Source organism: Miscanthus floridulus, chromosome 3, assembly GCF_019320115.1.
Source record: "Miscanthus floridulus cultivar M001 chromosome 3, ASM1932011v1, whole genome shotgun sequence".
NCBI lineage: Eukaryota > Viridiplantae > Streptophyta > Magnoliopsida > Poales > Poaceae > Miscanthus > Miscanthus floridulus.
In genome coordinates, this window is record NC_089582.1 from 77,570,718 (window position 1) to 77,642,806 (window position 72,089).

The window sequence follows — 72,089 nt, forward strand, 5'->3', positions numbered from 1 at the left end:
CCTCTCGAGGTCGACAAGGACGCCAAGGGAAAATGGAGTTGGGTCCCCATGTGATGTAGACTAGGCCGATCTACCGAAAGGTATGATAGTGTCGATTGGTGGAGACTGGACGTTCATGATCTAGGCTTCGAACCAAGACTGATTCAGACCCCCACAACCGTTACACCACTGCTCCGTTGGTTATCAACCACGCGAACGCGATTGACCTCGCCGAGAAGGCTTTCCTGCAAGCGAATCGAGAACACAAGCAAGAACAAGATAAACGCAATCTGAAATTGCAAATAAATATGAGGCTTATGATAATGAGAAAGAGTTCAAGTCTTTATTCGAAAGGACTAATCGCCACAGGCGAACAAGATCAAGAACTGGGGCCCTGGTTCACAGCAAACGGCCTTGGCGGCGACAGTTGCAGCAAAACGACGTCTGTTTCACGAGAAAATCAAGAACTAAACAAAACACAAACCCTAAGGAGAGTGATGGCTGCTATTTATAGAGTCTTGGGCGTCACCCCCCTGGACGCGCCCCCTAATGGGCCCAAACACGACACACGGTCCAACGGACCAAAAGACGGTGTCGTAGCACCCTGGCAGATTCTGGACGCTAGCTTGTTTCGACGATTTCTGTTGATTCTGATGGTCTTTTGACGTGAAACCAATTGGGTTGGCTTCCTTATCTAATTATCTTTCCATCCATATATGGATCATCGAAAACAGAGTCTGGATGCGTCCTAAGTGACCAGTTTAAGGCAGACTGGTCCTGGAACCCGAGACAGACTCGAACTTGAATTGCTTTGGGCCTCCACCTCGGGGACTCAAACCAAATTAGCCTCGGACCTCCTTCTTGACTTGGACACCCTTGTTGGCCTCCTACTGCTCCATACCATGTGCCAAACATGGTCATATGCGTGGGTGTCATGTCCTCATCATCCTCCCCTTCTTGACGAAAAGCCGTCCTCGACGTCGATTGTGCTTGAAACTGATCCTGCACAACATAAAGGAGAATGGGGTTGCGAAAACAAAGAGAACTGAAATAATTGTGAGAAGGAACATGACCATGTTTCCAAGTTTGTAGCATGTCATCTCGCATAAAAATTTCAGCAAGCATGTAGACTCCATGATCCGAATGCACACGATGTATGTCAACATTATCCTGCAAAAGATTAGAACTAACCAAAGACAATGTAGGAATAGATGATCTAGCAGACATAGGTAGCAACCAAGAATGCTCCCCTTCTTGGAAGTGAACTTGTTTCTTTGAGGAACATGAGAAAATGTTTGTATTATTATGGCTGACCTCTAAACGATCATAATCTTGTACAACAAAAGGAGAATTCATATTACTGCAAATGTATACTCGATGTATCATATATTGTCCCTTGTTGTTATATTTGCCAATAACATGATATGTATGTTTAGAAAACCAAGACAAATCAACATATTTAAATAGGCTCTCCTCCAAACAATCTAGGTTACACAAAACATCAAATTCAATGTAACCCAAAGTATGTAAAGAAGACAACAGTTTGAACTCATCAGTTTTAGTAGCAATATGAATAACATGTTTATTTTTAGCACAAGTGGTTGGTTCCAAAACATGTAAAACTGAAGCATCATCAACCAATTCATCTTTATCACAAGGAACATCAAGCAAATTATCATGGGACAAAGATAAATCAAGCGAAGGCTCCACTAAAATTTGCTCTATCATAGCATGATTGGTGGAAAAATTCAGAACATCAAGAGAACTCTCACCTTCCGTGAGTTTAGCATCGTGGGTTTTACCTTTGCGCTCATGTTCAGCAGGAGTAATAGTTGATGGTTCTGAATTGTCACATGAGACTATGAGCATCTCATTTTCTGTCACGTCATCCTCGCTCTTTTGTACATTGTCCTACAAAAGGTTAGGCATAGCAGGAGGAATAACAAGAGATTGATCTAGTTGATGCACCTCATCATTTGAATTAATTACAAGAGATGGATTAACAAAATTTTCTCTCATAAGATCTTTCATATCATTCCAAGTTTGAGGTTTATCAGAAGGATCTAAAGACTCCCACCAAGATAAAGCAGAATGTTGCAAAACACTAGATGCATTTTTTACCTTCCTCCTTGGACACATAAAGCGAGTAGCAAATATGTTATCTATGGCAATTTCCCACTCCATGTATTCATCAGCACCTATACCATCATAAGTCGGTGGATATGAATAACCTGTCATTGTTAGAATCAAACAAGAAAATACACAAGTATGTATTTTCCTATGAACTACTATAGGATGTGGACAAGGAAAACAAGGCACTCAACTCTCAAGCGTCTTACCACGGTCTTACAAGTGTTCTTACCAAAGCAACATGTGGTGCAATCGGTCGGTGACTATGATACCGTTGTAGCTTGAGTGTAACAGTTGCAAGGCGAACCTGTACTTGATTAGAAGAAAGTGGAGCTTAGACAGGCACAATATAGTAGCAAAGAATAGCAATAATTTAATTCAAAAATTGCAAGATTGAAAAGTAGTCCCAAACTAGTCTATGTCGCTAGCCTAAACTTGTCCTGAACCTAGTTCAAGCAAGCAATATAATACAACTCAGCACAAGGACTCAAAAGGATGCAAGCACTTCTGAACTTTTTTTCCTTCTTTATTTTTTCTCTCTCTTTTTTTAGGTGTGGCTTTTTTTTCTTCTTTTGGTTTTGCACCTCTTTGCCTTTTTCTTTGTTTTATGTTTCTTATCTCACAAAAGTGCCGCACATAAGAGATTAGACTTTAGATATTTCTACCGTGGAAGAAAAATACTTAACCGAGGAAGTCGTCGAAGGAATTGCTAGACAAACCAAACTCAATCACGCAACCCACTCCATGACTATTTCAGATCCAAAGAAAAACTAGAGATCAATCTGATGCAAGCCATACTAGGAAACAAGACTTGACACTAGACCAAGAACAAGATCAGAACACAATGAACACTAAGACGCGGCGAGGGACGACAATTCAATAAAGCAAACTGAAATTAAAAAAAATTGCAAAGGCACAGCGGGGCTATAGGACTAGAGATATGTGATAGTGTATATTTTTTGGGCTTTTTGTGGACTATAGGTAAAACAAAAACAATAGCAATCTAAAGGGAAAAACAAAGTTATACCTAACGGGCAACAAGGTCTCTGATACCACTTGATGTAGACTAGGCCTGATCTTCCGAAAGGTATGATAGCGTCGATTAGTGGAGACTCGATGTTCACAATCTAGGCTTCGAACCAAGACTGATTCGGACCCCCACAACCATTACACCACTGCTCCGTTGGTTATCAACCACACGAACGCGATTGACCTCGCCGAGAAGGCTTTCCTGCAAGCAAATCGAGAACACAAGCAAGAATGAGATAAACGCAATATGAAATTGCAAATAAATATGAGGCTTATGATAATGAGAAAGAGTTCAAGTCTTTATTCGAAAGGACTAATCGCCACAGGTGAACAAGATCAAGAACTGGGGCCCTGGTTCACAGCAAACGGCCTTAGCGGCGACAGTTGTAGCAAAACGACGTCTATTTTACAAGGAAATCAAGAACTAAACAAAACCCAAACCCTAAGGAGAGCGATGGCTGCTATTTATAGAGTCTTGGGCATCACCCCCCTGGACACACCCCCTAATGGGCCCAAACACGATACATGGTCCAACGGACCAAAAGACGGTGTCGCAGCACCCTGACAGATTCTGGATGCTGGCTTGTTTCGATGATTCCCGTTGATTCCGAAGGTCTTTTGATGTTAAACCAATTGGGTTGGCTTACTTATCCAATTAGATTTCCATCCATATGTGGATCATCAAAAATGGAGTCCGGATGCATCCTGGGTGACCAGTTTAAGGCAGACTGGTCCTGGAACCCGAGACAGACTCGAACTTGAATTGCTTTGGGCCTCCACCTTAGGGACTCGAACCGAATTAGCCTCAGACCTCCTTCTTGACTTGGACACCCTTGCTGGCCTCCTACCCCTCCATACCATGTGCCAAACATGATCATATGTGTGGGTGTCATGTCCTCATCACCATGACCCCATAATAGATCAAGGCTAGGCCACGACCTAGTTCCTCCCTGGGTCCTAGGTCCTAGACCTAAAGCTAGCTCTGGGGACTCGCAAACCATTAGAGGTCCATGACCTCTCTGGGAGAGATCAATGAAGCAGATGGCTAGGGTGAGGCAACCGTGACTTCCTTACGAAGCAATGCGGAGCCCAAAGCATGATCACGACTCGATCGCATGGAAAAAACAGTAAGGTCCAAGACCTACGAGCCAACGCACAATCGCCAAAAACCCGACGACCGCGCAAGAAGGGGTTGGGGAAACAACTCCCCGTGCTAAGGGAAATGACCCTATCAATGACCCTGGGCCAAAAGCATGACCCCGGCCCAAGGGCCTAGGAGCTCGCCAAGCCCACGAAGGCAGAGTAGCCACCAGGGTTAGGCGTCACCTCGATGGTGATGGGATGCCAATTGACAACCCAAGGTAGAATGATGCAAAGGAAACTGGGGCAACGAGTGCCCCACCTATTCCTTTGCAGACTACATGACCTTGGGGACCACATGTAGGGGGATTGTGGCCATCCCTTTAGCAACAAAGGGAGGCCAGCTACCGCCAGCAATGGCAGTGCAACCACGTCACCTTCCTGCCCCATCCAACATGGGCAGCATGATAGGGCAGTGTTGCTCTAGCCTCCTCCTGCCCTGCGAGTAGTCTCAAGCAGATGACGGATAATCCCTCGATGGGACCCAGACGCAGCGCCGGACTACACAAGGGGGTCAGGGAAGAACCGGCAACACTGCTGGCCATCGTACATTTTGAGCACCCGAACCACTGAGGTTCGGGTCAAGAAAAAGCGACAAGATAGCAGACTGATGTCGCGTATGACCCAACTCTGCAGTCATGCTATCTCACACCCCTTACTCGCAAATCTCTTTCTGTCAACGAAATAGTCATAGCCTACCGAGGGGTATACCCACGGTAGTAGATGATCGGCGGAGGTGCGCGTAATAGGAACCGATGGTGACACAAGGCGCAGAGATAGTGATTTAGATAGGTTCGGGCCATCTGATCGACGTAATACCCTATGTCATGTGTCTTTGTTGGATTGTATTGAATATGATTTAATTTTGAGAGGTCCCTGTCTGCCTTATATAGTCTAGGGGTAGGGTTACAAGTTGGTTAGATCTAGGTTTATTCGGCTATATGGTAAGTATTTACAAGGAATACGATATTTATCATATCTGAACAGATCTTTCTCTATCTTCAAGATTCTTTCCTAAAACTGTATGATGCATGCCGATGGGTGTCTTGCGTCACATGCCTTTTGCTTATGGGCTAGACCCCTCCTGGTGGTGCGGCCCATGTCTACTGCTATGGGTACCTAGGGTTATATCCCCCACAGCTAGTCCTCGAGCGCCTTGTATCTGTTGAGCATCGTCGTCTTGAGCAAGTTCGAGCAGTTTATCTTGTAGTCAGACAGTAAATTTGGTAATCCGACTAGTTTAACTAGTAATCCAATCAACAAAATGAAGTGCCGACTAGTTTAATTGGTGATCCAAGTGGTGGAAGTCGAAGCCGACCAGTCTAACTGGTTAGGAGACCTCAGACTTAGCCAAGTAAAGCTTGCCAAAAGGATATAAGGGGCTCAAGGTTAATTTTAAAAATTATTCACCTTAGATGAAGCATAGCCACTTAGACTCCGTTTGCAAGGTCGAATGATTATCATCCGTGACTTAGTCAATAAGGAGGGTAAATCAGGAAATAAGCACTATATTCACCATTAGGTGAAGTGTAGCCACTTAGTCCCTGAGCCTACTAGAAGATGAAGAATGAATCTTGTAGTAGGGTCAATGAAAATAAGTCTGAAAGCTTGCCGGCATCATCTAACATGTGCATATCTAGACCTAGACGTGCTGCCCAGGATTCGCACCCTAATCTGAATAACATGGAGCAACATGATAGCACACCGATGAGACATAGCGAGATCCGAACGCCAAGAGAGTCCCTAGCTTAGTCGATGACTCTTGCATGAAGAACCCAAACGTTGAGTCCTTAGCTTAGCTAGCGACGCTTGCATGAAGAATCTGGACACCGAGGAGTCCCCAGCGTGGCAGGTGAGCCCCCATCATCACTGACGATGAAGCGATGGACAATCCAACCGGTTGGTTGGTGAAGAATCAAGCACCGAGTAGCCCAACCATCTGGTTAGCAGTGAAATGACGTCGAATAGATGTGAACGCCGAATAGTCCAACCAACTAGTCAGCGACAAAGTCATGAACTTAGCGGTCCAACCAGTTGATCGGTGGAGAAATCCAAAAGTGAGGTGGTGTGACCACCTACACGATAGTCCTGCAATACAAATATATAGGATGGGTAGTACATGATGAATTTAGTGATGAAGAAAACAGAGCAGAGTTTATCAAGAGTAATATATCGGTGAATCTTATATCCCACAGAGCAGTTTATGTTTATTTGGACTTTGTTCATATTTGTAAAAAGAATAAAATCCTTAAAATTTGTAGAGTGCTGAGCACTTAAAAATGGAGAAAAATTGGAGAGCACGGAGAGTATTAAAGAACCATGGTCAAAATGGAGAACATAGCGAAAATGGAGACCATGGCGAAATTATGGAGACCATGGAGAAATTTGGAGACCGTGACAAAATTTGGAGACCGTGGTGAAATATGGAGAACACGGAGAAATTTGGAGAATATGAAGAAATTTGGAGACCATGGAGAAATTTGGAGACCGTGGTGAAATTTGGAGACCATGGCGAAATTTGGACATCGTGGAGAAATTTGGAGACCATGGAGAAAATTGGAGACCATGGAAAAATTTAGAGACCATGGTGAAATTATGGAGACCATGGCGGAATTTGGAGACTGTGGTGAAATATGGAGAACATGGAGAAATTTGGAGAACATGGAGAAATTTGGAGATCGTGGCGAAATTATGGAACCCGTGGAGAAATTTGGAGACCGTGGCGAAATTATGGAGACCGTGGAGAAATATGGAGACCGCGACAAAATTTGGAGACCGTGGCTTGATTACGACTCAGGCAGCTCGCTTGGTGGCTCGGTGGCACGGCGGCTCGAGCGGCACGATGGCACAACAGCTACGTAGAGTCATAGGTAAACAGGCGTAATCGGAGCCTGATGGAGTCAATTCGCGTGGGGAGGCAAAGCCCTTGAGCGTGTTCGACCAAGGCGAAGGCGCAGTCCGATTTGAATGGTGATATTATGCGTCATCTTAAAGATGTTTAGCATGGAGAAAAGTTGTTTGGAGAAAAATTATGGAAAACAAATGAAGAAAACATCACGGATAGAATCATCATTGAAATGCATATATACATAAAAAGGTACATATCTTTTGTAGAATGTCTCAAGGATATAAATGCCTAAGGTGTTCGATGTGCCAGGAATTAGGGATGTTAATGCCGTCTTGATCATAGAGCCTATATGACCCAGGTCGGGTCACAGTCTTGATGATATATGGATCCTTCCAAGGTGAAGATAGCTTGTGCATCTCGTCGGTCTTCTGTCTCCTGTGGAGTACCATATCGCCAACTGCGAAGGATCGCTCATGGATATTGCGGTTGTAGTACTTATGCAGACTGTCTAGGTACTTGGCCGTCCGAACATATGTGACCAAGCGTTCTTCCTTAAGTCAGTTGACATTGTCTTGTCGTGCCTAATCATTGTTCTCTTCATCATAATTCTCTATCCTTAGTGCTCGGAAAGCGACATTGGTGGGTAGCACAGCCTCTTATCCGAACACCAAGAAATAGGGGGAGACTCTAGTATTCCAACTGGGCTAGGTCCTAAGTCCCCAGACCATAGCTGGTAGTTCTTTGAGCCATTTGCCTAGATGTTTCTGATCCTTCTTATATAACCTCTTCTTTAGGGCGTCTAAAATCATGTCATTCGCTCGCTCAACCTAGCCATTGGCCCTGGGTGTGTGACTGATACATACTTAATGGATATGCACCAATCCTCATAGAAATCCTAGAAGTCGCTGCCGATACTGTTCGACAGCCCAAACCTATGGATGATGCCATTGAATAGTTCCGCTGCTTTCTTTGTTGTAGACTGGATGAGTAGCTTGTACTTGATCCACTTGGAGAATTTATCAATAGCGACATAAACCCATTAGAATCCATTGGGGGCTTTCTTGAATGGCCCAATCATGTCTAGTCCCTAGCATGCGAATGGCCAAGAGGCGGGAATCGTCTGCAGAGCCTACGCTAGAATGTGGATCTATTTGGCAAAAAATTAGCAACCTTCACACTATCGGACAAGTGTTTTGGCATCTGCTACTGCTGAAGTCTAGTAGAAACCTGCTCAGAAGGCTTTGTCGACCAGACTTCTAGAGGCTGCGTGGTTGCCGCAGGATCCAGCATGGATTTTTTGAAGCAATGCCACTCCTTCCTGAGATATGCACTTCTAAAGCAATTTCTCCTTTGCATTCTTCCGCATTAGCTTGCAATCGACTAGCACGTAATGCTTGCTGTGGCGAATTAGGCATTCCATTTTGGTCTTGTCAGCCGGTACATCTATGGTGGTCAAGTACTTGATAAAAGGCTCTCGCCAATCACTGCTCGGTGAGGGAATTACCAGGACCAATTGCTCGATAGGGAAAGATTCATGAACTGCTTGCTCCTGCTTAATGGATGGAGTTTGAAGATCCTAGACAAAGACACCAACTAGGACCTTGGCTTTGGTCGACCCTAGCTTAGATAGTTGGTCGGCTGCTTGGTTCTGATCTCGTACGACATGGTGGTATTCAATACCATAGAACTTGGCCTCCAACTTTCTAATTTCTGAGCAGTAAGCATCCATCTTGTCACTAGTACAAGACCAATCTTTGTTGACCTAATTAATGACAAGCGCGGAGTCATCATATACTAAGAGGCATTTAACACCAAGTTCAACAACAATATGGAGACCATAGAGACAAGCTTCATACTCAGTGGCGTTATTAGAGGCTGGAAAATGAATTTGGAGGACATATCAGAGGTGATCCTCACATGGAGAAATAAAAAAGATACCTACCCTAGCACCATCAAGGTTGAGGGAGCCGTCGAAGTACATGACCTAGTGCTCAGGTCGATCGGCTGAGACAGGAGCTTGCATGTCGGTCCATTCGGCGATGAAGTCAGTGAGCACTTGAGACTTTATCGTCTAGTGGACCCTAAAATCAATGGAGTACGTGCTGAGCTCTACCACCCATTTAATGATGCAGCCATTGGCTTCCTTATTACGTAGGATGTCGCCCACCGGATACTCAGTAATGACTGCAACTTGATACGTCTCAAAGTAAAGGCGGAGCTTCCTGGATGTAATAAGGATAGCGTACAACAGTTTCTGGACCTGAGGATACCAAGCCTTAGACTCATTTAGGATTTCACTGATGAAATATATAGGGTGTTGAACCTTATAGGCATGCTTGGCTTCTTCTCATTCGATGACAATGGCCGCACTGACAACACGGTTGGTTGCGGCGATGTAGACCAATAAGGTTTCACTAGGCTGTGGTGCTGTCATAACTAGAGGCATCGTGAGGAATTGTTTGAGCTCATCAAAGGCCTTGTCGGCTTTAGGCGTCTAGGTGAACTTCCCCAAAGCTTTGAGCAGCTTGAAGAAAGGTAAGCCCTTTTCCCCTAATTGGGATATGAAATGGCTTAAAGCCGCCATGCATCCCGTTAGCTTCTGGAAATACTTTACGTAGGTTGGCGGTTTCATCTTGGTGACCACTTCTATCTTCTCTAGGTTTGCTTCAATGCCATGGCGGCTGACGACGTTGCCTAGGAGTATACCAGATGGAACACCAAATATGCACTTAGTGGGATTCAGCTTCCATTGGAATTTCTTCAGGTTCTAGAAAGTTTCTTCAAGGTCGGCGATGAGGTTATCAACAGTCTTAGACTTAACCACCACATCGTCGACATAGGCCTCGATGTTCTTCCCAATTTGCTCTTGGAGGCATCGTTGGATAGCCCTCTAGTAGGTGGTGTCAGCATTCTTTAGCCCAAAGGACATGGTGGTGTAGCAATAGGCACCAAAGGATGTGATGAACGAAGTCTTGATCTAGTCTTCCTCCTTTAAGGAGATCTGGTGATAACTAGAATAGCAATCGAGAAAGCACAAGAGCTCACAACCGGCTATTGAATCTATAACCTCATCAATGCGAGGTAAGCCGAAGGGGTCTTTAGGGTAGTACTTATTGAGATCGGTGTAATCAACACACATTCTCCATTCATTATTTTTTTGTACAAGGACTGGATTGGCAAGCCACTCCGGGTGATACACCTCTTTAATAAAACCGGTTGCTAAGAGCCATGTTATTTCTGCCCTAATGGCCTCCTTTTTGTCTTGCGCAAATCGTCATAGCTTTTGCTTGATCGGTTTTGTTGTCGGTGAGACGTTTAAGGAGTGCTCGATCAGCTCCCGAGGAATGCCGGGCATGTTAGCAGGTTTCTATGCAAACACATAGATGTTTCTACGAAGGAAGTTGATGAGCGCATCTTCCTATTTGGTGTCGAGATGGGCCCTAATCCGAGCTATCCTACTTCTGTCGCCGATCATGAGCTCAACCTCCTTTATGTCTTTGGACTTAGTCATAGACTGAGGTGGCTCCTGAGTCGGGGTCACCTGCTCCTCCGCCGGGGTCTTCTTGGAGTCAGCGATGCAAACCTCCATTCTGGCTAAGAGGTGCATTGCTTCGGCGATGGTGATTCCTTCTTGTTCATAGTCATAGGCGGTGGAGACGCTGGCACGTGGGGTGAGAACGTCTTGCTCTATCAGGATCTTCAACACCATGTAGACATAATGGGGCATAGCCATGAACTTGGCGAGAGCTGGTCGACCAAGGATGGCGTGGTAGGCGGTGTCGAAGTCTGCCATGAAGAAGTTCACGTACTCAGTACAAAAGTGGTCGGCGGTGACAAACTGGACTGGCAAGGTGATCTGCCCCAAAGGTTGGGACGCTCTGGCAGGTACAATACCCCAAAATGGAGAATCAAAAGGGACGAGATCATGTTTTGTGAGCCCTAACTCAGTTAAGGCTCCAATGAAGAGGATATTGAGGGCACTCCCACCGTTAATGAGGACCTTCTTGAACCGCACGTTGCGGATGGTTGTTTCCAGCATGAGTGAAAAACACCTAGGGTATAGGATATCTACCCACTGGTCGGCCCTACTGAATGTTATAGGATGCTCCAACCAGTCCAAATATTTGGGATCGGCGATAGTGTCGTACTTGGTGAGCGACATGACCTACCGAGCGGTGAGCTTCTGCTGGAATTTGCTCTTGAAGGCGGCACATCCTCCGAAGATTGTCACGATGGTCTTTTTGGCATCTTGGGCAGTTGGTCATGTGCCCTTAGGATGCTCCTCTCCTTTGTTGTCGTCTAACTTGTCATCCTTATGCGTTCGTCATTTCTGCTCCTCATCGTGAAAAGCTTTGGCCATGCCATGGCATTGCTGCATGGTGTGCTTGCTGTTCTTGTGAATTAAGCATGGACCACCTAGGAGTTCTTCATATGTAGCATTGAAATTTCTCTTAGCGCATGGCTGCTCTACGTTGTTAAGGGAGTTTTTCGGTCGGCGGCGACATGGCTATGCAGCCCTTGACCCCTCTGGCCGATCAACATCTTTGGAGTCTACGTATGAGTTTGCAACCTTGGGGAGTTTGCCGATGGTCTGGGACCTCTTGCGGTAAATTTTGGAGCACAACTCCTGATGGCGATGGAGTCCTCTAGTGAAAACAGAGATGGCCTCACTGTCTAGCAAGTTCGTGGGTGGCCACATCCAATTTTGGATGTCATTGACATGGGCCTGAGCTGCTTAGCGCTTGAATCTTGAGTATCTCTGGCGTTTGTGGGAGTCTAGCCAACTCGTGGGTGGCCACAACCAAATTGGCGCTCGGCGTCTGCTCCACTCGCTGATTGTCCACCATGAGGAACTCTTGTTAGAGATTACAGGCGAGAGGTGATGGGCCACCTCTGGCGGCTTGGGTGGCATTTTCTGCTTCTTAATTGTGAAGTTGTTGATGATCAGTGTTCTTGGCTTTGCGCTCATGGTGCTGGACACTGGTCTCTCCATCGGCAGCAACACCGTCGTGGCTAACCATGAAAAGTTCTCTCCCCAAACCTAGAGAGAAAGATGGGTAGCAATTGGTAGAGGCCTCAAAGTACGGCTCAGGACTTTCCTCCAAGATGGTGTGGAGTGTTTCATCCAGAAGATCTATTCGGATTAGCACCATGTTTACCATTGGCATAGGCTGGTCGGCCTCAAGAAAGTCGATCTGATAGAGGTCATCAACGCGACTGCGCTCAGCATGGTCAACGAAAAGATGGTGCATGGCATCCTGATAGATTGGATCTGCACTCACTAGCTCAAAAGGATAGGGCCTAGGCATGCTCTCCGTTGGGGCGGGGAGTGGTCGGCGTTGAATGGTACGCCCTTCTAGAGTTGTTGTGATCACCAAATCTTTATTTACCACCTCGAACTACATGCACGAGCGGGGCATTTGGCATTAGTGGCATGGTGACCTTGGAGTGCAGGAGGTTCATCACTCACTCTAGATCAATCTAAGACTGAATCCACGAGGAGCTAACATTCTGCTAAGCGGTCTGTGACCCGATCGATAGCTTTAATCAGATCATCATTGTTGATGGATCTCCTAACCTAGTGACGAGGCATCAGGATCAGAGATGTCATTGTAGATGTTAGCACGATTGGCATAGGGTGATCCTGCACCGCCTCCATGATTTCCCCACTGCCATCAGGGTTGATGACCCAAGTCATCGATCTGATCGTGAAGATCTGGCCCAGCTCGGGAAAGGCCATGGAATCAGCATGCACACCCCCTACCTGGCACGCCACTATCGAAGAAATTTGGTCGGCGGTATACCGAGGGGTATACCCATGGTAGTAGATGATTGGTGGAGGTGCACGTAATAGGAATCGGATGGTGACACAAGGCGTAGAGACAGCAATTTAGACATGTTCGGGCCATCTGATCGACGTAATACCCTACGTCCTGTGTCTTTGTTGGATTGTGTTGAATATGATATGATTTCGAGGGGGGTCCCTACCCACCTTATATAGTCTGGGGTAGGGTTACAAGCTAGTTAGATCTAGATTTATTCAGCTATATGGTAACTATTTACAAGGAACAGGATATCTATCATATCCGAATAGATCCTTCTCTATCTTCAAGATTCTTTCCTAAAATTATTTGATGCATGCCGATTGGTGTCTTGCGTCACATGCCTTCTCCTTATGTACTGGACCTCTCCTCGAACTTATCTTTCCCATTTCCTCACTCGCTCAGCATCTAGCCACACAGGGAGGCAAGGGACAATTTGTAGTCACAACCATAAGTGGTTCAAATAGTAGGAAGGCCCCTATTTATAGGCACAAGGGTGGATTAAGCAGCCTGAGACCCCTGCACCACGTGGCAAACCATAGGAGGTCACAACCAATGTCAGATGCCCGCATGAGGTCAGGGAATTTGAGACCCTCACAAAGGCAGGGCCGGTACAGCGTTGATAAGACGACTCGGCCCTGCCTAGGTCATGAACCCCGATATGCAGCACATTGGCACGATAGGGCTCAGTAGCCACGTACCACGTCATCAGGGCATCTTGACGAGGCGGAACATAACATCCACCTACCGCATTAAGCACACTAGCCCGCAAGGAGACAAGCAACGAAGCTCGGATAGGCCACGACTATGAACTCGCACCCAACGTACACACATCTCAGTGCTTTCACAACCATTTCATGATCACAAAAACACTTAGGGGCCACTATCAGGGTTATGATCCCCGGGTGTCTCAAAGCATCGATTAGTTAGCAGGCCAAACGGATACACCAACTAGCAAAAGCCCAAACTACCAAGGCCCAGCTAACCCAAGCGAACTAGGCTAGGAGCCAAGGATAGGTCAGCCATGACCTCTCCCTTTGGCCTTAGCCACACGCCGCACAAGGGTTCACAACCTCTCCGCTGTACCGACCCCTAGGAGGAACGGAGAGAGGTTGAGCCCAGCCAAGCACACCTACTCTAACAAGAGTGGACACGTCGCACTGATCCCGCAAGGACTAGAGGGACAGCAGTCACCTCAGTCTGGTCAGACACCATCCCTACGCCACATAGTATTGACAAGACAACACCACCCAACGGTGATTGCTAGTACGGCAACCCGCTGTCCAAATACGGTTCGATAAGATATGCATATGATCCTACCCACTATAGGATAGGATCCATGAGTCCTTAACTTAAAGGCCATCCAAGTCGACAGGAGCCATGACCCTGGAGCCTAGGATCATGGCCACCAACTCAACAAGACTAACTAGGCGATCAATGACTTGGGAGCGGCTACCAACTCTAGTATGATGTCCCTAGGAGAACAGAAGGCAATGGCAAAGGCCACAACAGAGACCACGTCGCACAGGATGGCTGGTGAATCACCATCGTGCCTATAGTGCTGCCACGGCTGGCACAGTAGCACCATGCCACACCTTACCGCGATGTGGGCACAAGATCATGACAACAACCATGCCCCGATGTACTCCACAAGATGGTGTAGCTTGCAAGCCAAGTTAGCTAGGCCTCTCCCTTAGGCTCATGACCCCTCAGTCGGGAGAACCTTCTTCTTTGTACATGCTCTAGCCTGGGACTCTATATAAGGGTAGCCAGGGCATCCTTCCTGGGGATCACATTCATTCTGAATGTCCACATTCTTCACAACCTCTGAACTCTTGAAGCTTCCCTTCAGGCAGTTCATCTCCTAGCTCTAGCTCTCCTACCTCTTCCACCATTCTTGCACCCCTATTGTAAGAACTTTAGAGCATTCAAGCGAGGACACTCGATCATCTCTGAGACTAGATGTAGGGCTCTGACCTGAAACAGTATAAATCCTCATGTCTTTTGGATGCTACCATCATCTTTATAGAGCAGCGCGACGATCATATAAATTTACTAGTCCGGTTTACAAAACACTGACACTACCTATCTTTGATCCTTGCTATTCCGAGTCTACACACCCTCTAATTCTTTCCCAAATTGTATCACAAACTCTTGTACTTGAGATTGATAGTCTAGGTTCGTAACATACTACTTCCAAAATAACAATGCACGGATTTGATCTATTGACTTTTATTAGCTCCTGATATAGATAATGCAATGCGATGAATGTTTTTTTCTTTTTCTCTATATATATGAATGAAAAGAAAAAACCGCCGCCAGATCCAAAGGCATGTGTAATAAGGCCTTACTTGCATCACCGTCCCTTTTCCTCGAAACTCATCTCCTTACTAATGATTATTGATGCAATTCCACGGCAGGGTGGCCCCATCTCTTTGGCCGGTGGTGTCCTTCTAGATGAAGGAGGCCCCTAACATGAATGTAGTGGACAACCTATCAGACGATGTGCTTGCTGACATCTTCTGCCACCTCCCCGCCCGGTCCTTGGCTACTGCAAGTATGTGTGTCGCTCCTGTATAAGCGCGTCATCTCCAACTCCTATCACCATAAGAAGCTTTCCCAGACTGTCGTCGACTTAATCTATGGCAACTAGTGGAAGGGCAATCCTTACTTCACCAACATCCCCGGTGAAAGGCCCTCCTTATCCTTCTTGCCCTTCCCCTTCAAAAAGTCATGGTCTCAAATTGTTGCAGCGGCCTCATCCTTTGCTGGTGTGTTGGGCCTGATAGATTACGTCGCTATGTTGTCTGCAATCCGGTGACCCACAAATGGCATGTACTGCCGCGTAGCATCCATTCTATTGGTCAGGCTCGCTTAGGTTTCGACCCAATGTCCTCGCACTTTCATGTGATTGAATTTATTGAGGTGGAGGGTGTGTGCGTAGGTGTGGAGATCTACTCATCTAAAACTATAGCATGTATTGTGCTACATTCAAAATCAAAAAGTGTTTTTCTTAATGATTTTATGCACATGCTTGAGTACTCTATGATAGTTGCTGTGGATATGGAGGGAAAGACATGGAGGACAATTCATAAACCACGTGGTGCTGAAATGTCCATCCATGAAGCTTAGGGTCACTTGTGTGTGTTGTGCTGATTTTCACAATGTCTTGGCTTTTAGTGTGGATACTTGAAGACTATGGTACTTATAAATGGAGATTGAAGCATGTTGTGGACATGGAGAAACTGTTTGTACACATCAATATTAAAGTTGGTTCTAAGCTTTGTGAAGTGGAGTACAAAGTTATTACAGTTCACCCAGAATGGAATTTTATTTTCCTTGTTGGGAAGGATAGAACACTGATTGCATATGACAGGGGCCGCAGAAAGATTCATGTCATTCATGCCCGTGTTATCCGCTTTTGTAGACCAAGAGGGTGTTTCCATATGAACATGCCTTACTATCTTCCTTATGTTCCATTATTCATGGAGTCATTAGCAGAGCAGTAAAGATGACTTGCTGCATTTTGTCGTCATGACAGTCTTTGTTTAGGTATGGAGTTGTTTTTATTCTATGTATGTATAGGTCAATTTTGGCTTGTTAACTAAAGAAATGGTATATTCAATATTATTAATTATGCTACTTTGTTCAGGTTGTGGATCAGATATGAAGAAGAGGGGTTCCATGGTGCATTGGCTACCAATTCGAAGGATGCACTAATTATATTCATTTTGCCTTGCAAGCAGGAGTGCCACATAGGAGGAGCATAGCTATGTCGTTTTATTACGTAAGTTTGTAGAGATCAGTAACTTTAGTATACAATCTATGTACCGCTTGTGTTAGGGCATCAGTTGAGAAAGATGGTATGGTAACGTCCATTGTTATTGTAAAAGTACTCTTGTTTGTGAACATGGTTTATGAATGTAATAATTATGTATATGTATGCTTTGTTTTCAGCAAGCTATTAAGGGCCTAGCTGAATTAGTAAATATTGTGAAATCAGATGAAATTTTGTCACCGTCGGATGTAAGCGTCGTTTATTGTTTTCTTATCACCACTGCCGCTGGTGGTGCAAATGTCCAACACCATCGCTATACGTACGATGCGGCAGGGATCAAAAGTATATCACCACCGAATCATTTAGTAACCCGACACCGACTAAACAATCATCAAAGGCGGATCATGGTGCAACGTGACTGTGACTATGACCTTTATACTGACGATTCATTCGCTAACGCGACGACGATGTTTACCTCTACATAGACGTCTCGGTCGTCCAAGTGACCGTGAACCCGCACTGTAGATAGTCGGGTCAAAGTACAAGACGACAATGCTGGTGACCACTACATGGGTGGTTGATGCGCTCACACGACGGTGATGATAGCCTCGACACAGGCGGATAATTTACCAATGCAGCGGTGTTAGTGTATACCCACAGTCGGGTCGTGCTCCAATGCAAAGGAAGTAAAGACCTTATCATGGATAGATCATAAGCCAATGCGACGGTGTTAGTGTACACCACAATCGGTCTCAGATGTCGACGGTGAAGGCTATAACCATCACTGTCGACAGCTTACTGTCGAGGCCGAAATTAGACTGTGATGGGGTTACGATGTGGTTGTGAAAGGTCTGAATGTAGCAGTGACTGATATCTCCAAAGGAACATGAATCCTGTATTTCTTTGTTTTTCATGCAATCTAGGTCTAAAGGCCTATTTGAACACGGGAATCATACATGAATTTCACATAAATTAATTTAATTTCATAGGAAAAAAATATAGGAACAGTTCCGCAATCCAAATAGGCCCTAAACGTTCGATCTGATTAGCTAGGTCAGATATTAGATTCAAATAGTTATTTTGGATATCCATGGGCTGCCAATTGCTAAAGCCCAAGATAAAACTTCAGCCCAAACGGGTAAGTGGAACATAGTTGGTTATAGAAGTATAGATGAACGAACTCCAAATTCTAACCTCACTTGATATTCTAACAAAGTAAAAATAAATTGAGAAAATGCAAATAGTCAGTTATTGCAATTTTTCGATAGCAACAGTTTGGAAGCTGAGAAAAAAATAACTGATTTGACTAAAATTTAGCGGTAATGTTGGAAGTCAGACGTCCGTCCACGCTAAACGTCCCTGTTGGTGGACTCAACGTCCAGAAGCTGTCGTTCTTATCCGCTCCCCTCCAGTTACCACAGATTAAAAAAATCATGCATCACCGTGACTCCGTGGGGCACGACCGGTTCCGTTGCGGCTCCCACACGCCTCCCTCTCTACTGTGTCTTCCGCTGGCCTTCCTCTCCACCGCCGCCATGCCTGCACCATCGTGGCGTGCTCCCCCATGACTGTATCGTCGCGTTGTGCTCCCCCACGAGGCCACGACCGCACCGCCATAGCGTGCTCGTCGCGCCAGGCTACACCACCTGACTGTTGCTGAAAGCGTATGTTGCAAGCGTATGTTTCGAGTGTTTTAGAGGTATGTTGCAAGTGTTTCAGATGGATATTGCAAAAAGTAGATTGGGATGTTGCATATGTTGCAATAGTTGTACACGTATGTTGCAAATGTCTGTTACCAATGTTTCATCTGTGTTTTCCGGACACATATTGCAAGTGTGTTTATCTGAATATTGCATATGTTTCACATATACGTTGCATGTGTTTTATCCGGATGTTGTGTATGGTTGCAATGGTTTTCAAGTGTTTTCAGGTGTTTTTTTTCAAGTATTTCAGAATCATGTTTCAAGTGTTTCATCTGCCTTTAGACGCATGTTGCAACTGTTGTGTTTGATGTTTCAAAAGTAGACTGGGTGTTGCATCTGTACTCTTCGCCTTCTGCTGCATCGTCTCGGTGTGTCCTCCTCCTGGTGCTGGTAGGGCATCCATACGACGCTGCGGCCGAGTCCTTCCGAATCGGAGGGGCCGCCCCCTTTCCCTATTTGTCGCTCGGGCAGCGCAGGGCCGCGTGGAGCACGTGAAACGGAGTGCAACGCTTGGGCGTCTGTCCCGACGTTTGGTTGCTAGCACTGCCAAAAATTTAAACATAAGGTTCTTAATCTTAGGGAATTTCGAGAATTTTGAATTTGTAAGCATTTGAATTGAATAACGTTTTGAACAATTGAAAACGTGTGATCCATGTGGTTTGTTGCTTAACCTAATGTCTGGAAAAAAACAAAAAACGTTGTCTGTATCTAGCTCGTCATGTATCTGATATTTATTCGTATTTGTAACGAGTCAAATTCAAATTTATATTTATATTCGATACTACTGAATATCCAACTCTAAAGAAAAAAAATATATACGAAAAACAAATACGCTTATGGAGTAGCCTAAAAACAGACACGCTAATCTTCTTGTGGCGCAAGCCTCGAGGGGAGGGGAAGCAGAGGACGACGGAGGCGGGCTCACTCGTAAGGCTATCTCCAACAACAATAACTAAAATAAAAGACTTATTCGTTCAAGTAAAAGATTTAATATATATTTGACATCTTTTTCAACAATAAAATCTAAAAAAGAATTATTTCTGTAAATAGATTTTCAGAAAAAAAATACTTATATTTGAGACCTTAATAAGTCTCTCATATAAATACTCTGTGTCTCTAACCGTCTATTTTAGGTTTGGGTTTCCTCCTCGGAGACAGTCTAAGGAGGGGCAGGCCAGGCTCCCAGCGCGTCGCCGCCGAGCAAAACGCCGTCTGGATCCCCCTACACGCCCCGCCGGTCGCCACTCGTCTCACGGTCCGCTCCCTTACTTGCTTCCTTCCTTCCTTCCTTCCTTCCTGCCTTTGCGTAAGTGCTTGCTTGCTTGGATTGGATTGATTCCGCCGTGCTAAGCGCTTAGGGTTTTGTTTTATTCGTCGATCGAGAGCACCCGGGCCCTTCTATGTTTTCTCCGTTCAGACTCGGTTACTCGTGGTCCCAAAAATCGGGAATGATGTGCGCCCCTGAGACTCGTTGATGATAGGATGATTGTTTCATTTTTTCCCCAGTATATGCAAACTATTGTGGTAGTTGGCCGTAGAATACATCTGTTTTGCATTAGCTTCTTGAGTTCTTGTAACATGTTGTTTAATCCAACTATCCAAGAACGTGTAGTGCATTTGGAATAGGGTGTTCGTATTGTGATTCGTCCAATTTTATTTTGGTTCAATATCTGAAGTTTGTGTGTGTGGCGGTGATCATCCCAAGTTTACGTGGATCACTTTCTTAGCATTTCAGTCCGTTGGTATCCAATCACGTGGTGATGTTTTGCTTAGTTACATTTGCTTTGCTTTGTTATCACTTCCTGAATTGTAGCGAGTTGGGTTTGCTGTACACAAGCCTGGCTTTTTAATCTATCAGGCGCAAATGATAAATCTTCTTTCACTTCGTGTATGGGAGCTAATGTTGGTTTTCTAATAAGTTTTGTTGAATTTAGCATATTGTTGACAATTTTGTGTGTTTTGATGTTTTTTACATTTTCACTAAGGGGTCCTGTTGTCAGTATTGCATTGCTTGTATGAAAGAACAAAATACTATACACCTGTTCATCAAAATCCAGTGTTGCGAGGAACATAGACATGTTGAAATCCTAGAGTTTTCAGGATTATGTGTATATCATAATTACTGAGATATTATTTTCTGGAAATGTCCAGTTACAGAGAGATTATTTTCTGGATATGTCTGTCTGTGTAAAGTGTGTGTTGTCCATGTCTTAGGCAAGTTAAGGTGCTACAATATTTATCTATTTGTGTGTACCATGCTCATACTGGAGAACTTTTCATATGTTCAAGGGCTTATATTTTCCTTGAACTTACTGGGAACTGCTCATAAGTCCAGTGCCTTTTGTTTTGAAGTCAGATGTAAAGAAGGTAGTTTAGTATATCATTGTTATGCACTGCCAAGAACATAACACTAGAATAACTGGATACTCTCATAGTAGGATCTGAATGCATAAGATCAAATTGATTCTGGCTTCTGTCTTTGTTCTGTTGACTTGATATGTTCCTTGGCTGATTGAACTTAGTAATATTCTTTTGCTATCCTTTCTCCTCATTCTTTTATTGGACTATTTCTATTTCTCTGGTTGACAGAGGGAGCATGGAGGGTTCTAACTTGAAAGGTTTGGTGGATGACGAAATTGTCATGAAGACGGGCAAGGCTGCAGGCATCGGTTTAGCTGTTGGCACTGTGTATGGTGCGCTAAATTCTATGCTGCATGATGGGCCTCAGGTTGGCAGTAATGTCAAGTATCCCCAGCTGATCAGAACTACCAAGGTGTGTGGGCATTGTGCAGCAAACTTAGCGGTTGTTGGAGCTACATATGTAGGCGTCGAGCAGGCTCTTGCAAGGTACAGGATGAAGAAGGACATCATTAATGGTGCTGCTGCTGGTTTTACTGCTGGTGCTGTTTTGGGTTTCAGAGGTAAGACATTTATCTTGCTCCAGTTGTTATTCCTAGCCTGAACTTATAGTAAAAATAAACTCCTTTGGGATATGATTGTGTTTGTGTGATTTGTTGTCGATGATATTTTACTTGAACTTTCTCTGTTGATTTGTTACCACCTGTTCCCACAATTTTCTTTGGTGCTGGGGTCATCATGCTTCGGAAATTTCTTATGCTGCATAGTAGAAATTAGCTTCGAGCTATATGGGGACTTAATTTCTCGATTAATTTAATTGCATTGGTGAGAAATGCCATGCCACAAAGGTTACTTTGGAATTAGATTTGCTGTATGCACTTCTTGATAATAGAATCCTGTGTGTTATCAGAAGGTCTAGGATGCTATTCTACGACATGTAAAAATTCAACATGAAACATTAGGCAATGCTTTACTGCAAATTTTGACACAGTTACACCCATTCTTGCATGTTAGATATCATGATTCATGGGAAGGAGGTCATTTGTTGACTTACTACTCCTGTTACTGTTCCACTTCCACTGATGGTTCTCATATGTGTTGTCCCCTTTGTGCATTACACAATTATCATCTTGTTTGATGAAGTAATACTAACTTGTCAATCTGGCATTGTTGCTTTGTGCAGTTGGGAGCTTCCGGACAGCATTCTTTTCAGGGTCTGCACTCGCTTTGACATCTGTACTGCTGGATGTCACCGGAATGAAAACTACTGATGAAGAAGAAAAAGGCAACCACTAGCCACCCTATGAAATGGAAGAGCAGAGGAGTTCCATCTCTAAAGAAATTCTAGTAGAATAGTAGTATCGGCGGCAGTGAAGAGTTTCTTAACCATCGATCTTAGTACACAAACGTAGTCTGTTCATAATAGAGGTAGTAGGTTATATATTTCGCTGGGGTCCTGGTCTGAAGCCTAAACACATGTTTGCAGAGTACTTTCTGCCATTTTCATCTGCTGCTAGGTTTTTTCTCAAACTGCAAGTCGAAGTCACTGGTTAGTTCGTTCAAGTACCATCAGGTTCCACCAAATTCTGAATCTGTGCTGCAAGTTGTCTTTTTAACATTTTATATGGAAGCAGTGCATGTTTTTTGGTACTAGGTGTTTAATCTGAGATCTTGTTAGTTGTTTCTTCCTGATGTATGCTCTATGCTTGAGAATGTATATAGTTAGCTTCTGCTTATCTGCAGGGGTTTAATGCTCTTCTATGTTTTATATGACTGTCACAGAATATTGATATATTTTTTCTTTTGCTCTTCGTGCTGAAAACAAAGTTTATAATTTCCTAAAGAATAGTTTGTCAAGAGTTTTGTAGACTCAGCCATATACAAGATCTGGCTAAACCTTACGAGGCTGGTGCTCTGTCCAGCACAAGCACAAATGTCCAAAATACAGGCTCACAAGATCCATGTATGCCACCTGGCCCCCAACTCTCCCGTGGATCCAGTGTGGCGTGACCCCATTGGCTCCCTGGATATCCCTCCTTTCCCTCTCGCGCTCGCAGCAAAATCCATTGCTGGGCTCTCGCTTCTGCAGCTTGCTCACTACCCCCAAAACGTTCACAAAATCTCCAGAAAAATCCATTTCGTAACCAAAAATCTCAAAAAGAAAAATCAAGTGAAACCGGTAACGGAAAAATGGCAGTGGTTGGCCTATCCAGTGCTTTCTCTCCTCTCAGGTGAAGAAAGATTTCTCCCTTTCTACTCTCCCTCCTCATTCTTCAGTATGTGATTATCGTGAAACGGTGAAACCTGAAGAATCGGAATCTGTCTGCATGTTTTCAGAGGTTCTTGGATGGCCGTGAGGATCAGGCAGGGTGGGGAACCTGCAGGAATCAGCCTGTCTCCAAGGAGGAGGAGGAGAAGCTCCTCCTCCTGCGCGGCCGTGGTTCGGGCGGAGGTGAGCTTCGTGGGCGCCGACGAGGCGAAGAGGCTCGTGGACGAGGAGGGCTACACGGTGCTGGACATCAGGGACAGGACGCAGCGCGAGAGGGCACACATCAAGTCCTCCACTCATGTCCCTCTCTTCATTGAGAACCAAGACAATGACATTGGTACGCGAACAACTACTGCCCGCGCCACCATCTCAACATCAACATCTTCGCCCATGCATTCTTCCTACATTTCTTTCTTTTCTTTTTTGGAGGAATTTCTTGCAAGAAATGTTATGCTTTTCTTGTAGTACGTTGAATTGAGTTGAGACCCTGTATGTTCTGTTTAATTTTTGATTTGTTATTAAGGGACGATCGTGAAGCGCCAGCTGCACAACAACTTCGCGGGGCTCTTCTTCGGTCTGCCCTTCACCAAGCTCAACCCGGACTTCGCCAGGACAGTCAAGGACAAGTTCTCGCCCGAGAGCAAGGTGCTGGTTGTCTGCCAGGAAGGTCTCAGGTTTGTGGCCGAACAATTTTGTCATCAAGTTCCTTTGTCAGGACTAAGGACATGTTAAGCAAGCAAATTAAACATTCAATCGAGCTAAAAGGTGCAAGTACTCCCTATGATTGCATCTACAAGTTGTCTCGGACATTAACACGTTTCCACTGACAATTTGACTAGCCTTCTCTATCAAAATATTATTTATTTCAAATAAAAGCCAATTGTATGGACCATCTTTAGAGGGTTTTTTTTTTCAACTCCAGCTCTATGCTACAGTATCCAAAAGAGCCGAAGCCGGTGAAGTCAATTTTCTGGTTCCACCGGCTTCTAGTTCAATTTTGGGAAGACAGAAAAATAGCTCCATACTATAACAACAACAACAAAGCCTTTAAGTCCCAAACAAATTGGGGTAGGCTAGAGTTGAAACCCAGCAGAAGCAATTAAGGTTCATGCACGTGAATAGCTGTTTTTCAAGCACTCCTATCTAAGGCAAAGTCTTTGGATATATTCCATCCTTTGAAGTCTCCTTTTATTGCCTCTACCCAAGTCAATTTCGGTCTTCCTCTGACTCTCTTCACGTTATTATCCTGGCTTAGGATTCCACTACGCACCGGTGCCTCTAAAGGTCTCCGTTGGACATGTCCAAACCATCTCAACCGGTGTTGGACAAGCTTTTCTTCAATTGGTGCTACCTCTAATCTATCACGTATATCATCGTTCCGAACTCGATCCCTTCTTGTATGACCGCAAATTCAACGCAACATACGCATTTCCGCGACACTTATCTGTTGAACATGTCGTCTTTTCGTAGGTCAACAATCTGCACCATACAACATAGCAAGTCTAATCGTCGTCCTACAAAACTTGCCTTTTAGCTTCTGTGGTACCCTTTTGTCACCAAATTTTAGAAAGAGGGGCTCTCCCAAACACAACCTATATGTTCTTAATATATATAAGCCGGAGCCATTTTAAGAAGAAAAGCCTTCCCAAACACAACCTATATGTTCTCAATATATATAGTCATCTACATTTTGATGGTGGACATTTAGAATTTTGACCCTAAATAAATCCTAGAATGACCTGTATTTGCAATCAGAGGGAGAATATTATTTATATCGTAATGCGATTATTGAGTAGTCCAGTTTTTTTTTATTGAGTAGTTGGATGATCTCGTATCGATTATTGATTCGGTTTTCCCTTGGTCTGCTGAAGGTCAGCGGCCGCTGCAGATGCACTGGAGAAAGAAGGCTTCCAAAATATTGCATGCATTACATCAGGCCTTCAGACAGTGAAGCCAGGTACCAAACTGATAAGCTCACAGAATTTGTTGCTCCAAGGTGTTTTGGAGTTTAAGCTGTAACATATAGCTCAAAATAATTTTACAGGAACGTTTGAATCTGTCGGGAAAAGTGAGCTGCAGAACGCGGGGAAAGCTGGACTTGTCACCATCCAAGGGAAGATTTCAGTAGTCCTTGGGACTGTACTGATCAGTAAGATTATTGTATTACTCTCTTTCAGAAATAACCAAATGGACCAGCTATCACCCTATCTTATGGCCACTCATGTGCAGGTGCCTATCTGTTTATAACATTCTTCCCCGACCAGGCTGAGAAGCTTTTTGACTTGGCTGGCATCAGTTTGTGACCAGAACTGATGTTCTTTCCATTCGTATTGGGTACTCCAGTTCATAATCAGGTCATCATTTGCATCTGTTCTCTGAAATCTTTGTCAAAATTATGTTCATCCAGAGATCCCTGTCCTCTCCAAAATAGAAATGTTAGAATTATTTGATGTCGAGACGAGTTACATCTTGATTCTAAAGTTCCTTCATGTATTTCAATTCTACTTTGGAGTTTTCTACTGAATTTGACGTGACCGCTGAAGTTAATGCTAGAACGCATCTAACAATTTATTTGACTTGCAAAAGTGCAAATGCCCTTGCTTTATTGTAATAACATCATGAATTCCCTTACTTCTTCGTAGGTAGCAAGACCTAAGAGAAATGCTTATAGGCCTGGTTTAGTTCATCCTCTTAAAGTTTAGTTCCTATCACATCAGATGTTTGGACATATGCATTGTTAGACCTTGATCTGCTGGGAAGAGGGCGTAGTGAGTAGGGATAGGAAGCAGAGGAGGGGCGTGAGCGCTGGCGGCGGATTGGCGGCGCCGTGGCCGGCGCCGGGAACGGGGACAACCCCTGGACGGTGAACAGTAGGGCTGGGCGCCCAAGGGTGACAGAAAGTCACAATCCCAGGCTGATTATTTCTTAACCATAGTTTAGACCATATAGGCCAGCGATTACAAGGAAACAAACTATCTCTCCTTAATTCTCTCAACAAACTATCTCTCCTTAATTCTCTCAACCACTTATTTTAGGAAAATAACTAATGACTGCATGCGATCTGGGCGTGGCTGCTGCATGCACACACCCTGGCCGATCCTAGCCAGTCGCCTGATCTGGTCGAACTGCCCGACCACGACGCCTGTACGTCGTGCCGACCATAACATCTCTTCCCCCCTCGGAAAACAGCTCGTCCTCGAGCTAGAACGAGGGGTGAGCTTGGCGGAAACCATCAACAGGCTCCCAGGTGGCTTCCGAGGCCGGCATGTCCGCCCACTTGACGAGGATGTGTCAAACTCCGCGGCGGAGGCTGGAACGTAAGACATGCTCCGGCAGGAGGAGGGGACGCCCATGCTGTAGAGGTGGTAGTGGCGGTGTAGCAGCCAGCGTTGATGCACCACGGAAGGGCTTGAGGACCCTGACGTGAAACACATCATGGATCCGCGCGTTGTCCAGAAGCCGTAGGCGGTACGCCACCTCACCAATTCGCTGAAGAACTTGATAGGCCCCGGCATACTTAGGGCCGAGCTTGCCGCGCGCACCGGGAGCAAGGGACTGGGTCTGTCGGTGAAGCAGATGGAGCCAGACCCAGTCCCCCACCACGAAGGTGACGTCCCTGTGGTTGGCGTCGTAGAACCGCCGTGCGTGCTCCTGGGCCTGCAGCAACCGAGCACGAACGCCGTCGAGAAACTCATCTCGGCTGGGCAGGAGGCCGTCAACCGCCTCCGTAGCCGCACTGCCGGGTTCGTAAGCGATGAGGGCCAGGCGGGGGACGGTCCGTACACCACCATGAACGGCGTGGTGCGCAGCGAGCTGTGGTAGGCCGTGTTGTAGCAAAACTCGGCCCACGGCAGCCAGTCCAACCAGTCCCGCGGGCGGTCGCCAGGTGATGCACCGGAGGTACATGCCAATCGTCTTGTTGACCGCCTCGGATTGGCCGTCCGTCTGTGGATGAAAGGCGGTGCTCATGCGGAGTTGGACGCCGGCGAAGCAGAACAAGTCACGCCACACATGTCCAGTGAACACCGGGTCGCGGTCGCTGACAATCGACTCTGGGAAGCCGTGAAGGCGCACGATGTCATTGAAGAACGCCCGAGCGACAGACGACGCGGTGTACGGGTGACCCAAGGGGAATGAAATGGGCGTATTTGGAGAATCTGTCCACCACCGTTAGCAGCACACTCTTGCCATGTACCTTGGGGAGCGCCTCGACGAAGTCGATGGAGATGTCCGCCCACACGCGCGCCGGCACTGGGGAGCGGCTGGAGCAGACCGGCCGGGTGGAGAGCCTCAGTCTTGTTCCTTTGGCAGGTGGCACAGGCGCGCACGTAGTCGCTCACGGTGCGTCAATCATGGTCGATGTAGAAGTCGTGGCGGAGGCGCTGCAGGGTTTTCTGGGTGCCCTCGTGTGTGACGGTGTGGGCTGCCTGTAGAACGTCCTCGAGCACCGTAGATGACGCCGGGACGAACACCTTGCCACCCCGGAGAAGCAGGCCATCCCGCGTGGTCCACAGGGCGCCGTGGGCGTCAGCGGCAATGGCGTCGCGGCGCTAGCGTAGCGTGGCATCGGCGTCGATCTCGCGCCGTAGTGCGTCGTAGAGGTTGAATACCGGGGCGGACAACACCGACAGGGTGAGAGCGGTGTCCGTCGCCCCGAGAATAGCCCCACATGCGGCCTCCAGCAGGTCACCCATGCGGCAGAGAGAGGGCGTCCGCCACGGTATTCGTATGGCCCGGTGTGTACTCCACCCTGAAATCGTATTCGAACAATTTACTCACCCAGTGGTGCTGCGGGATCATGGAGAGCCGCTGGTCCAGCATATATTTCAATGCGTAGTGGTCCGTCCGCACGACGAAAGACCGGCCCTAGAGGTAGGGGCGCCAATGCCGGACCGCCTGGACGAGGCCGATGAGCTCATGCTCGTATGCGGCCACCTTGAGGTGGCGAGCCGCGAACGGCTTGCTGAAGAAAGCCAACGGCCCGGTGCCCTGGTGAAGCACAGCGCCGAAGCCCGTCTCGGACGCGTCGCAGTCGACCACGAACGGCGCGGAGAAGTCCGGAAGGTGAAGGACCGGCGCGGTGGAGAGCGCGTGCTTGAGGGCGTCGAACGCGCCGGTAGCCGCATCGGACCACTAGAACACGTTCTTACGGAGTAGCTGGGTCAGCGGTGCTGCGATGGAGCCGAAGTGCTGGATGAACCGCCGATAATACCCGGCTAACCCGAGGAAGCCGTGAAGGCCCCGGGCCGACCGCGGCTGTGGCCATGTCCGCACGGCCTCCACCTTCGTCATGTCCATGGAGACCCCCCGGGGGAGATCACATGCCCCAGGTAGTGGACCGAGGTGGCGGCGAACGTGCACTTGGTGCGCTTGAGGTGCAGCTGGTGCTCGCGCAGAACGTCCAAGACAGCACGCAGGTGGAGCAAGTGGTCAGTCCACGAGGCGCTGTAGATCAAAATGTCGTCGAAGAACACCAGGACGCACCGGCGGAGGAAAGGATGCAGCACAAAATTCATTAACACTTGGAACGTTGCCGGTGTGTTGGACAAGCCAAAAGGCATGACCAAGAATTCAAAATGGCCCTGATGTGTGCGGAACGCCATCTTGGCCACGTCGTCGGGGTGGACGCGGACTTGGTGGTAGCCTGAGCGCAGATCCAACTTGGTGAAGAAACGGGCCCCGTGCAGCTCATCCAGGAGCTCCTCGACGACGAGAATCGGGAACTTATCCTTCACTATGGCCGCGTTGAGCGCGCGGTAGTCTACACAGAAGCGCCAGGAGGCGTCCTGTTTCTTAACGAGCAGCACCGACACGGAGTAGGGTGATGTGCTCGGCTGTATGATGCCCTGGTGAAGCATCTCGGCACACTGCTTCTCCAACTCATCCTTCTGGAGCTGTGGGTAGCGGTAGGGGCGAACCGCGACCGGCTCCGTGTTCAACTTGAGGTGGATGCGATGGTCGCACGGCCGCGCGGGAGGTAAGCCGGTTGGTGAGGCGAAGATGTCGGCGTACTCCTCCAGCAAGCGCTCCAACAACGATGGCTCAGTCCCCCGGGCGACATGTACCTAGGCCGTGTGCACGTGCCCTATCGAGGTATCCACCGGACGTGAGGCGCCGACCCCGCGCCACTGGATGCGACGGCCCTGGTGGAGGAACGTCATGCAGAGCGCGTCGAAGTCCCAAAGGATGGGACCCAGCGTGCGCAACCACGCAACGCCCAGGACCAAGTCGTGGCAGTCGAGGGGTATGGCATAGCAGTCGACGGAGAAGACGTCGTCCCCAACGCGGAGGTCGACGTCACGGGCCAGGCCACGGCATGCGACACGATCCCCGTTCGCCACCGTGACGTGGGCGCCACGGCTATCCTGAAAGGCAAGGTTCGCGCGCTGGGCCGCCGGAAGGCTGATGAAGTTGTGGGTACTCCCGGAGTCCAGCAGCGCTGTGAACGCGTGGGCACCGACGCGGACGCGCACCTGCATGGTGTCCTTCGCCCTGATGCCGGTGATCGCAGACAACGAAATCAACGGCTCCTCGGGGTCGAAAGCTGGCGTGGTCGTCGTGGTAGTCGCGTGCGGAGGTGCATCATCAGGCTCTTCCACGATGTAGTCTGCAGCCTCAAGGAAGAAGAGGCGCGCACATCTGTGGCCACGGACATACGGTTCATCACAATTGTAGCAGAGCCCCTGCTTGCGTCGCTCAGCCATCTCCTCAGGTGAAAGTTTCTTGAAGGGTCACGATGTCGAGGACGATGTGGTGGTGGTAGACGAGCCTACGGCCAGGTGAGTCGACGATGCGGTAGCGGTAGGCGCTAGCAGCGCACGGTGCGCCGGGCGCGCTGGTGGCGCTGGTAAGGCCAAGGGCGTGGCCGCGGCACGACGATCGTACGCGCGCGCGAGCCGCATCACGCGCTGGAGGTCCTGCGGGTCGTGCAACTCAACATCCACACAAAGGGCCTCAGGTAGCCCCCCTGTGAACAACTGGGCCTGTTGGAGAGGCGCCAGGCGGCCGGCATGCGCCAACCGTGCCTAGAACGCTTGCATGTAGGCGTCGAGGGAGTGGAACGGCAGCCGCGCCAAATCTGCGAGATGGTTCGTGCTGATGGCGGGGCCGAACCGGTTGTGACAGAGGCGTGTGAACTCCTCCCACTGAGGCTCCCCAGCGTCGCGCTCCAGGATGTGGTACCACTGTTGGGCAGTGCCATGGAGGTGGTACGAAGCGAGCCAAACCCGGTCCACCGAACGGGTTTGTTGGGCGCGGAAGAACTGTTCGCACTTGTTCAACCATCCCAAGGGATCCTCCGAGCCGTCACAGGTAGGAAAGGTGAGTTTGTGGTATTTGGGAATGGCGTGACCCTCAGGGTCGGGGGGATGTTGGATCTGGGTGATGGTGAGTGCATGGAGGCGGAGGGTAGGGTGCAGGGGTGAGGGCAGATGGATGCACCCTGGAGGATTGAGGAGATGGATGGTAGTGGGGATGGCGACGGCGGAAAGGCGATCTGAGTGATCGGCACCCCCGTGGTCGGTGGCTCAGAGGGTCCGGAGGAGATCTCTATGATGACCGGGCGAGATCCCGGCGGCGTGGGAATGCCACCGTAGCCCGGGAGGCCCAGGGTGAACAGCGGCACCGTGGAGGACGGTAGCGCCGGAGCGATGGACGACCGGGTCTCCACAGCCGTCAGGCGCGCGGCGATGTCGTTCTGGCCGGTGGTGAGCGCCGTCATCTGTACCTGGAGCCCTTGGATGGCCTGGGTCATGGCCGCGAGTGTGTCCGCGAGGGTGGCCGGGGCACCCTGCTGTTGCGAGGACAGGGGCAGGGTGGTAGTGGGGACGAGGGCGGCGAAGGTGGCTGTTGTGGCGGTGGATGTCCCAGAGGTGGCCATGGTCCTTGATACCTGGTTGTTAGGCCTTGATCTGCTGGGAAGAGGGCGTAGTGAGTAGGGATAGGAAGCAGAGGAGGGCGTGAGCGCTGGCGGCGGATTGGCGGCACCGTGGCCGGCGCCGGGAACAGGGACAACCCCTGGACGGTGAACAGTAGGGCTGGCCGCCCAAGGGTGACAGAAAGTCACAATCCCAGGCTAATTATTTTTTAACCATAGTTTAGGCCATATAGGCCAGCGATTACAAGGAAACAAACTATCTCTCCTTAATTCTCTCAACAAACTATCTCTCCTTAATTCTCTCAACCACTTATTTTAGGAAAATAACTAATGACTGCATGCAATCTGGGCGTGGCTGCTGCATGCACACGCCCTGTCCGATCCTAGCCTCTGCCTGATCTGGTCGAACCGCCCGACCACGACGCCTGTACGTCGTGCCGACCATAACATGCATGGAGTATTAAATATAGACTAAAAAAATAACTAATTGCACAGATTGTGACTAATTTGCGAGATGAATTTTTTAAACCTAATTAGTATATAATTTGACAATTTGGTGATACAGTAAAGCTACAGTACGTGTGCTAATGCCTGATTTATTAGGCTTAATAAATTCGTCTCGTGGATTCTTGAGGACTTCTGTAATTTGTTTTATTGTTACTATCCGAACACTCCCATATAACACCCCATGTAACACCCCTAAACTTTAGCCCCTGGATTTATACACCACCTTAGATGCTAACTAGGGAGGGACACCCCCATGTGATACTAGATGTGACACCCTAAACTTTAGCTCCTGGATTTATACACCACCTTAGATGCTAACTAAGGGGGGACTCTTTGATAGGGATAAACTCATAATAGTACCAAGAACAATTTGTGTTCTGTTACTTCTGTAGCAAGCCACAGAGCCTGTTCAGGTTTTTTGATTTTCACCCAAAGATCTAAGGCACTATTCTTTAACAAATAAGATGAGAATCATTGCAGAATCTGAGTAAATGCTCAAATACGAACTAATCAGATATATTTCCCATTTCCTGTAGGATGATTGGCTGATCAAGTTGACTCACTCAGATGTTTCCAGGCCGAAAAGGAATTTTTGCTCTGTGTATTATTATGGAATTCTTGACAGATCAGCACTTATATTCTTTGAAACATCCCTTTTATCGATGTACCTCCTATTTCTATATACTGCTTGATTCATCTACGTGTTTGTGTTGCTTCTTGAAGTATTTAGACCTCTGCAGCTATGATTCAGGATTCCAAATAGAAGCTTTTATCCATCTAGTCATGCTCATCCACTGCAGAACATTGACTTGTAGAACTTGGTACCAATTGCAGTTGCAGATGAAATGATTGTCTTGTGTAATGACCTAATAATAGATCTTGCACTTGATGGGATGTTGTGGATTGCGATGGAAACTGAAAATGCCATAAATCTAAGGAAGAAACGTGCGTTCTAAATTTTATCTATCTAAAAAAAAAAATCGGTCCAGTTTGTTCATTCTCCATTCAATTAATCAAAACTTAGGAGAATTGAGGCCATATTACAATGCATGTATCTCAGTTGTTAAGTAGCTTTTCTGACGATTCAGACATCTTATCTCTGAGGGTATCCCAACCGACCAAGGGACATTAGAACTTAAAACGATTTTGTCCTGTAACCTTAGCACGAAAGAAGAAATATGACATTCATGCACAAATTTCACTTCTCACCTTTCCCTTTTTAGTTTGGAGACACCAATACAATTCATTCAAGCAGTCATATTTATGACTGAAGTACAGTAGTAAAGAGCAGAAAGCCTTACACCTGTACCACCATCGTCTCCTAGAACCAAATACTGTTCAAAGAATGATTTTGAATCCCAAATGGAAAAGAAAGGAATGCATTTGAACGCGCTCATCAGGCAAATTTGAAAATCAGGAAGTCAGGGATTGAACTGACAAAACACTAATGCTGGAATGTACAAGATGTAGAATTCGATTCAAGTAAACAAACATGGTATATAACTGAAACAAACCATGCTGCCTTTGTGTCATCATATAGAAGTGCCGTTAAGAAAAACTGTAATCATATGAACAAGCAAAATCCTTCACATACACTGTTATGGTACGAGAATTGTTTGACATATCGAAATCACATTGAAGGTCTTGATCACTTTGTTATCAAAATCTAGCCTCCAAGTATCCCTCGTACTACATGTATTCGCCAAGATATTCCCCCTCTAGTGCTCCTGCAAATTTCTGCTAATCTAAGCTCTATTCACACGAATGGGTTGTCCTTCCAATTCCTGAAACCACAGTTAATTATAGAACAATAAGACATTAGTCACATGCTCTGTTCCAAAGTTTGATATCAAAAGCCATGCCAAGTTTCAAGGCTTCAAAAATCTTTTGAATAGCAAATATAGGAGGTTATGGTCTCAATGCATGCTGAAATATGGTTAAACGTTAAAGAACGACAAGGATATTAATATCAGTAAATAAGTTTCTTTCGGAATGATATGTTGGAAGAATATGGCATCAGTTGATGTAGTTCAGATCATGTAATTCTAACTCATCTGTACACATGACAATCAGTAAGTTAATTCCATATTTCCATCTATTTTTCACCTAAATGATAAGATAGAAGATTGCAGCACAGCATTTTTCTTTTGTTTTGCAATCGCCAAATGGTGACTACTTTATGAGGTACCAAAGAAATGGCAGAAATGCATAAAATATACATGAGAAACTTACCGCGTTATTGAAAGTAGCAACAGCAGCTTCAACTTCTTCCTCGGAAGAGAATGTGACAAAGCCATACCCCTTTGATTTCGAGGTCCCCGGAATGTGGGAGACTGTGGCACTGAGGATCTTCCCCTTTTCAGAGAAGAAGTTTTTAAGAACTTCCGTTGTTACAGTCTTTGCAAGATTACCAACATAAACCTTATACTGACTATCCACAAATACAGGCTCGGATTCTGGTGCCGATCGGTCAATGTTCGGTAAGAAGCTCTCTGTAACATTCACTTTAATTTTTCGATCACCAACCTCCTGGCACAAAAAGCAGAAATATGAGTACCATGGCTGCATTCCCCTCAAAGTTCACAAATATGCCCTGGAGCAGAATTGCAACATTGGATGCTTACGGTCCCATTGAGAGCCTCAACTGCAGCATTGGCTTCTTCTGCAGTGCTCATCGTGACAAACCCGAATCGTCGGCTGCTGTTGGTATACTTGTCGTACATGACCTGCAGGAAACAATTGAACATTTCCATTTCAGCTTTCGGAGACCTGAAGTTATTTTGGAGCATAAAGCAAGACACTCATCACAACATAACCTTGTCTATTTAATATTGATACAGCAATTCGACAGAACCAATGCAAGCAGCCAAACCACACACGGATTACCATTTCCGAGACTCCAGTAATGTTTGAGCAAGAACTAAATAAATTAGATTGAATTTGGGCAAGAACTTGAGTGGGAAAGGCAGGAACCAAGAAAGACTGGTGTTGACAATCAAGTGGTCTTGCTGCGTGTTTCAGGTTGTGTGCAACCTAGGGCGAGCTAGCCCTTGCTGATGTTTGATTTAGATCCCAATCCAACGTCAACAACTGGGAAGTGAGAAAGGTCCAATCTTGGAATGGGATAAGACACTACCTCGGCCCGCTCGACGGTGCCGTGCGCAGCGAACATGTCGCGGAGCTCGTCATTGGTGACAGTCCTGGGGATATTCCCGACGTAGAGCTTCCGCGCCGCCACCGCCTCTGGCGCCTCGAGCACCACCGAGGAGGCGGACACCCGCAGCGCCAAGCCCCGGCGCCACGCCTGAGGCGTAGCGGCGGTCCGGAAGGAGATACGGATAGGGGTGGAGACGGAGACGGAGGCAGGGCTCAGGCAGCGCCGATGGAGGGCCCGAGGAGTTACTAGAGAGGAAATGGCGGTCGTCATTGGAGGGGAGAGGAGAGGAACGAGAGGGGAGGAGCCGAAGGAGGACAGCGTTATCCGTTGTCGCGGGTGGATTCGGTGATTTGGAGATACAAACGAAAAAGTTAGGGCCTGCCTGGAAGTTTTGCCCTGTTCACTCACCTCGCCACGCGCGTTCCGCGTGAAGCTTGCCAGATGAAGTAATCCAATTTTGGCTCTCTCTCTGGGTAGGAATTTTATTTTAATTTTAACATTTTTTAAACTAATTTTAAATCTAACACTATTTTTTTCTTTAAAACAAACACTTTTGGCCGCGCCCATTGCCATGGCGCAGTGCATGGTGTCGCGGCGGGTGGTGGCGACGACCGGAAATACTTACCGATGACGTGGCAGGGCCTGCCGCGTCACCGATCTTGGCGCGGCAGTGACGTGCCCTGATCGGTGGCGCGGCAGTGACGAATAAAAGCGCTGCGGGCCGGTCCCGCCTGCCCGAGCACGCCCGCCTGCTCGCGCACGCCCGCACCCGCCGCCGCGCCTGCCGCCGGCAGGGACTGCCCACCGCCGAGCACGTCGGCCGCGCCACGAACGCAGGCACGCCATGGCCGCCGGCCGCCCGCTGCGCCCGCCGCGCCCACACGCCGGCGTGCCACCCCCTCTAGCCACGCACGGCGGCTGCCCGCCGAGGCCAGCACCCGCGCCTCCCGGCCCGGTCTAGCGCGCCACCGCCGCGAGGACGAGCGCCGCTGCCGCGAGGTACTCCCCTAGTGTATTTGTTGATTGAATCGACATTATTAGTATAGTAAGTTAGTAAAATAAATAAAGTTAGTATAATTAGTAAAGTATAGTTAGTAAAGTTAGTTAATTTAGTTAGTATAGGTAATATAGCAAGTTAGTATAGATAGTAAAGTTAAGTAATTTAGTTAGTACAGTTAGTGAGTCTAGTTATACATTGTATTTAGTCTAATTAGTTGTTGTAGTTAGCCTTGTATAGATATTAATATTAGATTAGTTAGTATAGTTATAGTTAGAATATGTATTAATATTACTATGGACATTACGTTCTGAACTATAGGATGTCAGCATGACGGATATGACAGTTTGTGACACCGGTCTCCAGATGTGTAGAAAATCATTGTATGACTACGAGAAAGAAACATTTAAGAAGGGGATGATATTCAATACAATGTCAGAGATGAAGCTCTTTCTTCAGGACTATGTTGTGTATCACCATAGGCCGTACACCGTGACTCATTCGGACCAGGAGTTGGGGTACCACGTGATATGCAAAAACGGTTGTATGGGGAGGTTAAATGCACGAAAGAGATAGAGTGATGACAAGTGGAGGATAAGTAAAGTTGTCGAACCCCACAATTGCCTAACAAATAGGGGGAAGGAAAATCATCAGAAACTCATTGCACGTTACCTTGCTTGTCGTATATTGGGGCTCGTTGATGACAATAATGATATTTCGGTGTCTTCTTTACAATAGTCCATATCTTAATTCGTTAAGTATGATGTGAAGTACGGAAAGCTTGGCGTGCTAAGCAAATTGCTCTGGCGATTCGATGGGGTAGTTGGGAGGAAGCGTACAGCAGGGTGCCGCGCATCTTATGTGCAATGCATTACTACAACCCTAACTTGAAATGGTTTGTGGACACCGGAGGGATGTGTTTTTGGGATTCGTTGAGGCATGTCCTCTATCGTGTGTTCTGGTCGTTCGCGCAAACAGAACATACATTCTAGTTTTGTCGGCCAATCGTACTTGTTGATGGCACTTTCCTGACAGGAAAGTATAGGGACACCTTGATGATGGTTGCTGTTGTTGATCCCAAGGACCAGATAGTACCCATGGCTTTTGCTTTAGCAGAGGGAGAGACCAATGAATCGTGGTCATGGTTCATGCGGCTTCTATGTGTATAAGTGCTTGGCCCATCTCGTATTATATGTTTGATCTCGGACTGTTACCCAGAGCTTCTTAATGCTGTAGCTGAGCATATAGATGGGTTCCCACCTCTAGTGCATAGATGGTGCATGAAACACTTTGCCGCTAATTTCTGGCGGCATTAGAGGAAGTAGGAGATATGTGACAAGGTAAAGGCTCTATGTTGTGTACATACAGAGCACTAGTTCAAAGAGACAAAGTGAGAACTAGACAAGATGGTAAATAAAGCGGGAAAGGCCTGGTTAGAGGCGCAGATGGAACATAAGGCTCAGTGGACGTTAGCATATTACGAGGGGGGTTTCAGGTATGGCATCATGACCACTATTCAACCGTGTATTCACCGGAGTTCGATCGTTGCCTGTGTCTGGAATTATTGAGTTCTCCTTTCATAAGTGCAACGAATATTTTGTCAAGAGGTGGGAACTTGCGCAGAGGAATATAGCTAAGTAGAAGCATTTTGGAAAGGCCAGAGCTGAACATTTGAAGGAGGCCGAGGAATTGGCCAAGCAGCACACCGCCGAGCTGTATGGACCCCGTCGCCATATCTTTAGTGTACGGGGCAAGGGTGGCACAAGCTTGGGTGACGAACGTTATGGTGGACGAAACTACCGAGTTGATCTTGAAAAGGTAGAGTGTAGTTGCAACGTCCCTCAGATCATGCATGCCCATTGCTCTCATATGATCACGACCTGCAGGGTTCACGGGTACAACTATGAGAATCTACCATATATATCACCCTTGTATATCTGTTCGAACACCATTAGTATTTGGGAGATGAGCTTCGAGCCATACCTTGACCCGACACAGTGGCCACCTTATAATGGTTATGACTACATGCCGCATCCGGATCTAATGAAGGTAGGAAAGGGTAGGAGAAAGAAGGAGCGACTCAAGAGGGACATAGACGCTATGAGAGGGTACGGCGAAGATATGTACGGAGGTAGAGACTTCAACGAGACCCATAACAGGAATCTTTGCTCCGTTAGTAAAGAATCTAGTCACAAGGCTAGTAGACATAGAAGACGAGGGCAGCAGGTGCTTTCATATTGTGTTCGTATTGCATAACAAGTAGTTTAAATTTTATAATGCTACATAATGTTAATTTGAATATTGTTAATTTGAATACTCTAACCCTTTGTTTATCAATTTATAATAGGATGGCCCCTTCCACGCCGCACCAGATGTACCCTCTTCTTGAGGTGGAGTACGACGACCCCCTTCTTTCACCGAACGATGAGGTTTCCAAGAGGCGTCCGAGGAATTCTTACACTCCTAGGACTTATCATAGTCAACCATATGGCCACAATAATGGCCTATTCTAAGCTTCGAAGGGACTAGACCATAGTTGGATTTAACACCAACCTCATCATAGTCAACCATATAGCCGCAATAATGGCCTATTCCAAGCTCCGAAGGGACTAGACCGTAGTTGGATTTGACACCACATTCGCACATGACTGGAGGTGCTTTGTAAATTAACATTTCTTTCTTCTTTTGCTTTGCCTTTGGCGGTTCTTCCGGCCATTGGTTCTTAGGACCATACAACCACTCCTTAAAACGACACTTTGCCATTGAAAATACCTAAATAAGGTGACATTAGTACATGAACACATATAGCTCAACATTTCAACACATACACTTTGCACTTACTTCAATGTATTCTCAGGGTTTATCATAGCTCGATCTCTGCAATTGCACAAAGGAGGTTCCATAAGTCGTCTAACTGTGGCTAAGTGCTTCTCCTTAGCCATCATTGGAGGGGGTTAGGGGGAGGAGGAACCCACCGCTCGAAGTGCTCTCGTGGATGTCACCCTCTCCACCAATCATCGAAAAGGAGGTACCTGGGGTCAAACTTGTCTGCACCGTCGATCCACTAAAAGAAAAAGCACCTCTCATGGGCCTACACAACAAAATTCCAATAAAATATTAGTAACCTAGTAATACAAATGAAGAAAAAAACATACAGAAATAATTACTTACATTAAAATGATTGCATGTGTAGAAGCAACGAGCCGATGTGTCCGGATGTCTCGATTGAAACACATCGGCCGGACGACCACAGTCATAGTTAGGGACAGGGTGGTCAGGAGGGACGGGGGCATCTTTGCTACACTCGTCGGGGGTACAATTCTCTAGGACGACCCCGTTTTCACCAAACTGCTCCCAAAACATGTCTTCCATCTAATAAAGCGGTTCAAATTAAACACCAATCAAAACAACGCAAATTAATGTAAAATATAATCATTTGTATTGCAACTAAAATAATATAACCAACACTTATAGCAACAAAAATATACATGGTAAACATACTTCTAACTAAATAATTAACCTTAACATTGACAAAATCAAACTAATATCTTCCTCCAAACCATAGCCATAGTTCCCAAACATATTTTTCCTCCTAACCTTAACTCTCATTCATAATATTCCAATCCACCATTTAAACAAAAATAAAAAGTGTGTCATTACCTTGAACGAGGCTGAGGAGGGAGGGAGGAGGCCAGGGAATGGAAGGGAAGGGAGGGAGAGAGACAACACTTGAGAGTGGCGGGCGGGCAGGCGCGGCGGCGGGCGCGAAGGCATGGCGGATAGGCGACCAGGCAGGCGGGCATGCTCGGGTAGGCGGGACTAGGCCACGACGCTTTTATTCAGCTCTACCGCGCCACCAATCAGGGCGCGTCACTGCCGCGCCAAGATTGGTGGCGCGGCAGGCCCTACCACATCACCGGTCAGCATTTCCAGTCGTCGCCATGTCATCCACCTGTCGTGCCACCATGCATAGCGCGGCACAGGCTTTTCGCCTCGCCATGGCAATAGGCGTAGCCAAAAGTGTTAGTTTTGAAAAAAAAACAATGTTAGATTTAAAATTAGTTTACAAAAAGTGTTAAAATTAAAAAAATCTAGGGTAGCAAGTTTTTTCTTGCGATAATGATATATGGCGGGCGCCTGGATGGAACAGGCGTACCCACGCTGAACCGACCCACCCTTTTGTCGCATGCTGTTCTGGTCCTTATTCTCTCGATCGCTCACTCTTGAGTCTCATAGAGCTCGCGTGCCCTCTCCGTTCTACTGCCGCGCCCACCTACTGGCTGGGAAACACCACGCGCCACCTCGTTGTCACGCTCGCCCGCCAGCACTCCCTCCCTTCCTCCCTCTCTCCCTCCCCTCTATGAGCTGCATGCGACTCCACGCTACCCAATGACACAACTCCTGTGCCCCCCACCGGAGACGTGGACGATGGTGGTGGCTCCGACGATGTAAGTGGTCCTTCTCTGGATCTGAATCATCCTCCTCCTCCACTGGATCTGAGGAACACGGTGGTGGCTAGGGTTCCGGCGAGCTCTGGGGTCCTTCCATCCTCCCTCCGGCAAGCTCGAAGGTGATGGGCCAGGGCTGGAGCAGCCTATACCTTGAACCCATCTCCTTGCTGTTTTTGTATGTCTTTTTGTTGTTTTCTCTAGGTTGCTATGGGTTTTTTGGATGTTGCAATAGATGATTTTTGAATGTTGCAATGGGATTTTTGGGTTGTTGCAACAGATGTTTCCCTAAATGGTCCCATTTTCCATGTTTCATGGTCGTTTTTTGCGATGTTGTAGTACATATTTTTCGATATTGCAGCAAATAATTTTCGATGTTGCAGTACATAACTTTTTATGTTGCAGCATATATTTTTCGATGTTGCAGTATATATTTTCTGATATTGCATTACTTGTTTTTTCGATGTTGCAGTACATGTTTTTTGATGTTGCAGCACATAATTTTTTATGTTGCAGTACATGTTTTTCAAAGTTGTAGTACATATTTTTGCGATGTTGCAGTATTCATATTCCGATGTTGCACTACATAGTTTTCTATATATTTGCGATGTTGCACTTGAAGTGTTTTTGTGCTCTTTGGGGACAGGTGGCACGGTGGGGGAATAGGGTGATGCAGGGGGCAGTCAGGTTCTATTCTATTCCCACGGTGGGGCAGGGCGGTTTTGGGAAGCGGGGAGCAGCGTTCCATTCTATTCCCATGGGGGTGGGTGGGCGGGGTTGAGAAGGGAGCGGCGTTCTGTTCGTGTTCTATTCCCACGAGGGGCGGGCAGGTTTGGGAGGGCGCGGTGGGAAGGGCCCGGCGTCCGGACACGTTTCACGCGCTGGACATTCGTGCGCTAGAATTACCGGCCAACGCAAAAATAAAGGCAATCCAGGCACATGAACCAAACAACTAGCAACGTCTATTTTCTTGCTTGGCCAGGCAAAACAGTACCTAGCAAAGGTAACAAGCACACCCTTACTTAACCACCCAGATTACTCATAGTTTTCTACTTCAACCTTCACCTATAAAATCATATATTCTATCATTTAAACTATTAAAAATCGTCTAAATAATCCAAACTATTGAAAAAAGTCTAAATAATCCTGCAGTGTGATTTTAAAAGTAGTTACGCTAACCTAAAATATTAAAAATTCTACATACCTCTAACCTATCAAGGGTTGATCGCGTAACCCCTCAACTATGACACCTGATAATGTAGCCCTTAAAGTATCTAATTATGTTTGAATGACCCCTTGATGATCTTGTAGGCCATTGGATACCGTGTACTGCTACACTAGAGTATGTAACTATGCTTACACGTAGTTCCATTTATTGCCCCCACCTCTCTACTCTTTCTATACTGACCCACCACTCGTTAACATGCGATGCCTTGTCTCCTGCTCTACCTCCTGTCACTCATTGAACTCAAGCACCACCCCTCCAACATCCTCATCCAGCTATCCTTTAGTTTTCTTAGGTAGCCATAGGAGGAGAGACTAATCTTATTTTTCTTTTCTTTTTTTCTTGCTGCATGTAGTGTACCGTGACGCCTAAGAGGGGGGGTGAATTAGGCAACTTAAAATTCAACTTCTAAACTATGGCCTCTTTTTCTACCCTTAGCAAAACATATGCAAAAGATAAACTATCTAAATGTGCAACTATGGTTTTGCTAGTGTGTTGCTATCTCTACCGCAAAAGAAGTAATACAAACAATGTAAATGTGGAAGCTAAAGAGCGAGGTAGAGATATGCAAACTTCCATCAATGACTCTAGTATTTTTACTGAGGTATTGAGAAGCTCGCAAGCTTCTCCCTAGTCCTTGTTGGAGCCCCTCGCAAGGAATCCCTCGTAAGGGCCAAGCTCCCAGTTGGGTAACTCCGTAGATAGCCTCAGGCCTTCCCCACACGCAAGTGGGTCTCCGACATGCCTTCTGGCAAGCCTCTCCCGGATGCTCCTCGCCGTCTTCACTATCAAGCTTCTGGCCGAACTGCCGCAGGCCTTGTTCCCTTCGGTACACGGTGGCGGCCACACCACAAACACCGTTGGTGAGATCTCGCAAGACTACAAGCCCCTTCGATGTACAACAATGGTGCACGCAAGCACCGAGTGGTAAGAGGTATGCAAACCTCACTAAACACTAGGCCTAAACCTAGAGCAAGCGCATAAGCAGTGGTCTAATCAACCTAAGCACTTCGCAAAAGCACCTACGCTAATCACCTAATGAATCACTAAGCACTATGCAAGTGGAGATCACTAAAATGGTGTATCAACACCCTTGGTATGTTTCCTCAGCTTCACACATCTCAAATGGCCAGTTGGGGGTCTATTTATAAGCCCCACTGAGAAAGTAGCCATTGGAGACGAAATCCTGCTTTTCTGCTACTGTTCGGATGCTGCTTTCATCCTGACTGGACGTGTCCGGTCGTCCCGACCGTTAGAGTGTGATCAACTGAACGGACGCTGATGGCGTCCAGTCACATGCCACCGAATGCGTCCGGTCGCAACTTCATCACTCTAGAACCTCTCTGTACTCGATCGGACACTGCAGTTCCTACGTCCGATCGATTTGCCGCCAGTGTCCAGTCAGTACTGAGTGTGTTGCCAGGATGATGAATAGTGCCATCATTGCGTCCGATCACTTTCAGTACTCAGTGTTCGATCAGTGCTGTAGATGCTTGTTGTTGTCGAGCCACTGATCAGAGCGTCCGGTCGCTATGCCACCAGTGTCTGGTGCTATGTCCAGTCACCTCTGTGAGCTCGTCTCTTAGCGATCTTGCGTCTAGCTTGGTTCTTATCTTGGTGCTTAGACTTTGCTTGATATCTTGGGTCTTCTCTTGTGCTTCTAGAATCTTGCTTATGGTGTTGATCATGGGATCACCATGTCATCTTTGTCCAAGTCACGTCTTGCATCCTATTGAACTACAAAACAATCACTTGCAAATTCATTAGTCCAATTTGGTTGTATTGGTCATCAAACACCAAAATTCAAAGTAAATGGGCCTAGGGTCTATTTTTCTTACACCACCAGTAAAAAGGGGCCACACACTACACCTTAAGTGCATCGATTGTAGATCAGAGAACCACAAGCTAGATTGTGTACACCAAACAATCTAGCTCAGCGTTAGGACACATGGATCATAGATTGGTGGACCCCTTACGAGTTTGTATGCGATGGTCTGCTTGTTGTCAGCGGGGTTGTTCATGTAAGACCATCCAATGTTAGTGACTAGACCATCTAGTGTGAGCAACCAGACCATCTAGTGTGGGCTCAGGAGTTGTTACATATCTGATGAGTTTCTTTGTCTTTTTTACTAAAACACGAAAGAAAATTATATCAACCACCTAAAAGGTCTTTGTTTGGTTTTGGTAATTGAGTGGCAACCCTAGGTGGACTAATTGTGTTTATGTGAGATACACAGGTGATTAGTCTACAGGTACATGTGTGTGAGCAACATATGCCATGGAGGTAGAAATGGCTCAGAAATGTTGCAAAGCTCACATATGTGATGATGAAGGAGCTCATTGCACATGATACATGACATTAAGTCATGTGATCAAGGTGGAGAAGATCAAGACAACACTTGGCCTGATGGACTAGTTGCAAGAGTGAAGGGCAAGTCAGAGGTTTGGAGTGATGGACCGCGTGGCGATGAAGCTTGAGCAAGACTTGGCGCCGATGGATGAAGGCAACGGTGAAAAGCAAGTGAAGTCAAGATCGATGAACCAATATGGTCATATAATGATATGAAGTGGATCATATCATTTGGTGATTGGTTGGTTGAAAGCTCTAGTTTAGTTTTGGTGAATTGATGAAACCATTAGTGTTAACCTAGTTTATCAAAGTGATTATGAGATAGGTAGCACTACTTCAAGTGAGGAAGCAAATGAAGATCATGACATGATGATGATGGCATGGTGATGATCAAATGCTTGGACTTGGAAAAGAGGAAAGAAAAACAAAAAGCTCAAGGCAAAGATGAAATTGATAGGAGCTTTTCGGTTTAGTGATCAAGACACTTAGAGAGTGTGATCAAATTTAGGATTGATAGCCATACTATTAAGAGGGGTGAAACTCATATCGAAATGCGGTTATCAAAGTGCCACTAGATGCTCTAACTCATTGCATATGCATTTAGGATCTAGTGGAGTGCTAACACCCTTGAAAACATTTGTGAAAATATGCTAACACCATGCACAAAGGTGATACACATTGTGTTTAGCACTTGGGAGCAAGGGTTCAAAAGTTCACTGGTGGAGTGTTAGAGAGTTTCATAGAGTGCACCAGACGCTGGTCACACAGTGACCGGACGCTGACCCTGCGTTCAGTCAGTGGCACGTAGTGAAGTCCACCCTCGGTCTCTTGACCGAACGCAGGTGACTAGACTCTGGTTGAACACTGTTCAGCATTCGGTCATGCTGATGTGGCAGTGAATAGTGGATATGGTGAGTGACTGGATGCTGGGTGAGTACGGTCGGGCATGACCGGACGCATCCGATCATGAGTGGTACCTTACCGGAAGTGACCGGACACTGGGGTCTTGCGTCTAGTCCTAAACTGCAGTGCATCCGGTCATAACTTAAGTGTACTAATGACCGTTGAGATCGGGCAATCAGCGTTTGAAGTAGGGGCCATGTGGTGTGCATCGCGTGATCAGACGCTGGGGGCCTGTGTCCGGTCGCCTCGAATTTTTAGAGAATAGAGAGCCAACGGCTCTTTTCGTGGGGGCTCTCTATTTAAGCCCCATGGCCAGCTCAAGCTCACTCTCTTGGCCATTTGCATTGATATAGCAACCTTGTGAGCTTAGCCAAAGCCCTCCCACTCATCTTCATCATTGATTCATCATCTTTGTGAGATTGGGATAGAATCCAAGTGCATTGCTTGAGTGATTGCATCTAGAGGCACTTGGTGTTTGTGTTTCACTGCCTGATTCACTTATTGCTCTTAGTGGTTGCCACCACCTAGATGGCTTGGTGCGGTGGAGGAGGATTGGCATGAGTTGGTGATTGTTTGTGGCCATCTCCCAGAGATTGTGAGGGGAGTTGTACCTTTCCTGGCAGAGCGCTGTAAGGTAACCCTAGTGGATTGCTTGTGTCATTGAGTTACCTCACTTGTGGGTAGGTTCTTGTAGTGTCCAATTGTGTGGATGAGGTTCGTGCAAACACCTCTTAGCCACCGAACCACCAAGTGTTGATCGACACAACGGGGACGTAGCATGTTGGCAAGCACGTGAACCTCGAGAGAAAATTGGTTGTCTCTTGCCCATTGGTATTCTCCGGGTGATTGAGTTATTATTCATCTTGTGATTGGTTCACTCCTCTAAACGGTGGTATAATCACCTTACTTACTCATTTATATACCAGCAAACTAGTTGTAGCAAGCTCTTTAGTGTAGCTATAATTGAGAGCTTTCTTTGTAGCTTAAGTTCATCTAGTGGAGCTCTTTAGTGTAGCAAGTGTGAGAGCTCTTAGTGAGCAGTGACATAGTAAATTGTGTGACTAGTGATCATAGTAACTAGAATTGTTGGATAGGTGGCTTGCAACCCTTGTAGAGCTAGAGCAAGTTTGCTTTTTGCTATTTGTCATACTAATCAAATTGCTCTAGTTGATTTGTATATATTTTTAAATAGGCTATTCATCCCTCCCTCTAGCCATATTAGGACCTTTCATTGGTGCATGTGTTGCATCAACAATGGAGCGGATGGAATGGAATGCGCAAGGTAAAGGTATAACCTAGGGCATTTTATTTCACCGGTCATAGGTGTGTAGAGAAGTTGATGACCAGGTTTAGGATAATGGCCGTACTATCAATAGGGGCAAACTAGTTTGCATATCGGTCATCTAGTGCCACTCGAGTGATCTAAACGTTGCATCATCACTAGGATCGAGTGGCATGGCAAGTTGAGTGGCTAATCCTTTGGAAAACGATTGTGAAAATACTAACACACATACACATGGTGGTGTTGGCACATTTACAAAGGAGAAGAAGTTGGAGTTGATGTGGATCAACTCGGCGATGAAATGGAGGTGAGAAGGGGTCACTGTGAGTGACCGGACGCTGGCCTCGGTAGGACCGGCGTGTCCGGTCAGTGGCACCAGTTAAGCGCGTGGTCTCGGTCTTATGACCGAATGCTAGCGCAAAGAGGTGACCTGACGCACTGAGGCAGCGTCCGATTGGTCGTGGCGTATGCTAACGTCTTGGTGCAAGGAGCAGCAGTGACACGTGGCAGGTGTCATAGAACCGACCAATTTATAAGAGCGCAAGTACAAAAACAATCGCCGAAACGATCAAATTCTTGCACCTGAGCTCATATAAACCCAGTAGTCAACTAAAACCACGAAGGATTTCAAACCAACTTGGATACAACCAAGATCACAGTAATTCAACATAACACATCACACGTTACAACATTTCACAACCAGTTTGCAGATAGATTACAATACCTTAGAGTCATAGTTATTACAAACCAAGTCTTGTAAAGTAGCGAAAGCAAATAGTTTAACTCACACACATGAGTTCAAATACAAGTACCAGATTGCTGATCACAGCCCACAAAAGTATTCAGATAAGATAAACAGAGATCATGCCCGTGATCTAGTCTTCGTCACCTGCTGGGTGGAGACAATACTTATAGAAGCCCTGATAAAGAAGGTCATCTACAACAAGAGGGAATAAACCCTGAGTACGAGAATGTACTCAGCTAGACTTACCTGTCGGAAACCAAAATAAATGACACCAAGGATCATGCATAGCTTAATTTAGTGAATCTGGTTGACACTTCCTTTTTGGCGGGAAAGCATAGGTCATAATGATTAACTTTTAACCTGAGCTAGCAGTGACTTTAAGCCATTAACCTGTCATCTATATTAGCACCTGTACTAAGCAATCACTTGAGTAAGATGCAAACATTATTAACCATAGTAGCTATAGATCGTGACAACATTATCATCATTATCCATTTAACCATATCATTAAATTAATTGAATCTACATTGCCGCTGCTCAGTCAAGTTCTCACTATCCGGGAGAGACGGCGATTCAAATCGATTCCTATCTAGCTAGAGGAGTATTCCTAAACACAAATCCTGCTTCCCTCATCAGGGTCGCAATCAAGTCACCTTTGGAATAATTCAGGAGTCGCGAGTCCGAACAGATCGACATTCTTAGAGAACCACTCTACCAAGGGTGATCAAGACTCTAACCCGCCTTGGGCTTACGCCAATGGTTTTCCGCACATCCTTACTACCTCTAGAACATGCGCCACTGCTCATGTTCCCGGCCTAAGTCGAGCTACTAGGCTTCGTGGTCGGAATGACTTATCTAGCCAGCTAAGTGTTAGGCTATGTTCAACATGACATGAGGACGTACAGCGTATCGGTCCTTAAACGACATAGACGGAGTCACTATGTCCAACCCTACACAAGACTCCGCTCGGTCTTCATTCATTATTAACATGGTTTTTTTTCCACGATAGCAAATATAGCCAACCGTGATCCACCTCATCCTAAAGCTTGCAGGTAACAGGAAATCACCTGACTTCTACCGCACTAAGCATGGCTAAGCATTTAACCCATTCCTAAACTTAAATAGGATTCAAGTGCGATATCTGGACAAGGATAGATATATAATGCAACAATTGGTTCCAACCAATTCCTATACTTAATGCATCATCAACAATAAAAGATACTTAAGATATTTGTAAAAATATGGGAGACTTAGAATGCTCTGGGGCTTGCCTTTTAGGAAAGAAGATGTGCGGTGGTTAGGGCACTCGGGCAACTCCTCCTCGGTGACTGCTTCGTCGATTGCCTGAACCTCGGGCTCCTCCTCCTGGCTCGCTCCCTCGAACTCCAGAAGCGTCACTCCCTTCGGCACACCTATTGCATGTATGCGCAAGATAAATATCATGGATGTACATGAATGAAGTTAGGAATGCTCGGGGAATGCACATGCATACTGCAGTCCGCATATTCTAACTTAAGCTCTATTCAAATCACTTTAACTTACCAAGTTTATACAACCTAATGTACAATTACTCATCTTCAGTTAAGGACCTAGCACCTGCACCTAAGCATGTTCTCAAGTTAGGCTAGCACCTAAACAATCCACAAGAACATTGCAACAAAGCATACACACAAACATTCGTATTTCAGCAAAACATGAACTATGCAGTGGTACAGTAAACTGATCATAACCGGAGATCTACAAATCGAAATGATAGGCAATAAGATAATTTGGAAAACTTATGAAATTGCCTACAATTTATTTTCAGACCTCAAGGCATGATTCCAACCTTTACCAAGTCGAATTTATAGAACCACATAATTAGGTCCAAACAAGACAGAGAGCAAGCAAAACTGTGATCCAACTTTGAATGACTCTAGCTCCTAAACTACTAGGCCAAATGCCACCAAATTTTGACAGGAGCTAGATACATAAGGTATCTACAACTTTTGTATTCACCATTTTCCCAGAAAACCAAATTATCATGGTTAACTTTGTAAAGTTTTCAGAACTATCCAGAAAAACATAATGCAAGAGAATAATTATTAACTTATGTGGCAAACATATAAATGGACAAAACCAACTTTACTAACTCATCACACATATCAAAATAACACCATAAAGTAAAGTGTTCACCACCAATTCATTTCTTTTAATGCCTTTCTTAATTTATTTAATTATTTAAGAGGAATGATAAACACATATGAAAACTACACCATTTAATCTACAAAAATTATAGTAGGTACTACATGCTCCAAGTAGGCTACTGTAAAATTTCATATCTTTTGAACAAGTATAACATCCTACACAAAAATGATAAGGCATAAAGGCTTAAAATGACATAAATAGGAAACCCTAGTGAAAAGTGTCACGAAACAAATTTTATATTTTTCTTAGCATCCTTAAGGTACTAGGACAACCTCCAATAAATTTCATGAGTATTGGATTCATAGATTAATTATTAAAATTCACACAAGGATCACATAATTATAAAAGGAAAATCTATAACTCAAAAACTATACATGCACTGACTCTAAAATTTTTACCAGAGCTTTTACTCATCAAGAAGAGCTCACCATCCAAATTTCATAATTTTTGGAGCATAGGAACTCTAGATATAATTTGAACAAGTTTGCATCCAATTAAAAACATATTTCAAGTTTCAATTTAATTCTTCTAGAAACTCTACTACAAGTGTTCATATTATATTTTTCCTAAATACTACACTTCACCATGATCCTAACAAAATTTGAACCACCCAATTTGGATGTACAAAACTGAAGATACAAATTTTACAAAACAACACTCAAATCTAAATTATTTGAACTAGCTTTCAACCCTTAAGTCACTGACATCGGGGTCCACCGGTCAGCTGGGTCCACGCGTCAGTGATGGCGAAGCGGAGCACGGCGCGGGACGGTGTGGGATCAACTGGAGTTCGCCGACGGCGGCTTCTCCGGTGAAACCAACAACACGACGAGCATCTCCATGATACCTAGCTTGGCCTATTACCGATGCTCATCATGATGGCGGCGGTCATGGCGACATGGCGGTGAGGCTCGACGGCGCAGCGCCAGGGCTGGCCGTGAGGGCTCGATCCAAGGTTGCGCCAAGAATCTAGGGTCTACGGTGAATCTAGTGCACATGCTAGCGAGGCAAGGGGTGGTCGGAGGCGAGCTGGCCATGGTGACGGGATGCGGCGGTGAAACACCGGCAAGGACCGCACGCGACACGATAGCTTACCAGGCGCTGCCAGTGAGCAAATGTGGGCGTGGGGTGATGGTGGAAGCATGATGGAGCTACTATGGTGGTGATTGAGTGATGAGGCGCGGGCTTGTGCCATCAATGGCGATGGCGGCGAGCTGCGCTGCGCGGTGTTGCTACGCTGTTGCGGGAGAGACGAAGGAGGAGGCAGGGAAGGCAAATGCGAGCGCAGACGGTCATGTGCGAGTGCAGCGCTTGAGTGGGTGAGCTGCGGCCCGACATGGCCTAACCGAGCGCGCCGACGGCGATGTGCGGCCTCCACGCGGCGCTGAAGCCCTGACCCGATCGGTCACTATAGCTCGCCATCAACGCTCCGATTACGACCTGATAGCCTGAGTTGATGCAGTTCAAACTCTTAATCCATAGCGTAATAGAGAAAACTATGTGAACAAAACTTGAAGTCCTATGTACCAGCTACAAAACTCCTTTAGATATCAAAGTCTAATTCACAATAGATAGAGAGTAAAATCAACTCAAAGTAGCGCCTGTCAAACTGAAAACGCAGTCAACACGTAGAAAATTTTCTAAGTGCTGAATCAGCACCCAAATCTGACTTATGGGCCATGTTTGGGATTGTTCCACACATTTTCATGACTTGGCCTCTAAACAAAGTTTGTTCCTAATATAATTTGCTACAACTTTGCTTTAGGTTGCTTAGACATGCAAACACTTTAAGCTATACTTTTTAAACAGTCAAACACAATAGCTCTAGGGGTCAACACAAGTCAAACCATTACTTGAAAGCATAATTAGACCCTATGGTCAACATGAACATTGTTCCTAATGACATTCTAAGTGTAGCTAAGTTGTTTAAGAGGATAATTAGCTACACCACACATTGATCACACAAAACTCAAGCATCACATGCCTTGAAACAAGGAAGAACAAGGGAATTGCTACTTTTGTTTCAAAGCCATGTTTCATATGTTTCATGAGTTTGTTGCATGGTACTAGCTAACCATGTTTCACTAAAGTGAGTTGCACATGTTGCACTTGAGTGTTGCACACTATTCATTTCCTAAAACAAACACACATGGAATATAACAATATGTTGCAACATTTCAAAAACATGTTTCATACAATAGCTCATAAGCTCATGAATGGATGAATGGTACTCATGTTTATGAAATGCAAGTGCAAATGTGGAAGCCAAACACCTGGGGTGTTACAGCCCTCCCCCTTATAAAAACCTTGTCCCGAGATTTGATAAGCGTACCATTATTGATAGAATTCCTTATAACATTCCCTCAAATAATCTTCTCTTTCCCACATTGCATCCCGTTCACTGCCCTGATTACTCCACATGACCTTGTAAAACTTGACCACCCAACTCTGAGTCACTCACTCATGAGTGTCAATTACTCGGACCAGTTTTTCTTCAAAAGTCAAATCAGATTCTAACTCGATATCCCCAGTGGAACTCTCTCTTTAGGGACACGAAGACATTTCTTCAAATGAGATACGTGAAAAAGATTGAAGATAGCACTCATCTCATGAGGTAATTGGATCTTGTATTCTACCTTACCACTTTGTTCAATGATTTGAAATGGACCAACATATCTCGGCGCAAGCTTTTGCTTCACACCAAAGCATTGGACACTTTTCATGGGTGAGACTTTTAGATAAACGAAGTCTCCAACTTCGAACTCGATAGGTTTTCGACGACGATCAGCATATGGGTTTGGATAGTATGGACTTGTTCTTCGACTTCTTGAACAAAATCAATTCCATAATATCTCCTTTCACCAGCTTCAACCCAATTCAATGGGGTTCTACACTTTCGGCCGTACAAAGCTTCAAACGGTGCCATCTTGATACTCTCTTGATAACTATTATTATAAGAGAATTCAGCTAGGGGCAACCATTTTTCCCATGAACCCTTAGACGAGATGACACACGCTCTCAACATATCTTCTAAGATTTGATTCACTCGCTCAGTTTGCCCATTGGTTTGCGGATGATAGGCAAAGCTTCTTACTAACTTAGTTCCCAATAACCCATGTAAGTGTTCCTAAAAGCGAGCAGTGAACTATGGTCCTCTATCAGAGACAATAGTGCGAGGTATCCCATGAAGTCAGACTATCTGATTGAAGTACAACTCTGCATAGTCAGTTGGACAGAAATCTATGCGGACAGGAATGAAGTGTGCAGACTTGGTCAGACGGTCTACAATCACCAAAATAGAGTTAAAATTCCTCTAAGTAGTAGGGAGTCCAACAATAAAATCCATACTTATCTCCTCCCATTTCCAACCTGGAATAGAGAGTGGCTGAAGCAATCTAGCCTTCATGTGTACAACTTTAACTCGACAACACATGTCACACCTAGCCACATAAGCGGCTATCTCCTTCTTCATCTTGGTCTACCAAAAGTGAGGCTTCAAATCATGATACATTTTACTACTACCAAGATGAATAGATAATTTCAAGGAATGTGCTTTGGATATGATTTGATTTCTAAGCTCTCTATCCTTCAGAACCACTAATCTATCCTTGAACTATAACACATCATTCTCATCTACCCAAAAATGCTTGGTTTCTTGCTCTTTCATCTTGTGCTTGATGTGGAACACACCAGGATCTATCTTCTATAGCTCAATAATTTGACTCTATAGAGTACAACTGACAGTGATGTTGTAAAGGATGGCAGGATGTAGGAGTTTTGACAAATGGAGGTCACTTTCAGTCAAAGAGTGGCAATGAGATTTCCTACTTAAGGCATCCGTAATGACGTTTGCCTTGCTAGGATGATAGTACACTTGGAGGTTATAATCCTTGATCAACTCGAGCCATCTTCTCTTACGCATATTCAACTCAGGTTGAGTGAAGATGTACTTAAGACTTTTATGATCAGTATAGATGTTGCACACATTGCCAAGCAAATAATGTCTCCAGGCCTTCAAAGCATGAACAACTACAGCGAGTTCTAAGTCATGCGTAGGATAATTCACCTCATGCTTCCGAAGTTGGCGAGAGGTGTAAGCAATGACTCTACCCTCCTGCATAAGAACACCTCCTAAACCTATGCCTGATGCATCACAAAACACATCAAAAGGTTTCTCGATATCTAGTTGCGCCAGAACCGAAGCTAAAGTTAGAAGGGTTCACAGGGTATGAAAAGCCACATCACACTCAGAAGTCTAGACAAACCTCATGTCTTTTTGCAGCAACCGAGTCAAAGGCTTGGCTATTTTAGAGAAATCCAAGATGAAGCGACGATAATAACCAGCCAACCCTAGAAAACTCCGAACCTCGTGCACCGAGATTGGAGCCTTCCAATCCAACACTTCTTGCACCTTGGTGGGATCCACCATAATTCCACCATTGGACAACACATGTCCAAGAAAAGGTACCTCACGAAGCTAGAATTCACACTTGCTAAACTTTGCATAAAGCTTGTGTTCACTCAATCTAGTGAGAACCACTCACAAATGTTCAATATGATCTTCATTCTTAGAATAGACCAAGATATCATCTATAAATATCACCACAAATTTATCCAACTTGGGCATAAACACCGAATTCATCAAATACATGAAGTGTGCGGGGGCATTGGTCAATCCAAAAGACATAACAAGATACTCATACAGACCATATCTTGTAGAGAATGCAATTTTTGGAACATCCTCAGACTGAATTTTGATTTGATGACAACCAGATCTCAAATCAATCTTGGAAAAGACTTCTGCTTTAGATAACTGATCAAATGAGATATCTATGCATGGCAGTGGGTATTTATTCTTGATTATGACTATATTCAAAGGCCTATAATCTACACACATGCATAGTGATTGATCCTTCTTCTTCACAAAGCTAGCTGGACACCCCTACAGAGACGAACTAGGATGGATAAGTCCTTTTTTTAGAAGTTCATTCAATTGGATCTTAAGTTTGGCTAGTTCATTAGGAGGCATTCTATAAGGCCTTCTAGAGATGGGCGTTGTACCAGGTAGCAATTCTATCTTGAACTCCACGTCCCTATCCGGGGGCAATCTGGGCAAATCATCAGGAAAATCGCACACTACTGGGATATCTGCAATAGCCTTTGCTTGCACCGCATTTGCCACACAAGAGAGATTGATGTCCCTAGGTAGTTGCACTAGAAAACCTTTCTAGTTACTAGGATCTCTAAGCATGACTACTCTAGTCAATGTATCAATAAGCACCCCATGACTGCTCATCCAGTTCATTCACAATATCACATCGATACCTAGCCCCGGTAAAACTACCAGATCCACCTGATAACTTCGTCCCTCTACCTTAAGTTGCACATCCCCAACAACTAGCTTAGTTGGGATAGTACCACTGGTAGCCCTAATACAATAACCCTCACCCTCAACAGTATATGTTTTCTACTTAAACTTGGATGCAAACGCGGGACTAATAAAAAAATGCAAAGCACTCGGATCAAATAATACAATTGCAGGGTGTTGATCAACCAGAAACTTACCAGCAGTTACTACCTCTCCTGAAGGAATATCAGCAATATTAGTGTAGTTCACCTGCCCCTGACGACCACCTTGGTAGTTATTCTTCTTAGGATAAGGACATTCCCTTGCCTAGTGACCTATCTTGTTGCAGTTCTAGCATGGCATGTTGCTTGGAGGAACCTTAGAGCTACCTTGACTAGTAGTGCCCTTTGGAAGAGCAACTGTAAAAGCCTTGCGAAATCTAGTCTTGCCTGGATTCTTCTTCTACGGTGGGCGGAACTTAGTAGCTGATGCCGGAGGACGGAACAGAGCCTTATGTGTGACTAGAACCTTGGATTGTGAGGCACCCGCCTCATAGGCTCTCTTGCGATTCTTTGAAGTAGCATATATAGCATTATTGTTCTCTTGAGATAAAGCATCACTAACAAACTCATTAAAATGAGCACACTTACAATTTCCCATAGTCTTCATCAATTTGGGGCTAAGTCCTCGCTTGAAACTAGCGACCTTCTTGGTATCAGTGTCAACAAACTCAGTACCATACCTTGCAAGGTTATTGAAAGCCTGCAGGTATTCATTCAAGCTCTTGTTCCCCTGTGTTAGCTTCATGAACTCCGTATGCTTGATTGCCATGAGACCAGGAGGAATATAATTTCTCCTAAAAGCAGACTTGAACTGATCCCAAGTGATTTGGGCATTAGCGGGCATAGTGGACCGATAATGACTCCACCAAATACCAGCTGGCCCATGCAGTTGGTGAGAAGCATATTTAGTCTTCAACACTTCTGTCAAGCGAAGCAGACAAAAGTTTTGCTCAAGAGTGTTCCGCCACTCATCAGCTTGGAGGGGCTCATCAGCCTCCTTTAAGATCGATGGTTTAGTGTCAAGGAAATCTTTGAAGTCGCTATACTAATTTGGTTTCGGTCCTTGGCGTGCACCACGACCATCATGATTTGTAATCATGTGGAGAGCCTCAGCCATAGTGCACTGTCCTTCAGCAAGAATTGCCATCAATTTCGCTGGTGTGGGTGGTGGTGGAAGATCATCATCATCACCAGCCGCACCAGTGGAATGAGTGCGAGGCATCTGCAACAATGCGCAACCAGCAATTATTGGTGATGTTAGCACATTGGAGAGGAACAATGTAATTACGCCAAACTGAATTTACTAGAGAGAATGTAAAATTCATACAATAAATAGAGGCAATAATTCATTCTCCAATCACCACATCATCAATTAGATTATTAGCGCCATACGCAGTGCATTCCAACATGACAAGTTTTAAAATTCACCAACTAAGATAAGCATCCTAAAGGGAGCGGATTAAGGTACATTACATGCCAAGTTCAAATTAAAAGGTACATCCAACATCTACCATAGTACTTAGTCCATTACATAATTGGCTGCAAAAGCTTAAACTAGTGAGACTTGCTAGCTAACTACTCATCGAAGTGGTCACTGTCCACATCAGAGACACCCTAGACTTCTTTAGGATCTTCCTCTTCATTTGCAGGTTCAGCTGCATTGACATCCATCTGCACATCCTCTTCTTCTTCATCGGCCTCAATCACTTGAGGTCCACCCACATTAGGATACCTTGGAATGGGGCAAGGAATAGGAAACAGACGGTTGTTTAGTTGATGGTACTCAACCTAAAGCTCCTCAAGCTGCTCTTGGAGCTCATTCTCCCTTTGAAAAGCATTGTGGTTAGCCATGATCCATCCCTGACATCTTTCTTCTGCCAACTCTAAGGCTACATCTCTATGATGGGTCATGTGGTCCAACTCCTATACTGCCTCATCTCTCTCTATGGTGAGGTTCATAAGCTGGTTATGAAGCTCATCTCTCTCGCGTGCTGCTTGCCCCCACTGCTACAGATGATAATTTGCAATGCCCTGAATCTCATCTACTTCCAGCTGAGCTTGCCCACATGCCTCCGCCCTATGGCGATACTTGCGGGCACACAACCTGAACTTGTGCTAGGCTATCATTGCCTTGCTAGCTTCTTCTAACACACTAGAGAGGGTGTCCGGCCTAACTCGACAAAGCTTCAAGACGGCCATCATAGCACTCATTCCCACATTGTCACTCTGAACATGTTCACCACAGCCTCGAACCAAGGCCTGGCTAGCTTCTTGAGTCCACTCAGCATCTGTAGGAGCCACTCGAGGAATGGATGAAGCTGGTCCACCCACTAATTCATCTCCAAAACTTTGTGTTATGTCCATGAGCACATCAAGGGCAGCAACTTGTGTGGCTTCCCATGGGCTTTGACCATCAGTCTCGGTGCTCCATCCATGCCACAGTGGTCTCGTGGGGTTCTGTAGCACCACCAAGGTCACATTGTACCATGGCACATCTCCAAATGGCACCATCTGCACCCACATGTAACGAGGCGCCTCCGGGTACCCAACTGAGCTTAGCACCCTCTAGAGCAAGGTAGGCGTACCAAACTGGTCCAAAAAGGTGCTGCTACTAGGAGGAAACATGGGCGTGGCCATCTGTATCAAAAGGGATGCAACTCTCGTGAGAGGATTATTTTGTTGAGAGATGGAACTTAATAATTGGGATAAGCAATTATAAGGGAGGGAGCAATGCAATATGAATGGCATGAGTGAATATGATGCATGCTCGTTCCGTACGTCCTCACAAACCTAAGAAAAGTTAAGTTCTAGCAGAATATATAGTGGCATACACATATTCTCTCAAATAGCAGTAACTAGTCGATCTACACGGTGTGTTGTTAGCGTACCTGCAGAAAATTTCATTGCAGCCCAACCCAACAAGATATAATGCTAACAATGAAAGTAGTAAACTAAGATACTCTCCATATATACATCCCCGGATATATATACTTTAGTATCCAAAACTACCCGACAGATATACCCACATTAAGTACCTTCATATGTACATGTATGCATATGTAAATATTCCAGTAACCACAACTAACTCTCCCCTAGACCGACAGTTGGATGGTCATGCTCTCACAACTCACACTTACCTTGGGGTAGAGGCAATTGATCCATACATTACCATTCAAGCGAATGGCACCCATGCAATAGCACGCCTCATGGACGACGAAATAGAAACAATCACTTTCCCCCAAGTTAGTAATTATATAAGCCACCTAAAAGTCCTTATGTTACAAGGGATGTGATCACCAGCACACTATAAAATTTTAGATTTTTAAACACTTATATATAACTATAAGTTGGAAAAACGTTTTTGCAATAAAAGCTTTTGTTTTTAAATACCCATATGACATGTTTAGTGTTCAATCTAGCTCTGATGCCAGCTGTCATAGAACCGACCAATTTATAAGAGCACAAGTACAAAAATAATCGCTGAAATGATCAAATTCTCGCACTTGAGCCCATATAAACCCAGTAGTCAACTGAAACCATGAAGGATTTCAAACCAACTTGCATACAACCAAGATCACAGTAATTCAACATAACACATCACATGTTACAATATTTCACAACCAGTTTGTAGATAGATTATAATACCTCAGAGTCATAGTTATTACAAACCAAGTCTTGTAAAGTAGCGGAAGCAAATAGTTTAACTCACACACACGAGTTCAAATACAAGTACCAGATTGCTGATAACATCCCACAAAAGCATTCGGATAAGATAAATAGAGATCATGCCCGTGATCTAGTCTTCGTCACCCGTTGGGTGGAGACAATACTTATAGAAGCCCTGATAAAGAAGGTCATCTAAAACAAGAGGGAATAAACCCAGAGTATGAGAATGTACTCAGCTAGACTTATCCATCAGAAACCAAAATAAATGACACCAAGGATCATGCATAGCTTAATTTAGTGGATCTGGCTAACACTTCCTTTTTGGCGGGAAAGCATAGGTAATAATGATTAACTTTTAACCTGAGCTAGCAGTGACTTTAAGACATTAACCTGTCATCTATATTAGCACCTGTACTAAGCAATCACTTGAGTAAGATGCAAACATTATTAACCATAGCAGGTATAGATCCTAGCAACATTATCATCATTACCCATTTAACCATATCGTTAAATTAATTGAATCTACGTTGCCGCTGCTCAGTCAAGTTCTCACTATCCGAGAGAGACGGTGATTTGAATCGATTCCTGTCCAGCTGGAGGGGTATTCCTAAACACAAACCCTGCTTCCCCCGTCAGGGTCACAATCAAGTCACCTTTGGCACAATTCAGGAGTCACAAGTCTAAACAGATCAGCGTTCTTAGAGAACCTTTAGAGTAAGCCCAAGGTGGGTTAGAGTCCCGATCACCCTTGGCAGAGTGGTTCTCTGAGAATGCCGATTTGTTCGGACTCATGACTCATGAATTGTGCCAAAGGTGACTTGATTGTGACCCTGATGGGGGAAACAGGGTTTGTGTTTAGGAATACCCCTCTAGCTGGATAGGAATCGATTCGAATCACCGTCTCTCCCAGATAGTGAGAACTTGACTAAGCAGCGGCAACATAGATTCAATTAAGTTAATGATATGGTTAAATGGATAATGATGATAATGTTGCCACAATCTATACCTGCTATGGTTAATAATGTTTGCATCCTACTCAAGTGATTGCTTAGTATAGGTGCTAATATAGATGATAGGTTAATGGCTTAAAGTCACTGCAAGCTCAGGTCAAAAGTTAATCATTATTACCTATGCTTTCCCACCAAAAAGGAAGTGTCAGCCAGATCCACTAAATTAAGATATGCATGATCCTTGGTGTCATTTATTTTGGTTTCCGATGGGTAAGTCTAGCTGAGTACATTCTCGTACTCAGGGTTTATTCCCTCTTATTACAGATGACCTTCTTTATCAGGGCTTCTGTAAGTATTGTCTCCACCTGGCAGGTGATTGTCGATGCGGGACCCACAGGATACACCGCAAGGAAGAGAGGAGATCTAGTTTGATTAGGATTCCTCCCATGTAATCCTAGTAGTAATACTACCCTATAATCCTACTAGGACTCTACATTGTAAACCGACTAGGAGTTTGGCCTCCTGACTATATAAAGGAGGGCAGAGTTCCTAGACAGGTAGAGAGAGAACAATGATACGACACTTTACAATCAATCCAACGCAAAGGCTAACACCGACTGGACGTAGGGCTATTACTCGATCAAAGATCGAGGGCCCGAACCAGGATAAATCGACTATCTCTTGCATTTACCGTCGAGTTCTGCATACGCTGAAGCCCGAACATACTGCCCCAGGTACCCCCATGGTAGGCTATCGGTGGTGAAACATCGATAGCTGGCGTGCTAGGTAGGGGCTTTCGATGACTTTGCATCCGAGAGCTCAATGGACCTCGACAACATGATCTTCTCGATGGGATCAACCTTCATATTCAGCTCATGGATCTGCGAGATGGACGACAATGGCAAGCTCCAAAGTCGTCTCCTCGAAGATTCAAATCACCACGAAGACCATTCTATTTTGGTGACTACGACAGGTCAACTCACTGGAAGATTCGCGCAACTCACGATGTCTGATTCGATTCAGATTTCACGACTTTGTGCATCTGACTCAAACTTAGGTTCCGCATCCAAAATAGAGTCTTACCCGAGTTCTTCTGACAAACCGAGTTCTTTTCTGATGGGGCTTAAGAACGCAGTCTTGGTCTATCAAGACTACAACTTGGGGTGCACTCAAAGTCTTTTCAAGAAGTCGGGTCCTTTTTTGTTCGGACTCCACAACATGGCAACGTCTTATCAGGCACAGCTCGAAAGATCTCTTAATCCAGTGCCTAGAATACCACTGACAGGAGCTCAGGAAGGTCTCATACTAACCGTAACATCTCAAGACTACATCATCCACTGGCCAGGTTCTATTCCTAAAGATAGCAGTACCTGGCTAGTTGAAACAACAACGACAATAGCTCTACCCTACCAAGAAGGAGACTCGATCTGCGACCTTGAAGCCTCTACTAAAGTTATCAACAACTCTGACAGTACAGAAACCAACGCCGATGACAGAACAACTCACGCACGAGAAGTATTCATGATTTGCCATCCTCGATCACCATTGGCCCCCCCAAAAGCACCCGACATCAGGTCATCGGATGAATCTGAGTCCAACATATCACCCTTTATCCAAGGGCACGATGGTGAGAGCGAAAATCAAAAGCAAGCCAGAGAAAGTAAAAACAAATTGAAACAAGGACGCCAACGTCGTGCTAGGCAGCGCAAGGAAGCTTGGATTAAATATGAGTCAGACCTGGCTGAGTATGATAGAAGAAAATCAGAACAAGAAGTTGAAGAAAGACGCATGGTGAATACACCCTATAGTAGAATCCGAGAAGCACTAGAAGAACTCAGAGCGACCTCACTTCCTAGTGAAAAACAGGAACAACTCCGAGACCTCCTCCAGTCAGCAACCCTAAGGACGCATGATGGAAGGGCCTGCTCAAGACTACCCACCAGGTCAACATCTCATAGGAAGGAAGATCAAAATCAAAAGAAGTCCGCTTTCGAGAGACTTGGACCAAGCGGAAGTCACAATAGAGAAAGTAGAAGGGACCATAGTCAAAATTACCGAATTGAACAACCGAGGAAGATCAAAAGCGAAATACCTATTTAGACATCCCCGCAGAACTACTCTCACCAAAACGATAGTTGGCAGGAAGGAGGTGCTGAATCAGAATACAAAGAAGCCGAAACGCACGATAGATTCCCCTATTTTGCAAACAGACTTATTTCAATACGACTGCCTCACAAGTTCAAGCCATCCAACCACTCTAAATATGATGGCAAGACCGAACCAAAAAGCAAAATGGCTAAAATCATGCCTGAGCATACCGGCTGAGAGCAAAAGAGCTGAAAAGATGCTTGAGCCCGCCGATGAGGGTAGCTAATAAGCTAACACCCGATCCAAAAAGCAAAATGGCTAAAATCACGCCTGAGCATACCGGCCAAGAGCAAAAGAGCTAAAAAGATACTTGAGCCCGCCGATGAGGGTAGCTAATAAGCTAACACCCGAACAAAAAAGCAAAATGGCTGAAATCATGCCTAAGCATACCAGCTGAGAGCAAAAGAGCTAAAAAAATGCTTGAGCCCACCGATGAGGGTAGCTAATAAGCTAACACCCGAACCAAAAAGCAAAATGGCTGAAATCATGCCTGAGCATATCGGCTAAGAGCAAAAGAGCTAAAAAGATGCTTGAGCCCACCGATGAGGGTAGCTAATAAGCTAACACCCGATCCAAAAAGCAAAATGGCTGAAATCATGCCTAAGCATACCAGTTGAGAGCAAAAGAGCTAAAAAGATGCTTGAGCCCACCGATGAGGGTAGCTAATAAGCTAACACCCGATCCAAAAAGCAAAATGGCTGAAATCATGCCTGAGCATACCGGCTGAGAGCAAAAGAGCTGAAAAGATGCTTGAGCCCGCCGATGAGGGTAGCTAATAAGCTAACACCCAAACCAATCCTAAGATGTTTCTACAACTAGATGAAAGCCAGACAAGCACTCGACAAATCAAGAAAGTTTGTCAAGACAATGATCTACAAAAACTGAGTTGTGTACACGGCGCAGCACTCGATAAATCAAGAAAGTTTGTCAAGACAACGATCTACAAAAATTGAGTTGTTTACATGGCACAGATGAAAGCTAGACAAGCACTCGACAAATCAAGAAAGTTTGTCAAGACAACGATCTACAAAAACCAAGTTGTTTACATGGCGCAGCACTCAACAAATCAAGAAAGTTTGTTAAGACAACAATCTACAAAAACCAGTTGTTTACACGGCGCAGCACTCGACAAATCAAGAAAGTTTGTCAAGACAACGATCTACAAATACTGAGTTGTTTACACAGCACAGACAAAAGCATGACAAGCACTTGACAAAATCAAAGACATACAGGCAAGAAAGACATCAACGAAAAATAAAGGATCTTCATTCAAAAAGAAGTATAATATCCTTATTATAGAGGCTGGAGTACTAAAGTCAAAATACATCAAGCATCGTCTTCAGGAGAAGAAATATCAATATCAAGATTATCTACAATCCTCCTAGCCAAATCTTTGACCTCAGGCTCTATCTTTTCAACAACATCAAGATATTCTTAACTCTCGGCTTCCTCTGCAATCTTGGACAAAGGGACCTCTGGAGAAAGAACCTAGACCTGGGCAAGAACATTTCTAGTACATTCAAGATATACAAGAACTACAAAATACGCTCGGGGGCTGCTCTGCTTTAGAAACTATCATATTCATGGCTACGAAGATTTCAGACCACTCAACAAAATGCTCGACAAATCAAAACAGCACACTAGGAGGGTATTTATAGACCAAAGAAGCGGTGCACATGGACCAGGAGCACCAAAGGAACAAACCTAACAAAGGGCACCGTGAAAAGACAGAATTCAATGAAAGAGGACTCAGGCGTGAAGGAACAGTACTCAAGGACAAGCATATTCGAAAGGATATACCAACACTGTATAACTCATGAGCAAACGGCATTTACACTCAACCACTACCATACAACCACATCTGACAATAGCAGAATACTAGAGAATATGCCAAGACCCTGCACCTGAGTTCTTTTTAGGTAAAAAGCCTAAATATACGCTCGGGGGCTGCAACAGAAGAGGTTTTTCAGCTCTTTTGAACAACATAAGATGCGAGACCCTCCAGCTCCTTGTTCCAAATAGCAAGAGGCTCGAGGGCTACACTTAGTGAGTGCACTTTTTTCCTTGAAAAAAGCACACATCACCAAGAAGATTTCTTCAAGACAAACAACTTCAAGGACTCATGTCAAAAAGAACCCGGTCCAAGTAATATCCGAGTTCTTTTTGATAAAAAAAACTTGGACAAGGAATCAGAACAATTTCAAGACAAGACCCTCCAGCTTCTTGTTCCAAATAGCAAGAGGCTCGGGGGCTACACTTAGGAAGATGTATTTTTTCTTCAAAAAAGCACGCACCACCCAAAGATCCCAAGAAGCGCTACATGGTTTCACTCAAGAAAGCACTCGGGCGATGCTTGCTCCTGCTTGGCAAGACCTGGAGGAACAAGACAAGGCTTCCAGAGTTCAACCATGAAGTGCTCGGGGGCTTGTCGATGCGGGACCCATGGGATACACCGCAAGGAAGAGAGGAGATCTAATTTAATTAGGATTCCTCCTATGTAATCCTAGTAGTAATACTACCCTGTAATCCTACTAGAACTCTACATTGTAAACCGACTAGGACTCTGGCCTCCTGACTATATAAAGGAGGGCGGAGTTCCTAGACAGGTAGAGAGAGAACAATGGTATGACACTTTACAATCAATCCAACGCAAAGGCTAACGCTGACTAGACGTAGGGCTATTACTCGATCAAAGATCGAGGGCCCGAACCAGGATAAATTGACTGTCTCGTGCGTTTACCGTCGAGTTCCACATACGCTGAAGCCCGAACATACTGTCCCGAGTACCCCTGTGGTAGGCTATCGGTGGTGAAACATCGACAGTGACAAAGATTAGATCACGGGCATGATCTCTGTTTATCTTATCCAAATGCTTTTGTGGGATGTGATCAGCAATCTGGTACTTGTATTTGAACTCATGTGTGTGAGTTAAACTATTTGCTTCCGCTACTTTACAAGACTTGGTTTGTAATAACTTTGACTCTAAGGTATTGTAATCTATCTGCAAACTGGTTGTGAAATGTTGTAACGTGTGATGTGTTATGTTGAATTACTGTGATCTTGGTTGTATGCAAGTTGGTTTGAAATCCTTCATGGTTTCAGTTGACTACCGAGTTTATATGGGCACAAGTGCGAGAATTTGATCGTTTTGACAATTGTTTTTGTACTTGTGCTCTTATAAATTGGTCGGTTCTGTGACAGTAGGCAGTGAAGGACCAGACTTAGGTGATACATCCGATCACGACCAACCTAACACATCCAGTCACAAAACAAAGGCTCAGGGAGCTCTTTGGAAATGACCAGACTCTATCTGGTCTATGTCTGGTCATGTAGGAGCGGACATGTCCGGTCGCAAAACAGAGGCTCAAGGAGCTCTCTGGAAATGACCAGACTCTGGCGGTGGCGCGTCTAGTCTTGGCACAGAGGTGCGTCCGGTCATCACATGACCATTGGCGCGCGACAATCGACCGTTGAGATCAAGCGACTGAGGTTGAATGGAGGTGATGTGTGGCATGCATCCATTGATCGAACGTTGGTCGGGTGCATCCAGTCGATCCAACTGGCACGTTCGGTAACCCCAAAAAATACACAGTAAAGGGGTAACAGCTATTTTAGCCCTTGGGACTATAAATAGAAGTGTTGGTCGGCCTTTGGCCGAGTGCTAAGCACACTAGAGCATTGGTGGCTTATGTGGTAGTGCTTGGGAGCCCTCTAACTCACCTGTGCTTGATAGTGTTCATCCGATCGAGTGAGTGAGTGATTCTAGTGCGATTGCATCATGAGGTTGCATCGAGTGGCACTAGGTGATCAAGTTGCAAGCCGGTGGTGCTTGTTACTCTTGGAGGTTGCCACCTCCTAGATGGCTTGGTGGTGGTCTCCGTCGAAGCCCGCAAGAGGCTTGTGCGGTGCTCTGGAGAAGAGCTTTGTGAGGGGTATTGTGCTCGCCCCGTGGGAGCCATGAAGAGCAACTCTAGTAGAGTGAGACACGAAGGGCGACAAGTGGTCCGGCCAGGTCAAGTGCTAGAGATTATGGTAAGCACACCACGTGGGAGTGTGTGACTTGCGGGTCACCACTAGCAAGAGGACCAGCGGCGACCTTGGAGCTTGTCTCAACAGGGATGTAGCGTGTTGGCAAGCATGTGAACCTCGGGAGAAAAATCACCATGTCAACATTGTTCTCCATGTTGGTTTGCAATCCCCTTACATAAGCTTATAATTACTTTCATATACATTGTGCTTGTGTAGTTACTCTTGTAATTAGTTAGCTTGTGTAGCTCACTAGTTACCTTCTTGCTTGTGTAGCATAGAAGTAGCTTCCTTGCGTGACTAATTTGGTTTGTGTAACCTTGTTAGTCACATTGCTTAGTTTGTGTAGCTAAGTACTTGCGTGCTCTAATTTGGCATTGGTTGCCTTGTTATTGAGCATTACTAGTGAGCTTAGGAGCTTTGTGCTTTTACTTACTAGAATTGTGTAGGAGCTCTCTGGTGTGTAAAATACTAGTGGCATATGTTTGTGTGACCTTGCTCTTAGAATTGGATAGGTGAGCTCTAGCTAGCTCGGCACCTTTGTTGCCTAATTAGGATTTTTATAAGGTGCTTGTGAACTTTGATAGAGGGGTGTAGTCTTGGGTAGACCGACTGTTTTAATTCCGTATTTGTTTCGATTAGCCGGCATGATTAAATTTAGAAAGAACTATTCACCCCCCTCTAGTCCGCCATCTCGACCTTTCACCACCTCTAATTATTGGTAGGGAGGAGCTATGGATAGTAGATGAATACATTGGAGGAGATGGCAGGAGCTAACCCTACCGAAATGCCATGGTGGGATGGGCTTTTGGGACATCAAACAATTCAACGTGGCAATGCTTGGGAAATAAGGCTGGCGGCTTATGACATTGCTGGATTCGCTTTGTGCTTGAGTTATTAAGGGGAAATACTACCCCAATGGTGAATTTAGTATAGCCAGAAAGAAGAGGAATTCCTCTTATAATTGGTGAGCACTTCTAACTAGGAGAAGCGCTCTACATTGTGGACTCATATATTGCATAGGTGAGTCAACAAACCAAGTCCGTTGGATTCTAGGAGCTATTGGCAATAAACCTATCTATCCAAAGCCTAGAGCCTCAGCAGTTCATGTCAGTGAGCTAATATCTAGGGATGGCAGGAGTTGGGATGAGCCAGCTCTATGAAAGCATCTAGGCCCCTAGTTGGGTTTCGGTGATTATGACTACACAATATTATTGTTACTAACATGTGTTTTGTAGAGGCAATTTGAGTTAGGTCATGATAATGGTGATTGTTTGGGCAACCAATGCTTTTCATGCCCCTATCAATGGAAATCATTTCGGTTTTCAAAGGATGGACGACAAGGTTAATGACGGACTAGTTCTTAGTTTCAATTGGTGTTGGGAGACACTTAGAGTACGAGTAGTTTGGGACTTTGTTTTTCCTTTGGCCATACTATAAAGGGGGGTATGAACTAGTAGCTTGACCTAGGTGAGTCTAACATTAAGTGTAGTGCACACTTGTCAAACTTAGCACTAGGTAGCTCAGAGGAAGCCCAAAGATCATTTGGATCAAACCCTGTTCACAAAGTGTTTTGAATTGGAAGTGAATAGAGGGGTTTTCAGGGTGTCAGACCTAGAGGAAAGACAATGTGTCAGACCAATGGCTTGGGTCCGACACCTACGTCACAGCGCCAGAGAGGAGCCCATGACTATGGAGACCGTCGGACCCTAGCGCATGGGGTTATCGAACCATACGTGGACACTGTTCTACCAAGGGTTCGGTCAAGGACCGTCGGACCCTGGTGAACAGGATGAGCCTCGAACCTTTGGCGCCTTCGTCTGTCTCTTGCAGTGAGCATCCAAAGAGGATTTTCAGCCATTAGACCATTCACCAATGGGGGTTCCTGATGGCTAGTTTTTTGCATAGAACTAGCTCTGTGACCGTTGTGCCTAGTCGAATAGTGGGGGTATGGTCCAATGCCCTAGCACAGTATGGTCTGACACCCCCGAGTCTACACAAGACTTGCCCATAACGTCTAGTTGAGTGGTTGCAGAGTATTTTTATACTTCCCCAACTCGACGAATTCATCTCTCTTGCTCATTTGTTCGGCTGAAGAAACACAGTGGAGTTTAAGGGAGAGCAAGCGCTCGTGGGTGATTGAGATTTGTTAATCTAAGATTAAGGACCTCACTATTAGTGCATAGGGAGTAGCAAGTGTGCATCGTCAACCTTCCTCATGAGGCTTGTTTAGGTCAAGTGAGAGTTTGTGCTTATTACTCTTGGTGATCGGCATCACCTAGATTGCTTGGTGGGGATTAGGAGGTTGGTGATCTCTCAGTGGTGATTATGAGAGACCCAACTCATGGTGTGAGCGGTTGTGGGTGATTCACCATGTCGAAGTGACAAATAATTAGTCTGTAGAGAGCACTCAGTCCTTGTGCGGATCGAGGGGGAGCTATACCCTTGCGTGGGTGATCCAACGAAGACTAGTGGGGAGTATCGACTCTTCGATACCTTGGGAAAACATCGTCATGTTCCTTTCCCTCTCTTTACTTTGAGTATTTACATTTGAGAATGTTTTTACATTTCTAGAATTGTCAGGTTAGAGAAGAATTGGAACCTAGGGTGCAAAACTTTGTGCTGTAAAATAGAAACACTATTAGGCACAAGGGTTGAAATGGGCTAAGCGGTATGATTTAATTGTTGTGAGAAAATTTCGAATTAGCCTGATTTATCCCTCTCTCTTGGACATTTTGATCCTTTCATTATGGATAATAACTTGTTGCATATGGAGAAGTTGTGAAACAAATACCGTTGGGAAGGAGATAGGAAGATTTTTGGGCCAGGTCGGACAAACGGCATGTGCGACCGGCCTATTGAAGGCTTGTGGAATAAGAAGCCTAGGAGAGGGCTCATTGCAAGGGGCGGGCAGCACACTCTGGTAGCAAATGATGAGCCACACTGACATAAGTTTTGGAGGTGCAAAGTACCACTGAAGATCAAGGTCTTTTGGTGGTGGTTTCCCATGATTTTATTCCGCGCCGTGCAAATCTCCAACACCGGCATAATGTGCCAGTTGGGACATGTATTTTTTATGGAATGGAGGATGAGACTACATATCATCCCCTGTCATAGTGCTCTTTCACCATCAATTTCTAGGAAAGACTTAAAAGGTTAATGGGGATCAAGCTCCCCAAATTATGCTTGCGGTCCTGGACAAGAGACCTGCTAGAAATTTCCTTTTGCAAGGAGAAGGAGAGAGGAATAATTTTATGCGGGATGTGGTCACTATTGAATAGCAGAAATTATTGTAAGCATATGGGAAGATGATGATTGACCTAGGGTCAACAATAGAATGGGCACTAGAGGCCTACTTCTAGCATGCTATGGCCCCCTAGTGGGAACAGAGAAAAGCGGAGCTCAAGCGGTTAAATGGAAGCCACCAGAAGAAGGGTCCCTGAAGATTAACACAGACGGGGCCTTTATGCAAGATGAGGGCATGGGTGCCACCAGGCCTGTGATCCAAGCCAGCGACGACAGATTGCGCATGGCCTTGGCTTGGTGGATCAATTCGACTTCCTTGGCCTTGCGGGCGGAGGCAGAGACGCTATGGGATGGTGTCCGGCTGATTTCGGTGGGACGAAGGAGCACATCATTGTGGAGACGGACTCTAGTTTCTATTGGCCCATAGGATCACTGGCTCAGGTGAGTAAACCACTCACCAGTCTTGCCAAGCACCCGCTAGTGTTGCCGAGCACCCACTAGCCATGCCGACCACGAACAAGCGTTGTCCGTCCCCACGCACTATGGCTAGAGCTTGAAGAAGAAAGGAGAACAGAGCATACACACATAGTACAAGACACCAGCGTTGGCTGAAGCCCTATATGGGAGATGGCAAATTTGAACTCTCTTTATTGAGTTGCCGTGGTAGTCTATTTATACAACTCTATCCATCTTATACTAGTACAGTGCACATGTTGTAACAGTAACTAGATAACATATAGGGTTGACTCTACACTGGCCTCTACATGTGGCTACAGTGCTATAGGTGAGCCATGCGGCGCCTGCACCTATAGCAGCAACAATATCACAATAGGGGGCTAGTTCAGCGCCGCCTTTCCTTGTAGTGTGTTCACACAAGGAAGTAGTAGTTTATTCTAACAATTTTCCCCTAAACCTACTGCTATCCCTTGTACCCCCTCCATGCCGATCATCTCCTTTAGCTTCGTGAGTCAAAGACATCCAAGTGGCTTGGTGAGGATGTCCACGAGTTGTCGACCAGTTTTGATGAACTCAATGACGATCTACCCTCCATCGACATAGTGCCTGAGGAAGTGGAACTTCACGTCGATGTGTTTGCTCTGGTCATGCGGAATCGGATTCTTCACAAGGGTGATGGCAGGCTGGTTGTCCACCATCAGTGCTGGTGGGTAAGCTTCCACACCAGCCAGCTCACCCAGCAGCCGACGTAGCCACACAACTTGGCACGTCGCTGTGGCCGCTGCTACATACTCTGCCTCGCACGTAGATAGCGCCACCACCTTCTATTTCAGTGATAGCCACGAAATTGGGGCCAACCTGAGGAAGACAAGCATGCCAGAGGTGCTCCATCATCCGTTGATGTCCCCCACCATGTCTGCATCGCTGAACATAATGAGTTGTAGCCTACTCCTGCTGGTCTTTGGGAAGATGATCCCCTGATCTACCAGCCCCTTGACGTAGCGTAGTAGCCGCTTCACCATAGCCTAGTGATCCTCTCTGGGATCCTCCATGAAGCGACTGACGTAGCCCATGACCAACGTAATGTTCGGCCTCATGTGGACTAGATAGCGCAGACCACGCGATGATGCTCTGGTAGAGTGTTGCATCCACCTTCGCCGTGGTACTGGCCTTCATCAGCTTCAGCCGCTCCTCTATCGGAGTCACGCATAGCTTGCACTCAGCCATGCCGCTCCTCTCCAATAGCTTAGAGGCATATGTGTTCTGATCGAGCGTGAGTTCCTCCTTCCCCTATCTCACCTCGATGCTGAGGTAGTACGAGAGTGCGCCGAGATCGCTCATTTGAAAATGAGTCGCCATCTCATGCTTGAAGCTGTTGATGTCCTCCGTGCATGCGCCGGTGATGATCAAGTCATCCACATACACGACGATGACAAGCTCCTCCTTCCCCATCGCCACATGTAGAGCGTGTGCTTGGTTGCGCACTGCTAAAACCAAAGCTCGCCCAGCGTGGCATCAAGCTTGGCGTTCTATGCTCGTGGGGCCTACCACAGCCTGTATAGCGCCTTGCGTAGTCAGAGCACCCTATGCTCCTCTCCCTGGATGATGAAACCTAGAGGTTGCCTGACGAAGACCATCTCCGCTAGCTCGCCGTTGAGGAAGGCCGATTTAACGTCCAAGTGATGAACATGCTAGTCCTTTGCTGCTGCCAAGGCTAGTAGCAAATGGACAGACTCCATGCGTGCTACTAGCGCAAAGACCTCCTCGAAGTCTATGCCCTCACACTGAACAAAGCCTCAGGTGACGAGGCGCACCTTGTGCTTGACAATGGTGCCAAGCTCATCCTGCTTGACCTTGTACACCCACTTTAGGCTGATCGGACGGTATCCTAGAGGTGGATCGATGAGCTACCATGTCTCGTTTTCCTTGATCGCCTTCATCTCCTCCAGCATCACCCATCACCAGTTTTCATCCCGCTTAACCAGCGCAAACATGGGTGGTTCCTCAGCACTGATGAGCAGTAGCTCTACGTCATTGAGCAGCCGACCAGCCAGTCCTAAGGGTCCTATGCCGCCGGCGATGTCATCTAGCCTACGAAACCACACCTCCTCACCTTCGTGGAAGGCGTCCATGAACTCAGTGATGTCACTTGGAGGTGAGGCGAACTTGATCAGCGTTGATGGAGTCCCCTGTTCCACTAGAGTGCTTGGCACAGTACCTGAAGTGCTCGGTACCCCAGGTGCAGTGCTCGACACTACTTCTGGACTTCTCGTCATAAGTCCTACAGTGTTCGGCCACACTGTAGGAGTGCCCAGCCTTAGTCTTGGAGTGGTCGGCACCACTGCAAGACATCTTGGCTCCATCACGAGAGTGGTCGCCACCACTATAGAACCTCCTAGCACCACTCTTGGTGTGCTCGGCATCCCTCCAGGAGTGCTTGGCACTCCTTCCGAAGTGCTCGGCATCCCTCCTGGAGTGCTCGACACTACCCTAGGAGTGCTCAGCTCTACCGCTGGAGTGCTCGGCGCTCCTCCTAGAGTGCTTGGCACCTCTTCCCTAGCATCTCCACCACCGTGGATGACCAAGTGCTCAACGATGAAGGTGCTGGTGAAGCTGCTAGCTTCCCCCATGCTCAGACTGCTCTACTCCCAAGCCGCCTCCTCGTCAAACACAATGTCGCACGAGACAAGCACCTTGTCTCTGCATGGGTCATAGAGCCGGTATGCCTTGGTACCCTCCACGTAGCCTAGGAACACCATGGGTGTGCTCCTATCCTCTAGCTTGGTGAGGTTTGGCTTCATCTTCCTGACGTGGCCGATGCAGCCGAATGTCTGGAGGAAGGACACGCTCGGCTTGTGCCCATACCAAGCTTTGAACAACGTCTTGCCCATCAGGGCCTTGGTCGAAGAGTGGTTGAGGTTGAACACCGCCGTGGTCACTGCCTCTCCCTAGAACCTTACCGGCATACCTTTGGCCTTCATCATGGATTGGGCCATGCCGACCACCGTCTGGTTCCATCTCTCCACCACGCCATTCTGTTGTGGCGAGTACGGCATGGTGTGGTGTTGCCCCACACCCTGATCCGCATAGTATGCAGCGAACTCCACTGAAGTGAATTCACTGTCGTGATCAATCCTCAGCACACTGAGCTTCTTGCCGCTCTCGACCTCCACGCGCATCTTGAACTTCTTAATCACTGCCGCCGCTTCATCCTTGCTCGTCATGAGTTGCAGCCACATATAGCGACTGCAATCATCCACGAGTAGAAGGAAGTACCACCGACCACTGTTTGTAGCAGGCGTGATTGGCCCACAGAGGTCGCCGTGGACGAGCTCGAGAGCGTCCTTCATGCGATACTTGGCCGCCTTTGGGAATGGTAGCCTCCTTTACTTCCCGGCCAGGTAGCTATCACATAGCTCGCCTTCGTGCTTGATGTGGGGTAGCCCTCGGACCAT

At 45.9% G+C, this 72,089-nt stretch overlaps 3 protein-coding genes and 1 pseudogene across 4 annotated transcripts; 2 read left to right on the plus strand and 2 right to left on the minus strand.

Annotated features, from left to right (window-relative positions):
* The first annotated feature begins 19,595 nt into the window (after positions 1-19,595).
* Positions 19,596-22,598, plus strand: LOC136541805 (outer envelope pore protein 16-3, chloroplastic/mitochondrial-like). The gene is made up of 3 exons (XM_066533904.1): positions 19,596-19,684; positions 21,021-21,350; positions 21,971-22,598. Exons 2-3 carry the CDS (start codon positions 21,026-21,028, stop codon positions 22,081-22,083), a joined length of 438 nt encoding a protein of 145 aa, XP_066390001.1. The 5' UTR covers positions 19,596-19,684; positions 21,021-21,025; the 3' UTR covers positions 22,084-22,598.
* Positions 22,599-22,860: 262 nt separating this feature from the next.
* Positions 22,861-32,333, plus strand: LOC136541803 (rhodanese-like domain-containing protein 9, chloroplastic). The gene is made up of 7 exons (XM_066533903.1): positions 22,861-23,018; positions 23,125-23,393; positions 23,580-23,730; positions 24,928-25,013; positions 25,101-25,205; positions 25,286-25,410; positions 31,976-32,333. The coding sequence occupies exons 1-6, from the start codon at positions 22,978-22,980 to the stop codon at positions 25,357-25,359; spliced, it is 726 nt and encodes a 241-aa protein (XP_066390000.1). The 5' UTR covers positions 22,861-22,977; the 3' UTR covers positions 25,360-25,410; positions 31,976-32,333.
* LOC136541802 (uncharacterized) lies at positions 27,777-30,096 on the minus strand (annotated as a pseudogene).
* Positions 32,334-33,006: 673 nt separating the features above from the next.
* Positions 33,007-34,946, minus strand: LOC136545967 (small ribosomal subunit protein cS22-like). 2 transcript variants are annotated; one of them, XM_066537947.1, is made up of 4 exons: positions 34,576-34,946; positions 34,064-34,165; positions 33,672-33,968; positions 33,007-33,223 (listed from the first exon to the last, which is right to left on the minus strand). In XM_066537947.1, exons 1-4 carry the CDS (start codon positions 34,864-34,866, stop codon positions 33,185-33,187), a joined length of 729 nt encoding a protein of 242 aa, XP_066394044.1. In that variant the 5' UTR covers positions 34,867-34,946; the 3' UTR covers positions 33,007-33,184. The 2 variants fall into 2 exon arrangements, with proteins under 2 accessions (XP_066394044.1, XP_066394043.1); XM_066537946.1 differs by lacking the exon at positions 33,007-33,223 and having other exon boundaries at positions 33,270-33,968.
* Between the last annotated feature and the right edge of the window lie 37,143 nt (positions 34,947-72,089).

Coding starts and splice junctions, on each gene's coding strand:
- LOC136541805 (XM_066533904.1), top strand. CDS start 21,026: ATGGAGGGTTCTAACTTGAAAGGTTTGGTGGATGACGAAATTGTCATG. Junction 21,351..21,970: donor TGCTGTTTTGGGTTTCAGAG/GTAAGACATTTA, acceptor TGCTTTGTGCAG/TTGGGAGCTTCCGGACAGCA.
- LOC136541803 (XM_066533903.1), top strand. CDS start 22,978: ATGGCAGTGGTTGGCCTATCCAGTGCTTTCTCTCCTCTCAG. Junction 23,394..23,579: donor GAACCAAGACAATGACATTG/GTACGCGAACAA, acceptor TTTGTTATTAAG/GGACGATCGTGAAGCGCCAG. Junction 25,014..25,100: donor CCTTCAGACAGTGAAGCCAG/GTACCAAACTGA, acceptor ATAATTTTACAG/GAACGTTTGAATCTGTCGGG.
- LOC136545967 (XM_066537946.1), bottom strand. CDS start 34,866: ATGACGACCGCCATTTCCTCTCTAGTAACTCCTCGGGCCCTCCATCGG. Junction 34,166..34,575: donor GCACCGTCGAGCGGGCCGAG/GTAGTGTCTTAT, acceptor TGTTTCCTGCAG/GTCATGTACGACAAGTATAC. Junction 33,969..34,063: donor TTGAGGCTCTCAATGGGACC/GTAAGCATCCAA, acceptor TTTTTGTGCCAG/GAGGTTGGTGATCGAAAAAT.